Raw genomic sequence first — 72089 nt, 5'->3', positions numbered from 1 at the left:
GGCCTAATCTACATCATTTTGTGGTCCTTGCCATCCTAATTTCACCAGGCCCTTCTCAGAGAAAGGGAGGAAACACCTTTTTTTTTTTTTTTTAAAAATATCTCTTCACTCCCTGAGTTCTCTTCCCCTGCCTATGTAGTCCGCCCTGACCCTTTCACAGCTGGGATCACTCATTGTAATTGAGTCACCGGCTCTGTATCAGGTGAGGGTTAGCTGCTAGATTAAAGACAATGCTGAACCACTCTCCTTAAAGGGCCAGCCAGCCACTCACACACATACACCCACTCAATATGGTAAAATCTCGGGACAGTGGGAGTTACAAGGATGCTGGAATAATTTTTATAGTGGGGGTACTGAAAGCCATTGATCCAAACTGTAAACCCTGTATATAATGGAAACCACTTCCAGCCAGGGGGTGCAGGAGCACCCCTAGTTCCAGCACCTATGGGGAGTTATATTCCTACCCTCTCCTTGATCCCTGCCACCCCCTGTAAGGAAGGCAGCACCGGAACAGGTCTAGTCTGGATTAGTTATGCACTGAGGGGGACCCAAGCAATGCCACCATGTCTGGCCCTGGATCTGGTGCACAGGTGATGTAGAGGGAGATTACACCCTTTACTTGCTTCTCTCCCTATTTTGAGGCCCAATTGAGCCCTAAGAGCTTAAACATGTAGAGTTTATCATAGGCTTCACCACCATTTGAATTACTAAATACAGGGCAGGATCCTCAGTTGGTATAAATTGATGTAGCTCTATTGAAATCAGTGGAGCAACATCAATTTACATAATCTGAGGCTCTGGCCCAGAATGTTTCTTTTTGCAAGAAGACACCAGTATCATTAAGCAGAGCTGGTATAAATGTAACAAAGTGTAAAGATGACATTTTGCGATGGGATACCACATAGGAATTAAATCTGCAACCAACAGACTATTTCCTACAATTATACATGGAGTAGCAGGCTAACTGGTCAAGAAAGTAGTAAACAAACCCTCAAGACTTGTGAACTCTGTCGTTCACCTTCCTCTGCACTGTCTTCAACATGCCTAGCTTTACGGAGAGCAAAGAGCTAAACTACAAAAAAAAAAAATCTGAATGCATAACACCAATCCAGCAATCTGAATGAACAAAACCAATTCTGATTTGACAAAAACCAAAAGCCAGATGAGCTACTGCAATGCAAGTTAATGTTCACAGTGAGATCACTGTGTCTTGACCTCATTCTAGGGATGGAGAGAGGCTGTGGCCAGGTTATGTGAGGCCAACTTACAGTCAGACAGTTTACTGTCTCACAGGGACCTCCACCCTGCAGCTGAGCCTGGACAGTCAGACTCAGGCTAGCTCTGCTCAAACTAGCATGCTAGAAATAGCAGAATGAACTTTGTGACACAGGCAGTGCCTTCGACTAGCCTCTCAAGCCCAAGCCTACTTGAGCCCTTAGCTTTTGCTACCACCCATGCCACAATGTCAACACTGCTACTTTTGGCACACTAGCTGAAGTGGCACAAGTCTGTCTACCTGGGCTCAGAGGCATGCTCCCAGCCGCAGTGTGGACACGCCCATACACTAAAGGGCCTGATCTAGAGCCAATTGAAATCAGTGGAAAGACTCAGAGAGATTTTAATGGACTCTGTCTCAGGTTCTAAGAGAGGAAGAAAGAGTGTACAAAAGTGGATTAAACCCATAAGTACTTTTAAATTTTTTTCTGAAAATATTTCAGAGACTAAAGGGAGCATGGAATTGGGACTTCAAATCAATATTTTAAAGTTCTTTTCAAATAGTACACCAGGCACTTCCATTGCTAGAATTCTTACCTGTTAGCTGTCACATTTATACCCCACTATCTTACACAGTTTGAGTGCATCTGTTTCTCTTTATCTTCATATCTAATGGACATTTACTTTAAAAAAAATACTTCCCCAAACTTTCCCAAGAGACAGAGGAGAGAGTGTTTGCCCCTAGCATTTAAAGTTTATGTTTTGTATTTAAAAAGTATTGGAGGCACTGATATGCCATTTTTTGAGGATTTGATTTGTTATATCTGAGATCAGTTATGAACAGGAGAAAGCCACTTGATTTGGTGCCTGGAGCAAAGCTAAGTGGTTCAAGAAAAGGCTAAACATAAAGCAAATGAAAAATCACAAGACACAAAAGTGATGCTGTGATTTAGCAATGGACAAACCTTGAAAAAGATTCAGAGACTTGGTTTGGTTCCTACAAATACTCAGATGTTTGTTTACTTATCTGAGCCACTTGCATCTCTACTTGGGGCTAAATCCTGCTTTCTGTAGCATGGATGCCCTGGGGAAGGAAGGAGTCTCTCCTTTTCCCCCCACTTGTGCATCTACAGGCATGATTACTACCTAGCACTTAGGAAAGCAGGGGGTGGGGGTAGCTGGTTAATATGCCTATTAGCATCCCATTGCTCCAAGTCACCAGCACATGCTAGCTAGGGGTTTGTCCTGCTCCTTTTTAAAGGAATAGTAATGTGTGCCACACCAATTATTTTCCAACCCCATGTCTGCCTGTCGTAAGCCACCATGCCCTTCGCTGTCAGGATAGTTCTGATTAACCAAATGAGCTGTGCACTGCTCTCCTTCCATTTGGCTCCAGGATGTAAGGGCAGGATTTAATATTTGGTTAGGACCCACTCGAAAAGACTTAAGGCCCAGCTTGAGAAAGCGTTGGTTGGGATGGTTGCAGGGGATTGGACTTCCAACCCTAATATTCTATGATTCAAACAGTATTTTGTCACTTCCATTTCCTGTCCTGGATAGAACCACACCAGGAGGAGCAAAGGCACTCAGAAAGGAAAAATAACTATTCAAAAGTATATTAAAGAAAAATGCTTTGGGTCTGAGCTCACTTCTTATTTCATTCTATGTAACTGGAACTAAATCTAAATGAGATGAGCATGACATGGCTGCTTTACTACAGGGATTGAATTGGGGAAAAAAGATATAGTAATGGTCTTCCAAGCTCTACCTACCTGAGACACACCTATAAGAAACACCACTCACCAGAAATCTTTATGATGTGATAATCCCCCTCTTTCTTGAAATGAAATAGCTAACAATGTTGTCATTTTAAATGATCATTAGCTTAAGGGTTAATGGCCCATTAAGATGGATAGGGCTCTTGTTACAAGCAGTCAGCAGACTAAGGGCTTGGCTACACTTGCAAGTTAGAGCACATTAAAGCAGCCCCAGGCGCCCTAACTCATGACCCATCCACACTGGCAAGGCACTTAAGAGTGCCTGGGCTCTGTGGCTGGAGTGCTCCTGGTAATCCACCTCCACGAAAAGCATAACGCTTGCTGCGCCTTGGCTGAAATGCCCCAGCGTCAGTGTGAACGAGGTGTTTCATTACTGCGCTGTGATCGGCCTCCGGAAACATCCCATAATCCCCTTAAGTCAAGTGGCCACTCTTGTCATTGTTTTGGAATCAGCTGCAGGAATGCAGATACGCCTTTTCAAAGCTCCGTTTCTGGCAGCTGGCATGCTTATCTGCTCTGGGACAAAGCAACCATTAGTGTGGAATGTTGCTTGCTGTGAGTGTGTGCCAGAGAGAGGTGGTGGTGGGGGGGTCTGCTGCTGTCTGAGTTTACAAGACAGCATGCTGACACGGTCTCAGGTCTTCAAAAACCCACTCTCTCCCCCCCCCCCACGTATACACAACACACTCCCTGTCACACTCCACCCCACCCCTCCCCATTTGAAAAGCACATTGCAGCCACTTGCATGCTGGGATAACTACCACAATGCATTGCTCTCTGTGGCATTGCAAGAGCTGCTAATATGGCCACTCCAGTGCATTTGAATCTGACAGTGTGGACACACTGCAGTGCTTTCCCGACTGTGCTCTCTGAGGGCTGGTTTAACTCACAGTGCTCTACATCTGCAAGTGTAGCCATGCCCTTAGATAGACAGCATCAGTTAATGCTAATTTCACCTTTTAAAGATTATCTTTGCATTCATAGGGGCAAGAGTATTAATGTATTTTACATTAATTCTTAGACCTGTGGTGGGCAACCTGCGTCCCACGGGATCTGCTGGCAGGTTGTGGGATGTGCTGGCTGCCGCTTGCCACAACTCCCATTGGCTGGGAGTGGCGAACCATGGCCACGGGGAACTGCGGGCGGCTGTTCAAATATAAAAAAACCGTCTGGTGGCCCACCAGCGGATTACCCTGAAGGGCTGCCTGTGGCCTGTGGGCCACAGGTTGCCTACCACTGTTTTAGACTCTGGAGGTTAGGGTTTGATAAGGATCTGCTTCCAGATAAAAGTACCAGCTCACTAAGTCACCCATAGCTGTTCCAGTTCAGCCCTTGCATGTTGTTATATTCAGTGGTGCTTGGGAACTACTCAGCAGGATGCTTGCTGAAGAAAAGCACAGAATCAGCACAGGAAACAAAACAAAACACCACACCCAACTATTGGCAGGACTCCGAAATAACGGTATGCGTGGCCCCTTTTCTACTTTGATTCAGCAGGCATATCTAAGATTATGTGTGTTGTGTCTGGCACACCTAAAACCCACAAAAGAGAGAGCAATTCTTAGGATTTCACTGTGTAGTGCTGAATTAGTAAAATTATTGCACAAAACTAACATGTATCCTTTTCTTTTCCAATGAAAAAAAAAAGACCAACAGTAACTATTGTAACTATAACAAGAACTTGCAGCACATATTACACATGGTAATGCCAGTGGCAGTCCCCATAATGAATCTCAAGGAGATGTTCAAGACTACGGCCCCATTCTCACTTTCTCCATTCTTATACTCAGGGAGGCTGAAGAGAAAGGTGGCTTTCTGCTACCTTTGCTCCTCTTGGGTGTAGGGACTACCAGCTACCGGATTGCAGTCCTTGGCAAAATCCTGGGGGTTTCTCTAATTTATACTTTTCTGCAATGACCTTCTCTGAATTATGGCTGCAGACCAGCATAACTGGAGTACAGTCTAACCCTAACTTCAGTTGCTCAGCACCCTGGCATGCCCCCTCCACAGTTAATCCCCAGTGGAGAGATGTGCCAGCTTTTTAGCCCCTCTATACCAGCTCCACCAGCATAGAAAGGCCCCCGGGAAGTCCTGAGTTGGAGCCTGTGAGCCCAGGCAGGCAAAATCTGAGAACTGGAAGGAGATGATGGAATGTTGGATGCTAGGTAGAGTAACTTAAATATGGTGTAAATGACACATTGGAAAGTTGAGGTAGCTTACACCTTCCTGCTGATTGCTTTTCCTAATACAACTCTGCCTTGCTCACTTCTCAACATGCAAGTTATCCAGATTTGGCAGTCAGGTAATTTGACCACTCCCCTGAGCTCAAGTTCCTCAGATCAAATAGAGGACCCATTTTAATCAAGTAAGAAAATGTCTGTGCACATCACTCAGGGAAAGCTGCCAGCAAAAGCCATGATTCAACACAGCGAACACAGTTCTGATCTCAGACCTTAGACATCATTTAAATCCCCCCCCCACCGCCCAGTCAAAAAAACAAACAAAACCATAAGACATACCAAGATAAAAAAAGGTAACAAACCTGAAAAGAAGAAGCTGATCTGTAGTTTAGTCAGCAATGGGACAGGACTTAAAAATAAACTGTGTTGCACTATGTACCACAAGCTGTGTTCCTCAGTGTGGATCTGATACAGCAAGGTGCTAAGCCCCTTGAGGTCCACAGGATCTTTCTGGATCAGGCCCTCAGTGAGCCAGGGAATTTCAGGGTCTGGGTGTGCCCAGCAGCCTACATAAAGAGTCTCCTTAATGTTGACTATTGCTGAGTCCTATGTCGTCCCTATTGTGAGAAACGCAATAAACAGATAAAATTTACTGGGAGCATAAAACACAAGCTTGTCCTGAGAGACAAGATGGATGAGGTAATATTTTTTATTGGACCAACTAAGGTTGGTCCAATAAAAGATATTACCTCACCCACCTTGTCTCTCTAATATCCTGGGACCAACACGGCTACAGCAAACACTGCAAGCAAGCTCCTCCTGAGGCAGTAAGCCTGCTGCCATGTTGAAAAAGGAACATGAAATGTGTATAGTCTCTTTGGCTGAAGCTCTGAGCCTGTTGTGAAGGATTACTAGTGCCAATGGACTTCTTTCCTCCCTTTTCCCATACAGCAACTGGATGTGAGCTCCCTGAAAATCAGTCTAGCTGGCAAGCGCAAGCTCAAATATCTGTGTGCCAGCAATGTAGGGCTCTATCTGTGCCACTTCTGATCCATCTGCAGAACACAACACATGCCAGTTGCTGTGCTCAGGGTGGGCTGGGAGAGGGAATCCATTAGAGAACAAGTCCATAGCATAATTAAAAAACCAACATGTTTTTTTCTTGCTGCCCTGATTTTTTTCCTCTTTAGTTTAAAATTCCTCATTTACTTTAATCAAACTCATGTGAGATTTAAAAGCTTGGTGAATTTAGGATTCTGTTATATATAAATAGGATTTTTTTTTAAACCGAGAAAGGGTGAGGATTAGCTTGCCAAGCAGGTTTTCCCAAGTTCTCCTAGCTCTACGTTATGTGGCTCTCTGTCTGGATCAAGTTCCAAGCTTGAATTCCAAACGACCTGGAAGGAATCCTAAACTAATGTGGATGCCGGCATTTCAAGGCTTCAGCTCCACTGATAGTGACAAGAATGAGGCACAAAAACTAAAGGAGACAATTAGGCATTCAAAATTAGGCCAAGGACTGAGATCTACAATTGTCTGAATGACCAAAAAGGCTTCCACATTCATGCTACCTAATGTTGTGAGTCTGTTCAAATCCTCAGAGCATTTCAGGTAGCACAAATGAGTGGCATTTTAGAGGGAAGTAAGTGACGTACTGTACACAGACTTGTTTTTACTTACATACATCTGTATAGAGTACAAATAGGTTTCTGAATATCTTGATTCAGTACTTCTTTCTAATGCCAAGTATTTTATAAAGATATGGCTGAGTCCACTTTCTCTTCCCAGTGATCGAATTACACAGGACAAATCTCCGAAGAGGGGTTTGTCACAGGGCAATCAATGTCTGGAAGTCTTTGCCTCCAGAGGTGCTAGCAGAAACAACCTTACTGCAAGCCAAGAATAAACAGACAATTATCTGGAAAACAATTGTATATTGGTGCATGGGATTAGGTTCTTAGATGTCAGTGTTTCAGTAAGTGGCGTTCTGCATTCTTAGTGAATACTGAAAAAATGTTCCTATATGTTAGCAATAATATGACAAAATATAACTACATTTCAGTTTATCTAGAGGATCTAAAACTGCTTTCCAAAAAGTTTATACAGTCACAGTTCAAATTTATGGTGGAAAGTGGACGGTATTCTTCCCCAGTAACATTATAAAACAATATTTAGAAGGGAAAGTTAAGAATAACTTTTCCTTTCAAAATTACACGAGATGTTTGTGTAGGTGGATGCAGTAAATGAACCTGAATTTGGCCAACACACCAGAGTTAATCCCTCTGCTCTTGTGGAAAATGCAATGGACCCTTTTAATGACAATGGACCAAATTCTGCTCTCAGCAACACTGGTATAATTTTTTACTAATCCATTGGCTCCAATGACTGACTCAGGAGAATTACTCAAGCTTGTCTTTGAGATCAGAATCAGCCACCAAGAGGTCCTTGGTTTTATATCTCTTCTGCAAGACTAATATCAGCAACACTGTACTCACCACACAGATGCATTTGTTCATTACTGCTTCAGAGGGAAGCATGATACTCAGTGAATCATTAGCACCCTTGTTCTAATGCACTTCTGATACTCTTGGAAGTCTCGCACCGATGTACTTAAATTCATCCTGCTTAATTTATGAAATCTGACAAGATCACAAGCTACGATAGTGTGGCTTCAGGCCATGATGTTTTGCTGGAGAGGTCTATCTACTATTCAGCTTAAAACACACATTAAACATAAGCACAATTACCAGACCTTGTGTTATTAGCTCCCTCTGAAATATAGACTACTAAACACAGGACTAGAATCTCTTTTGATTTTCATCTATCATTCCAAATAATTTCTACCTTTGCCATTGAGCCGCATGCTACTCATTGCAACATAGTTTGGTAGGCAGCAAAATATAGCAAACAGGCTTCTAACCTACAGGAAGGTGATGCGAAATGGCTGGCATTAGGGAAGCCCGCCACTGGGGAAGGGGCTTTGTGGCTTTGGAAAAATTGAGCTGGGGAGCTGATGCTTTATAAAGTGGGACTGAGTGGATTTTCATCTAGAAATCTAGTTGTAAGTTCCTGCTGCTTCCACTAGCACTAATTTCCCCTCCATACAGTGAACCCCACTCTCTCTGAGGTGCAGTTTCAGGGCAGGAACTGGCAAAACCTATGTGGTATCGCTTCAGGAACTGTGTTTAACAGAAGAAGGGAAACCAGCTGTGCTCACTGTGGGTGGGCCAAGATCTGTAGTTTGGGGGAGCTAGGGAGGACATATGTCAAATACGAGGAGGTTCTTTATGAAAAGGAGAATGTGCCTCATGGACCAGCCATGACATAGCCCCAGATTCATTCCCTTCCCCATTTTGAGCCCCAGTATAATTTATTAAAGGGATGCTGTCAAGCTGGGATCATGTGATGTTTAAGTGTAAATTGAACCAGGCATAGAAGTGACTTGCTGGATGAGTGGCTTGCAACCAAGACAGTCAAGAAAAGTGGTTTACTCATATGTAGCAGACTGACAATGGCTACAGAAAGTACATACAAAATACCATAAGAAATAATAGGGAGCATCTGCAAAAGCAGCAGTGAGGGAAATTGCAGAGGAGTCTTTGATATCTCATATCATGCCATGGCTATGATGGTGGAATAGAATGCTGTGCAAACTGCAGCTAGTTGTGGGGTGTGCTTTGTGAGTTTTATTCCCACTAGGAATGATGATTTTCTTGACAACTCATAACTTAACATAGTATATATGTCACCTATGAGCTGCAGTTGGTGTCCACTATGCAGCATATTCATACCTCCAGCTGTTTTTTTCCCCTGACAACCTGTTAGGGTGGTGGTTGCATGGTGTGCAGTGCTGCCTGTCACCCTGGGACCTTAACTCATAGAAGCAGTTGGGATGCTTTTGGGGTCCTTTCATGGGCATGACCTTGATCTACATGGTGAATTTCTTCAACAGCCAGCATTTGGAATGAAGTAAATTACGTGGTGTTTGGAATGTGCCAGTACTCCCTGTTTTTTCCTATCCTGCTACCTGGGTATCCTACATGGCCTTCTGATGGGCTGCTGCAATTAAAATTCATCACAGGGCTCAGAAAGCCAATGTCAGGAATTAGGGCCTGCAGCAGAGCCAAGCAGGCACAGCTGCAGGGAAATGCTTTGTACACCCACTGAACTGTGGCTGTTACTGGGCTTAAGAGCTGGTCTGCTGACCCTTTCAAGCAATCAGGCACTGAAGCCAATCAGGTAGTTGGCTTTGCTGCACGTCCTGATTCCTGACAGCTACCTTCCTTTGTACCACTTGTTTTATGCTTTCTTAAGCATCACTTCCTATATTGCCTTTTTTCCTCAACACTTCCTCTGTTTCTATAAAGTATCTCATTATGACTTACATTCTAGCCACCTGATGAAGGCTACTTAGGCTCCTTATACAACACTGCAGGACACTTGACATCTCATCTCATATGCTTCTCCTGGTAACACCATGTAGGTTCTCAGAACACTACATGAGCATGTTGTGGTCACCATGCTGGTTCATAGGGCCAGCAAGTTCCAGAATACTGAGCCAAATTGCACATTTGCATGTAAATGAGCATAAAACAAGTTGCAAACTTGGAGTAAGCCACATTCAATTTGCAAAAAAACATTTCCATCTCAGTGGGATATCATGGGAATTATTAGTAACAGACCAATTTAAAGGCTTTTTTAAAAAGGTTATTTGTAACCTGATGGCATCTTCTATCACCAATGTCTAAACTGAAGAAAGAGTGACTGGTTACTTAATTACATGTGAGAAAATAGAACCTTGTGTGTTCCACAAAGACAGCATTTGTGATATGGCTGTTTCTCCTTTGCCACCATTTCATTGTAGCTTTTGGCATGCGTCAGAATTGTGGTTATTAAATTATTATTATGTGAATTCCAGCTGTTGATCATGTGTTTCCAGCTATGAAGACACACAGAGAAACAAAACAGAACTCCCAACAATCCAACAAACAAATACATTCTAGGGCTGCAACAACTGCTTAAACGAATTTCAAACTTCAGTGTCAAAGTCTCTCCAAACTCAAAGTTTAGCTGCCATTTGCCCATTCATCACACTCTAAAGCAGTCAGCTGGGGTGAGCAAGAGGAGCAGGAGTGGCAGTTGGCCATATATGGAAAGTATATGGGACTTTATGATATGTGATTCAGAGTGGTAGCCAAGGTAGTCTGTATCAGCAAAAACAATGAGGAATCCTTGTGGCACCTTAGAGACTAACAAATTTATTTGGACATAAGCTTTTGTGGGCTAGAACCCACTTCATCAGATGGATCATTATGATGTGAGTTGCTCTGAATGCAAGAGATCAGAATAGAATTCCACAACTGGGGGGAGCTGGAGAGCTACTGTATTTTTGGTTTTCAATAAATATGTTAACTACATGAGGGGTAGACATTTGTGTCAGGCAAGGGGGAGTGCAAAGAAACAGCCATATATTTTAGACCAGTCCTTATAAATTACACCCACTCCAGGTTCAGTGCTATGTCAAAGATGAAGCAAGGATATTTTATTAACAACAGAGAAAAAGTAAGTATCTGGGTTTTCTGGAATGAAGGCGAGGTTGTTAACCGATGGGGTGTTTCTGAGTTCTGCTAACTATGAGCCTGATTCTGCCACCCTTACTCATGCTGAGCAGTCGTCCCTTTGAAATTAGTGAGTAAGGGTGACAGAACCTGCCCCTTCAGGTTTCCCAGGGTAGTGTTCATATCTGAAGTTTAAATAAATTACATAGACATTTAAGTCCCTTTCACATGCCACCACATGGCCCTATAATCCTTTCGGCTGTTTTTTGTTTTTGTTTTGATTTGCTTACGTGTGCCATATGCACATTAACTCCAATGTAAAGCGCTGTAATAAATCACTTAATGCCTGCGTCAAGTTAGTTGTTGTTTTGGTGAATTGGGACCATAGTTTGTTCTGTAATAACCCAATAATGGACAGTACAGCCATAGACCACACTGTAATGTATATTGTAGGGAAATATGGTAATAGTCTGAAATGGCAATTCTCCTAAATAAATAGCACATCAACTTACTTAAACCTAATCATAAATGGGACAAATTGGACCCATGTGCAAACAGAAATCTGAGCAGAATGCAGGAGTTAAAGAACCCATTGTTTTCTAGCCTGACCCTGGGTAGAGAAAGCCTTGTGTCAGGTTACATCTGTTAAAATGATTCTAATGCCAGCTCAGTATTTTAATTATAAATATATAAAACATTTAATAAGAAGACAGTCTGGGCTTACTAAGCCTTTAAAAAGCTCAATGTGGGTGGAGTAGGTAGAATGGTATTCCATGTGCCCCGGATAGAGTGCCAGCATATAATGATTGAATGTTTTCCTGTAATAAATTGAAAAAATCTGGTTTGTAAGAATGGATCCAAATCACTTGGCATTAGAAAGGTAATTTGTTACCTAGCTTCCTCTTGGAAACTAACTGATTCCAAGTTTGCTGGAACTTAGCAGGGGCTATAATGTCCAAAAAGAGAAAGAAAGGAACAACTAGGACATTTGTTGCTATGATCTTTAAAAAAAAAAAGAGAGAGAGAGAGAGAGAAGGTATTTGTTTCTCTCACTCTTTTTTTTTTTTTTTTCAGTTTCTCACTTATGGCTCCAAACGAGGTTCAGCAGCCAAAAAGAAAAAAAGAGGTTACTCAGGACAAAAGCCAGATCTATAGCCACCTTCTTTGTACCTTTCCAAATCTCAAGCCTGCTTAATTATGATTAATTGCCACATGGATAATCAGATACAGTTTCAAAAGGTTGGAGATGACAGTCCAAGGACACAAGGGAAGAAGGAAGGTTCGCCTTTGTTGCAAGAAAAAAAAATATCAGGTCCCTTCCTCAGCCCATAACCTTTACTTATTTTAACAATTCCAAACGGAATTAATACCATCAGTATATTGTTCCTGCTCCTGGGAATTGAACTTCAACTGTACAATTTCTGCAGCTGTCAGTTTTTTCAGGCCTCCTGTCAATAAAGCAATGTTGGGGTGCCCTTCTTCTTGAATGAAAGCAGCTTCAAGTTTCTGCTTTATGTCTGTGCTTTCTGGGTGGTGTGACATGATGAGAAAGTACAAAAAATAATAACAGCAGTTAAAAAGCTTCCACTCTTGCCTTAACTGGATCAAATGTAATAGACTTCAGTCTTTTCTCTTTATTTCCTTTGCTTGTTTTAGAAAACACTGTGAAAAGTGCAGGAGTTTTTGTCTTGCCAGCTCTTTCCTCCATTTAAAATCCCTTTGGCTAAGTCAAGGATCACAGTATGTCATTTCCAGCCTAACAGAAGTGTTGGGCCTCGTTCAGCTCCTATTACTAGGAGGCAAATCCCTAGGTTCCAGGCGCCAGTGTTTCTGCTTTTGGCTCCTTTCCCAGTATTGTTTCCTTCATTACATTCCAGAGTGCCTCTCAGCCAGTTAATGTTTGCACTGGGAGGTCCAAATATCCAGCAATCAGCACTGAACTTTTTGCTTTTTGTTGAGAATTGCAGGTTTCAAATGCAATCACTGGCTTTAAAGAAAAACTTACAGGTGAACACAAAAGCACTAATTTCTATTTCATTCACAAACAGTAATATTTGTTTCAGTTTCACCATGTGCACTTGTAAAACAGTTTTAGAAGTGTTCTGGCTTTTAAAGGTCTTATAGTGGCTAGAATTGTTTTACCAATTTTGGAGTCATAATTTTCCCCTCCTAAATGCTACAGCTATATTTCAGCCTAAGAATTGTTACAGTCATATATTATGTGCAGCTGTTACCATTGACAGTACTACAGCATGTGCTCTTTCATTTAAAAAACCAGCAATACAAAAGAGGATAAACTAATCGGAATCAGGTTAAAGGTCATGACATCTAAGGGCTCAATTCTGTCATCCGCATACATAAACAATCATTCCTTACTCCTTGTGGCAGATTTGGGTCCTAAATTTACATCCATACCATTTATTTAGTAAATTTAAGTTTTCTCAACATTATTTAGAGCAAAGGTTCTCAACCCTTTTCTTTCTGAGGCGCCCACAACATGCTATAAAAACTCCACGGCCCACCTGTTCCACAACAACTGTTTTTCTGCATATAAAAGGCAGGGCCAGTGTTAGGGTGTAGCAAGCAGGGCAGTTACCTGGGGCCCCATGCTACAGTGAGTCCTGTGAAGTTAAGTTGCTCAGGCTTTGGCTTCAGCCCTGGGTGGCGGGGCTTGGAACCCCAAGCTTCAGCCCCATGCGGTGGGACTTTCTGCCCTGGCCCTGCTTGGCGAACCCCTGAAACCTGCTTGAGGCCTCACAGTGCGTCCCGGGCCCCTGGTTGAGGACCACTGATTTAGGATACAGTCCTTGATATTAATCATCATGGAGTAAAGTATTTGAATGCACTGGGAAAATCAATGTTGTGAATTTCAACTAATATGCTGAGATACCAAAGGTATTTAGGTAGCTAACTCCAGTGGAAGATAGGCACCTAAATACCTTTTGGGATCTGGGCCATAATGACTTGGATGCATGATTTCAATTCCATAAGAAGCTCAGCTTGGGTCCAATCCTGAAACTTACTGGGCAGCTCCTGTAGGATGCTGAGCACTCTCATTTCCCAATGACTTCCAAATCAATGGCCCTGGATGTCTCAAGTTGGGCATTCAGGCACGGAAGCATCCACAATGAGTAGTCACTTTTGAAAATATAGGCCTCTTGCTCGTGCCATCAAACTTCCAATAAAAACAATGGGAAAGCTTTGTGTGTATTGACAAAGGATAGGGCCCATATATTATGAAGCTAAGATAGCATGAGATTTTACTGTACAAACCCTTTAAACTAAGGGCTACTTTCACCACAATTCGTTTTCTCTGGAGTTTACTATGAAGTTTCAAGAAGGGTTTTCTATGAAATTTCCCTGTCTCAGCAACCATGGGACATAAGGCTGATTAAGTAACAAAAAAGTCCACCACACTTCCCTGTGGAACAAAATAATACAAGTTGGTAATTCCTCACTACCTTTCATATAGCCTACAGCTATACCGCAATCCATGACCGTATGTCATATGATTGGTGTCATTGTGTCCTATGGGTGCTAGCTCACAGTGATGATATCAGGTTCATGGAAGTGAATATGCTCATAGAAAATACTAATATTAACTTGGTCTAAATAACAACCCTGCTAAAGGAGATAAACCAAAAGATGAAACACAATGGATTCCAAGTTGCAATATGCTTTCATTTTTGTTAAGATCATAGGCATTTTATAGGTTATTGATAATGAGGCTAACATAAAGCAGAAATAATTTGATAGTATATAGGTCAGGAATGTGCCTAGGATATTCCCTTGGCAATGATCTGCCACCCTGCTGCAAATAGTCACAAGTATGATTTTCTGGCATAACAAATTGCTGGCAATGATTTTTTTCTACCTTTCTATCAACAAAACAACAAGACACTCAACTATGCTTTTTCTACTTATGCTAGTTCAGTGCTATTCCTTTTCAATGCATATCTTTTTACAAGATAGGCCAAGCACAATACACTTTGCTTTATTCATACAGTACCCATTGCTTACCCTCTTTGACATCAATTTGCCTTAATGCAGAGTGTCTGAGTTCAGTACATTTAGGTGTAAAAAGCACAGGTAACATGAATAGCTTACAGAGCTTATACAATCTCTTGGTGCACTCCAATTTAGACACTTACACAAATCAGATCCAGAATTTATTTTCTTCCCTTCAGGGTATCATTAATGGGACTAGAGGAGGGATTCTCATGTGCCATTTTGAAAACTTGTTCATTTCTGTGATCTTCCCCTCTGCCTAAAAGAATGATGTAAATGCTACACCTGCTTATAAACACATGTGAAATATTTTTGACACAAGGTTCAGACAGCTCCAGATCTACAGGATGCTTCTATACAAACTCCTGTGCTTCACATTCTGCTTTTTGCTCACTTAGTTCACACAGCACAGTATTCTTTTCAGCAATCTATTTGATAATAAGGACGCCAATTTGGACAGCACATAAACATGTTTAGGTCTTACTGAAGTCAAAAGGACTTAAGCTTAAAGTTAAGCACATTGTTAAGTGTCTTCCAGAATAGGCACCTAATAGAACAGCATGTACCTTCAAAATATAAGCATTAGGAGTGTCTGAGCTTGTTCCCCCCTTACTCTCTACTGCCTGTTAGGGACAAGTCCCCACTTGAGCTGTAGACACTACCAGTGAGAAGGGAAACTGGAGTTTCCCACTTAGCAAGTTCAAATGTACAGTAACTCCGGGGTGCCCTAAATCACATACTAACTTTTCAAATTGACATTGTGCCCCACCCTCCCACAGCAACAGATATGACAAATATCAAAGGAAATGTCTTGGCTTTAGATTCTCATGTATAAACATCAAGAAATTGAGAACAATATATCAAGTAAGCTCTCTAAAGCAGATGTAAAGCTATATTAATTCACATATATAGTGGCATCACTGATGATAACAAAGCATTTATAAATAATTAATTATTCTAACCACACTCCTGTAAAGTGAAAAGTTTCTACTAGTTTAAAGTATTTATTAGTTCTAGCTGTATTCCCAATATTAATTATAGGTCACAGAAGAAATTTTTAAAGAGTTAGAATGGCTGTAGTAACAGGGAGCTGAGCTAGGCCAGATCAGACAAGATCAGCTATGGCTGTACTGGCAGGACGCAAAGCAGAAATGTCCAAAGAGGAAAGAGAACCTTGGACCCTTCTGGAGGTTCAGGCATCGCTGGAGAGGATAGCTTTGGGTTTAAATGGGCTCTGACATAAATAAAAGAACATACCAATGACAAAGAATCAACAACCTCTTCTTTGTTGGCTTGTTGTTGTTTTTTAACAGAGATAGATGGAAGATGGCCCCTGCCATTCTATAAATATAATTCAAAATGCCCCACACCAATTCATAGTCTCTTCAGGTGGCTTGATAGAAAAGCAAGGGTCAGAACTGGGGGAGTGAGGATGTAATAGTATTCTTCCAAGCTCCACCCAGGTAAATCACCAAAATGAGATGCCACACAAAGGAGATGTTAAATCAGAGCTCTGCTTGGCTCCCATTTGGTGGGGCTCCCCTAGTCTCATTGGGCTTGGCTCTGTGACTGAAGGTAAAAAAAAAGTGGTGGTATTTCCCAAATGTTACCCACTTGGGTCCCCAATATGAGATGTCACTCACAGTAAACAGTGCAGATCTGTGATCCTCCCTCTCCTCTTACATAAAAGAGTTAAATAGTTCACACTGAGATTTAAATAATCATCACTAGTCATCTGAGTTAACACCTCACAGAGATAAATAGAGCACTTCAAAACTCTTAGTGCTTTTGTTCCAGGCTCTCTGCAGACTCATGTAGACGTTTCTGCATTGGTTACATTCAGTTCCCATTTCTGAGGGTTTCTTTGCAATGATAACAGGTAGAGACTTACTTTTTAAAAAATACGAAAGCTGATATTCTGGAGATGTAGGTAACAGCTTCAGAGAGATGCCAGTTCAGAATATGGGTGACTACTAGCTGTTTGTGTTCTGCTGGAAAGAGACAAATCTTTATGTCAAGATGACATGAGAATTGGTTACTGCTGCCTCTGTTGTCTGTTATTAGTGGAAGAAGGAGAAATCAGAAGCCTACTACAGCTGCCACTGATGTATGTACCAAGCCTTATAACTCCTGCGTCTACTTCCTTTTTGAAACCAAAGGACTCTTATTGGGTGAGTTTTGTAGCTGTTGATGGTAAAAAGTCAAAGGCTAGTACTTTTTTCCCTTGACTAGTTAATCCTCCCTGTGGTTATAGTAATCACTAAGTTGTTATAGATTTTGTTGTCACTAGTAGCTTCATACTCATATTCCCTAAGCTGCCATCTTCATCCTCATCAGTTTCTCCATTCAGAATTATAATAAAACCGAAAACAATGTGTTCATATTTCCTCCAGTTCCAAAAACAAGAAAGAAAACAAAGAGCTAGCAGATGCTGATTTCCTCACTTAACTGCACATATTTTATAGTATTTGTCTGATTTTTTCCCAAGACACCCACCTGACCTCCCTTTCTCTCCAGTGTCTCCGAACTGCAGCCAGACACTGCTAATCATGTAAGATGCAGCCCATGAAAACAAACTGCAACTAAGTGAAATGTACCCTTTGACTTTAACACCTTCACATGCACTATGAGGCTTAAGTTGTGTCTTTGCTAAATGGAATGCATTTTCATTGGCAAAAACTGTAGCAAATTATAGCTATGAAGATGAGACATTTTTCACTATTTCACGAAAGCAGCAAAAATAAAATAATGATTTCAATACAGAGTATGTACAAAACTGCGAGGTTTTTCCAAACATTTCTGGAGGAAATAAAATAGGAATATAATAATAATACTTTTCATTTCCCTCTCAACTCAAAGTGCTTTACAAACTTTAATGAATTTAGGCCCATAACACTCCTCTGAGGTAGGCTATTATTTATCCCAAATGGTCTCAAACTTTTTCTTAGTGTGGATGATATTTTAGTGTGGAGATTGTCTTAAGACCACATTATCTCCCATTCACGAGGGTGTGACATCCCTGTGGTAACTAAAACAATTGTCTTCATGGAAGAGTATTTAATGCATGTTTAGATGTCTTTTAATATAATTTGGTAGCTGGAAATAAGCAAGAGGATCCAGCATAACAGAACCACGTTGCTCTTCTTGGATCACAAACATGTGCTTTGCAGGCCATCAATGATCCATGGCCAACGTTTAGCCATATTTACAGATGAAGAAACTGAAGGACAGAGCTAAAATGACTTGCCCATGGTCACACAGAAAGTCTGTGGCAGAGCTGGGAAAATAATTTATTTGGTTTCCCCATCTACAATGAGCAAAGTATGTAAACTTTTTTCTCCCCCCTCATTAAGAAAAATAAAAACGAGAGAGAGAGAGAGAGAGAGAGAGAGAACACAAGGGATTCACTAAAAAGCTCCAGGAGCTACAATAAGATGAGTGCATAATTGGTTAGAAAACTGTTCCCAGAGAGTAGTTATCAGTGGTTGCCAGTCAAGCTGGAAGGGCATATCAAGTAGGGACACTCAGGGATGAGTTCTGGGTCCGGTTCTGTTCAATATCTTCATCAATGATTTAGATAATGGCATAGACAGTACACTTATAAAATTTGCAAATGATACCAAGTGGGAGGGGTTGCAAATGCTTTGGAGGAGAGGATTAAAATTCAAAATGATCTGGACAAACTGGAGAAATAGTCTGAAGTAAACAGGATGAAATTCAATTAGGATAAATGCAAAGTACTCTGCTTAGGAAGGAACCATCAGCTACACACATACAAAATGGGACATTACTGCCTAGGAAGGAGTACTGCAGAAAGGGATCTGGGGCTCAGAGTAGATCACAAGCTAACAATGAGTCAATAGTGTAACAGTTTTGCAAAAAAACCCAAACATCATTCTTGGATGTATTAGCAGGAACGTTGTAAGCAAGATACAAGAAGTAATTCTTCTGCTGTACTCCACATTGATTAGCCTCAGCTGGAGTATTGTGACCAGTTATGGGTGCAACATTTCAGAAAGGATGTGGACAAATTGGAGAAAGTCCAGAAAAGAACAATAAAAAGGATTAAAAGTCTAGAAAATATGACCTATGAGGGAAGGTTGAAAAAAAATGGGTTTGTTTAGTCTGAAGAAGAGAAGACTGAGGGTGGACATGATAACAGTTTTTAAGTACATAAAAGATTGTTACAAAGAGGAAGAAGAAAAATTGTTCTTGTTAACCTCTGAGGATAGGACAAGAAGCAATGGGCTTAAATTGCGGCAAGGTCAGGTTAGACTGGACATTAGGAAAAACATCCTAACTGTCAGGGTATTAAGCACTGGAATAAAGTGCCTAGGAGGGTCATGGAATCTCCAACACTGGAGATTTTTAAGAGCAGGTTAGACAAACACCTGTCAGGGATGGTCTAGGTAATACTTAGTCCTGCCATGAGTGCAGGGGACTGGACTAGAAGACCTCTCAAGGTCCCTTCCAGTCCTATGATTCTATGATTATAAGAACTCTCAACAATAAGAGTAAAGCTCACCTGTGCAGAGAACAGAACTTTCCCCAGAGGTGATCCAAAATTGTAGAATAACTCCGCCAGGAACTAAAAACCATCACAACTCTCACTACTTTCCTCTCCAAGTGCCTTCTCTAATATAATCACATAGCAACAAGAACATTTAATAAATAAATAAATAATAACAAAAATCCCTACCAAAATGAGACATTCCACTGCACACGCTTCTCGCTTTGGAGGAGCATGACAGAACAAACACATGACAGACGTGTAGTCGCTTTGCTGAAAGCACTACTGGGAGGCATTCACATACAACAGTGATAAGAATAGAATAAAAACTTACACAGAATAGAATAGAACAGAATAGAATACCTTTGCAGTATTTGGCTTCTGAACTGATCACAGAATAGAAACTGCCTCACAGCTGTCCCTGTAGCAGGTTGGGTGACTCCTTGAACCTTCACCCAAAATTCAAAGCAAACTAAAACTGAATTTTTTTTTAAGGTCCATTTTTTTCTTGTTTATTTTTAATATTTAATCCTCTGTGCTTCCAGGCTCTGTCCAGAATCAGAAGTAGTGCTGGAATTTTGTGAGAAATGATGTTATTGTATGATTTTCAGCCCAGTTTTACAAACCCAAATGTCCTAGATTGTTTGGATGAACTCCAGAATAAGCACCTGCAGTAAGAGATTTGGTTTATCTGAACATTATGAAGTTCCTTCACCAATAGTGATATCACTATAGAACAAAAATTTAGCACTGTAAAGATAATAATTTACATCACTGTAAAACTGCAGCAGGTAGATTTCTTCACTTGACACTTTATTAGTAATGAATAAAATAAATAATGAATAATAATAACAACAGTATATCAAGATTTGTTTCATGCTCCCAGTTCAGTTTATTTAATAAATGGAAAGTAAAAGTGCTCTGAATATTAGTGATCTCCTGCTGAATCTCTCTGTTGCCATGTCTCTACTAACAACAAACTGGTTAGCTATAATATAGCTCTTGAGAAGCATGTGAGAAGCATGTGCACCTTATTTTTGATTGCCAAACTTCTAATTGCTAGTAAAAAATAAAGTAAATAATTAAAAATCACCCAGTGTATTTTGTCATTTAAAAGGGTACACTCTACCTTGTGGCCACACCCAGGTTGCGTGAGAGACCCAATCAAACCAGCTGGTCAAGTGGGGAAGGAGCTTCTCCTAAGCTTGCCATCGTTCAGCCATGACAGTTAACAACCACTTTAAATCTTCAGAATAACATTTTCCATTATCAGCTTCTATTCCAGCACATATTTGTGTGTGTCAAAACTCACAATGTAAAACATTATTTAAGTATTAACAGCATGCTTGGCACTGTGCAAAACTCCAAAGATGGACAATGTAAAGCACACTGGGGAATCCAGAGGAAAGGTCTCTCTAAAGGGCCTTTATCCACTCAAATTAAAAATCTTTCATGTGAGTAGCCCCACAGTAGTTAGTGTCTGTGGGCTTCACTTCCTTTAGTGAGGTCTGAGGCGAGATTTGAAAAAGAAGAGGGTAGCCACCTGGTGCATAGGGAGACAGTATAGAAGAAGGCATGAGGATGAGAGTGGAGAAGGATGATCTGGATCTGGTAATGATCTAACTTACATCAATTTAGCAATATTGATTTCAGTGGGAGTTACTTCTGATATTCACTGATGTAATTGATATCAGAATGGATTCTACCATGTTGTCTTCAGGGTTATTTAGACGTTAGAGATTTTTTCCCCCTGTGCATTATTTCAGATATGGTGGGATATCCTGAAGAAAACTCCATATGGTCCTTCAGATATGAAAAATTTCTAGATATGAACAATCCTCTGTGGACTATGAAACTCTTTTTCAATCACTATGAATGACACGCAGAGTGCAGTTGAAGTTTTCGGAGGAAAACTATTGCCCAGTGGATTAAAAAAAATAAAGGCTAATGGGATTTTCCTTAATACTGAAGCCATTAACAGAGGTTTTATTCTCCACTAGATGTCACTACAGCTGTGTGAAATGTTTACAACAAACAACACAAAACTCCCCTAGTTTTGAGTTTTGTTATAAATTCAGAACTTGGACCAGGTTTTCATAAAAGGTCTGCTTTGTTCTGAGACCTCTGAAGGGAACCTGCACTGATTAATGCCTTTGTGTCAAAATCATACAAAAAACATGGCTTGGCATGTTTTTGAGGTCAAGGTAGATGAAAATCAGTAGTTTCAGATAACTTTTGCTTTGAGATTTTGGCTTCATTTGGGGAACCCAAATGGGACTGGAGAAAATGTTTGCATAAGCATGGTTATTGTTTGGATGAGAAGAACAGGATGCTGTCGAGAGTGGTTTTGGTGACTCAGTGGGCTGCACTCTTTCTGAGTCAGCAGTGACTCAGTATCTCAGGACAGTGTTGTAGATACTGTGCTGTAAAAATGTACCAGTTTTTCAATTTGACATAAAACTGAAATCCTGACAACCTATGGTCATTAAATATTCTATGGCTTTTTTCTTTCAAGAGTAGAGGTGTTAACCCAAGTGTCATACAGTAAATTGAATTCCTAGTTGGATTAATAGCAAATATTGACGGCCTAAATCCTCCTTGTAGTTCCAATAGGCTACAGGAATGTTCTTCAATTCCTGTCCAAGATTCAGAGTACTGAGATTATGTGGCCATGTAGAGAATATGACAGCGTAATATGTCCTTTCACCAGCTTGCCACCTACATCCCTTTTAGTGCCAAATAAATCCTTCAAAATACTGCTATCTTCAGCTCTTGAATTCCATTTGCCTCTTTGCCTTCCTCCTCCATTGTTTTCCTTTGTCCTGTGGTTTCTTCAGGTGAAGTGACAATTTCCTGGGCCTGTTCTTGTGCTGCTGCTTTTCAAAGGACAGCAGTGAAAGGGAGACCCTTCTAGAATTAGGAAAGTAGCCATGAAAAGAACATTTAGCAACCTGCCAGCACTAATTCTTAGAAGTCATTGGGGGTTTCTAAGTTAAGTTTTACTATCCATACTGGAGACAAGGAAGGCATGTGGCAGCTTCTTAACAGCAACCCTCCTGTGGATCTGAGGAAGCCTGTAGGAGGTGAGACAGTACATGGCTGGAAATTTGTGGTAACTGGGGCAGTCAGCAGCATAAGAAGCCACAGTAATTGAGGAGAAAGGGAGATGTTTGCAGGAGACAATGTGGCCAGAGCAAAACTCTGCTCCCATTAATTATTGTACTTCCTTGTATGCCACATAATTCACTGCAGCTCTGCCACATAAACTGGGAGATTTGGGAGAATAAATGACGGGCTTATCCACCGTATAATACAGCAGGTTGTGAGTAGTGTTGCTATAGGTTGTTAAAGATCTGCCATACTCCCCTGAGAGGTTAAGTTTAGTGATGACTTAGGCAATTCACATATATCTGTTATAGAAGGACAAATTCCATCCATCTTACCCATGCAAGTTCAAGTGCAACTGAATATGTGAAACTTACATTATCCATATTTCGCATCTGGTCTTGTATCCAAAGTTTGTAACAAAATTGAGAGCTGTTTTTCTAGAAGTCCAATCTTACGAATGTTTCAGATCTTCCTTGGGATCTGTATAAAATCAGATATTGTCCCACTGAAGTCAATGGGACTACTCAGCTAGTGAAACATACAGGATTTGGCCCAAAGTTTATAAAGTCAATGATGAAAGGCTCGACACATATTATCACTGAGACATATACAGAAAAGAGACAGAGAGAGAAATTACATCAGTAAATAAACATGACATATGATATGAGGTCAGACTATATTGCTCTGCATACATAATATTTAAATTTTACCCTATATACTGAATATGTGCAATGTGAATTACATTTTCAAATGATGAGATTCTAGGGACATATGGCAGAATATTACTGATTTGAGCTTGATTATTATTCATATTCATTATCAGCCTATTCTCTGAACATGGGCTATGTCTACTAAAGCTTTGTCTGTTCTTGTGTAGCATGCACATTAAAGACATATGTTCATTTATATACTGTAGCATCTGGATTGAGGATTATGCCATCCCTTAAACCAGCAAACATTCAGAAGCTCCTTGTTCAGTAAATTTAAGAAAATGAATTGAAGCTTCTCACCTATTCTAATATGTGCTCTGTAGACATTTTACAGTTTTTTATGGTTTAATTAAAACCTCATAGCAATAGTATGTTTCTTTCTTACCACTATGCCAGTGGTCAGAAAAATTATGGGGCTTCACATACCCTGTATATCATTAATTGTTCTATTCCAGATAAAATAATAGTGATATTTTATTATAAACATTGCACAGTGAAAAATACCCCCCCTTCCCCCCTGCATCTCAGGGGAGTGGAATGTTTCATCAGACTAGCAGAGAAATGACAACCCCGGGCTCCTCAGAGGAAGATGAGAGGGATGGACAGGGCTGGCTGCACTGAGGTCTTCCCCTCTCTTTCTCTGTCCAAAATGGACGTAGAGATTGTGTGTGCCTGAGTGAGGAGGAGAACCAAAGAGGAGGACAAAATTCTCTGTTTCTCTTTTTTAGCCATTGGTCAGTCTGTGGCAAGGGGAAAGGGAAAGCTCACAGTCTCTCATGACCCTCCCCTTCTTGTCTGTGGAGCCCTGAGGGCAAGCAGCAGGCGTTCTGCTGTGGTTGCTGCCCCACCTGCATGCCCTATGATGGAGGTATAGCTTGAACTGCATTTCCAAGATCTTGTGGGTTTGACCAGTGGTTAGTTTTTGGGATCAGAAAGGATTTTTTCCTTCACGGCAAGATGGACACTGCACTGGATCCCAAATACAGTAAATGCCTGATATGGGGAGTTTGTTCCTCCCATTAAAACAAAAGTTAATAAATTTGTGGCCTTCCTATTACATTCCATTCCCTTGCAATCCATCCCCCTGCATGCCCATCTCCCTGTTTCATTCTCCTGCATGTCCTGACCAATAAAAGGTTTTTCCTCCCATTCTTCTTACTGCCTCCCTGCCTCAAAAGTGCAGAAGGCTCAAAATTAAGAGAAGTACTGTCAGAGTATATTCAGTGCAGGACAATATTGAAGAAGGTTATAAGTATGTTAGGATAAGGGCACCATAATTATATGAAGAAGTCTGGAGAGAAAAGATTACATTGTTCTGACAACAACAATTTTCAAACATTTAGACCTTTAATATCATTAATTTAAAGTGTGAGATTAAATATTTTATGCAAATATTAGACAACAGCAAAGAGCTCAGCATACTAGGATTTAAAACAAATTGAAAGCATGCAAGACATATTCATTTCTTAAGCAGTTTAGTTAAAAAATCTGTATTGTCTCTATTAGGATTAACTGACAGTAACTCTTTGTGTTCAAATGGATTTAACTTCACTGTGGTTTGTTTTCCAGATATCATTGTCCTCCAATAATCATGGATAAAGGGAAATGTAAAGGGACAGATGAAGTAAAATATATATCTTCACATGATAAACACAGAATTATGTTTAAATTTCATTACCAAATGGGATTTCAGCTTCATATACCATGCCTAATCCTGGACTATAAAAGATGTATAAAACCTCTTGACAAATATAACAGACTTTGTGGAAGTTGCATATATTGATTAAAACATCAAGTGGTTACATACAAACCAATAATGAATTACTTCTTGTTGAAGATAAAACTTTGTGATATTTAAAATTACAGACTTGAAAGTAAGTAAAATTATCCCTAATTATGCAGAAGGGAGCAACACCTTAGTAATAAACAAGATAAGCACCTCAAACAGCACTAATAATTTTAATTAATGTTTTCTAGTTTCCTTTCACCTCCTTTCAAGGTCATTTACTACCTTCTTCTAATACAATATTACAACACAATGGTAAAAACTTACATTCCATTACTAATCACTTTCATAATCCAAAAAATTATTTTCCAGGCCAGATTTTTTGTAAAAAATTACTATGTGCAAAAGCAAATATTGTATTTTGTAAAACTGTTGGCAAGGATTCCATATTCAATTGCAATGAAAGGCCTAGTTTTAACTGTGTGGGTTCAGCTGGTCATTTGGGGTCTGATTCTGTAGTCCTTAAGCAAAATTTCCCTGGCATTTTTGCCTGAGTAAAAACTGCAGGAGTAGGCCCTTTATTAAAGAGGAAGGAGTCAGTTTAAAAATCAGAAAATATGTCTGAACTGCTAACTATTCAGGTTCTAATCCAAGTTCAAAAGAGTTCTAAACTATAAACAGTGAAAATGAAAATTGGGCATAATATAATAATCTACACAATAATTTTTTCTCTGTTGAGTACCAATTAATAAATGTACATGTTCAAGATTTATTATTTTGTTAAATTGTTTTTTTTCTTTTTTTTATTAGAAACTTGGTAAGAAAAGGGCTTTGTTATATCAGTGGGTTTGTTCCATGCCACAAATTTAATGCACGAGGTCACTTGGAATATAATGTGTAGTGAAAGAATCTCATTAGGCTAAAATGAATGTAAAATGTGTCAATTTGATCCAAATGAGAACTGTAGTAAAACCATGTTTGATGTTCATGTGCAATAAATCTTTAACATTTGTCTGTAAAGTATTAGAGAACCCATAGGGAAATCTGTATTTGTGATAGCTGCACATTTTCAATGATTTTTTTTCTATAATCCTTTGTTGACATTTAGCATATGGTAACAGAAAGTAAGATCCTAAAATGAGAGTTATTATTTTTCTAAGATAAACAAAATGGACAAGTTGCATATAGCTACTGAATTTTTTAAAAAGACAAAAACCATCAAAATGAACTGTTAGCGTACTTTTAAAAAGATAATACTGGTGACTCTTCTGTCCACTTGTAAGTAGTAAAGTATCAAATTAAAGATACCTTACTTGTATGTCAATCAATTCAGCTTCAAAACATTTCATGACCATACCCTGCCAGTTCATTTTTATTTTGATATATTCATATTGTTAATTACTGTTGTATTTCAATTTTCTCTCTAGTATTTTTGTTCGTTCATAATAGCTTTATGGTTCAGTGGACCGAAATGACTAAAATGAAAGATTTCCAAGATTTCTTCTGGGAGTAATTTACAAAAGACCACAATTTTTTAATTGCTCCTGATGTTTAGTTCTGGATATCTGAAAGAAGAGAAAGCAACTGAATTCTTTTAGTTGCCACACCAACTGTATCAGATTCTTTATTTTTCTTGATTGTATCATTTTGGAGCCTTAAATCCATATTTTAGAGCTCTGATTGCTCTAACAGCACATAGTGTGGTGTTTACATTTCTGCACCTCACGCTCTCTTTTGCAAGAGAATTACTGGGTATATATGTCCTTTGAGGAGGCTCAAGGAATAATGGGTGAAATGTCAGAAACAATTAAGAAAAAGATATTAACTTTTGTTGGACAACTGAAGTTGAAGTTCCATAAGCTTGCAATAATATGGCTCCTAATTATCACAAAGTTTAAAAAAACAAAACAAAAAAAAAACACAACCTTACAACACTTGCATGCCAGAGGTTGCAACACTGTTCTTGGCAGGAAAACTGAAAATATTCTAGCATGGGAAAAATCTTCAAGAGAACATGCCTCCTTGCTAATTTACATTTTATATAAATATGCAATATGTGGCAAAGCAACATCATGTTAATGTATCGTTTTTCTAAAGACCATAAAAGACTTTACAAACCCAGTATGAATACTCTTTGGGAAGTTTGTACCATATCACTATGAGTGTACAGTAACAAGCCATTCCTTTTTTTTCTTTACAGACCAGCCATTTTTATAGAATTTGTCCATCTAATTATTGCTGTATGGGTCTTTATCAATAAATGTGGTGTTCTAAGTAGAGTTTTCCTTGGCTTGCAGCCTCCCTACAAAACCACTGCATACTTGACAGTTTGCCCTAGTTAAAAATTCTTTGCTCAGAAAAAGCACAGAGAATGAAACAGTATCTGGTGTTGTAAAATCTTGACCAGATTTTGAAATATTGCCTAACCCCCCGTCAGCCAGAAGGTGATTTCTCCAGGTCAAGGTTTCAGGGTTGCGGGGTGGGGGGGGGGGGAGTGATAGAAAATGTAGGGCAAAAGCTTAGTCTGCACTATATCTGCTTCATGAATATATAGTCACTATTAGTATACACTGCATTCCATTCCTCTATATTTTGACAGTACATTACTTTCATGCATGTTAAGTATAGGAATGGCAGCACAGAAAAATTATATCTGCCTCTTAATGTATCCATGTAATATTTATATTTGAGGATTATCAATTAACTAATACTCCTAGGGAAAAGTATATTCAGGGGTAACCTAGTAAATTATTTCTTCAATACTACTACTAATTATAATAATAATATGTAGCTCTTATAACACTCTTCATCAATAGATCTCAAAATGCTTTACAAAGGAGGCCAGTGTGATTATCCCCATTTTACAGATAGGGACACTGAGGCACAGAAAATAGAAGTGACTTGCCCAAGGTCACACACAGCAGACTAGTGGCAGAGCTGGGATTAAAACTCAATTCTCCTAGTTCCCAGGGCTCCATCCACTAGGCCACATCGTTCTACTTTAGTTCAGTGGCATTCGTCATAATTGGTACACAATATAAACTCTTTTAGATACATTTTGATACTGGAAACAGGATTTCCAAAGTTCCATGAGAGGGGTTATTTATATAGCATTTCTGCCAGGAACAAAAGGAGAAAGTATCAGTCATTATGCCAAAATGCCTTTACTCCTAAAATTTCCAGTCCAATTTTGCAGACTAAAGAGATACAGGTAAACATATAAACATTTGAAGTTTTCTGAACTGAACCTGAACAATCTGAAGTTCCTCTATTGCCAAGGTTCTGATTTAGCAAAGCACCTAAGTGTGTGCTAACTATGCACATGCTTAAAATCCCACTGAAGTTAAACACATGGATCCTTTTCTGGATCAGAGTCCAAGATCTTAGCAGGATTCAAACAGCTTTTTATATTGATAACAAGAAGATTAAATTATAATAGAATTTTTTTAACAAAAAATAGAAGTTGTGGAAGGGATATATACCCCATGTTAGGGGGATAATTCAAGCTCTATCTATTGGGGTTAGTAGGAAACTTTCCTTAAAGGCAAGTTATTCCAGAGCTACCTATTGCAGGGTTTCTCACATCTTCCTTTGAAGCAGCTGGTATTGGCTACTGTGTACAAACAGGATACTGGAACGAACTTGATTCACTCTCACTATGTAATTCATATGTTCCTAATTAGGATGGATATTATTTAAAAAAAGAAACTTTAAAGCTGAAGCTACTATATGTTAAGCAGAAAATAATAAAATGTAAATTAATATCTACAAAGCATTGTTGGTTAAAAACAAACAGACAAATGAAAAACAGATATAGTGCCCTGGGTGTTACCATAATGACAAAGTCATAGATTTGTATTATAGGTCTCAACATTTTCAGCTGAGGTAAGCAAAGGCTCTGAAAATGTTTTCTGACAAATCTTTTAAGAAACTCTTTCTATTTTCCTTGATTTAATTCGTGTGTGTTAATTTTTTGGAAACCAGGTATCATTCTTCACCTCTTCAAATGGCCAGAAAAACAAATGGGATCAGAAATTTTGAAACATTGTATTTTCTTTTTAGATAGTTAGTTTTGCTCAAAGCTGGCAAGGTTTGTGGAAAAACCAAGCAAAACTTGTAGGTTGCAGTTTCAGGTGCACTTCGTTGGTTTATAATCAGATTTTCCTTTGATTGTATGGGTTAGATTGAGGAGGTTGGGGGATGTCGACTGTGAAAGAGGAGTTGTCGTCCTTCTGAAAGACTGTGAGGAGAGACACTAAACAGGAAGATAGCAAAATATAGAGTAAAAGATTAAAAAGTACCATTACAGAAAGAAAAGCACACCTATATCTTTCTGTTAGATTTATTGCTGTGTAAGGAGGTTTTTTTTTCAGGTATTGGGTTAGATTCAGTGCAGGGAGGACTCTGGCATGTGAATCAAAATACAAACTGGTGTTGGGCCCAGAGAGAACAAATTCTGCTGTGAGAAGGCTAAGGCACAGAGCATTAGCAGTTTTCTAAAAGTAAATGGCATTGGAGAAGAGGCATGGTAATGGCTGAATGCTCTGATTCCACAAATCCCCTTCACCAGCCTTTGCTGAGAAAGGCTTATATGTGGCACCAGCAATAATTAAAACTGCCTCCACTAAGTACAGTCAAAACTTTCTAACACTGCTGCCATCCTCCCTTTGGGATGAATTCCACCTGAGCACAAGAAGCCCCTAATGTACACTTCCCAACCCCAACACAAGTGAATCTGGACCATTGTTTCCAATATTCCTGTGGGTGGTTCTTTCATGATGGCCTCACTTTCTTCCTCTCAGTTTCTTTCACTGCCTTTCACCTGGTGATCCTGATGAACTCAAAAAATGTATACAACAGAGCACCAGTAATTTAGTACTATAATTTTATGGGTATTTTGAAGTTCCTGAGCATTATTATTTTACAAAATGCTTTTCACTCTCTTTTCTACTTGGTTTACTTCCTCTCTATGTTCTTCTCTTGAATTATACGTAAAATGTATATCTTGGCTGCCTTTTCATCTTTTGTACATTCAGTTAAATATTGCACTATATATTTTGAGGCCCCACATTAAAATTTTATTATGTTTTTCTATTTATGTTTTGGCCCAGACTGTGAGGCCTCTCAGGTCTGGGCCTGATGTAGTTTTTTGGGCTTGTGGGTGCAAGGAGGGACAAAAATGAGGTTGTGGACAGAATGTTGTCTTTGGAGACATTTGTAGTTTTTGGGAAATGACTCTGCTCTGATTTATATTGGTGTAAATCAGGAACGGTTCCATTGATACAGCTGGAATTATTGTGCTGTAAAACCAGTGTAAAGTAGGATCAGAATAAGGACCATTATTTGTGTTTCTATCCAAATTTTAGACCATTAGTCAAAAACTGGATATAAATATCAGCTTGCATGCAGGGACCCTAGGTAACACATTCTGGTGCATACTAGCTATGGTTGGTGCACTGCAGACACTTTCCTGTTTATGATTTAACTCTGAGCTGTTGACTATCCTCTCTAAAGATAAGAGTTACTATAACTCAGCTCCGGGTTTCTTTTTTGACTAATGATGGCTAGCCATACCAAAGCTTCAAACTGTTGCTTATGAGTCCTACTGTCTACTAGTAACAGAGCTGAGAGCACCAGACTCATTTTCTGGGATGTAAGAAGACTTGCAGAAAGCTCATTGTCTGAGTGAAAGATATTTTAACCAGTTACATTTCCACTTCGAAATACTACTTAATATAAATTATACAAAAGATGGGTTTTAGCACTGGTCACTCCCGTTTTAAAGAGATCTGTTCGCTGGTCTGTTTAGTGAATTGGTGGACGCATGCTAATTCTACATGTGTGTCCACATCACAGTAAATCTACTTTTACAATTTGTTGTGCCCTTGTTGGCAGTCTCAGCAGATTCTTTTGCAAGCAGACTGAACTATATTCCTGCCACGTCATGCTAGCACTGCCGAAACTCACATCTATGCCCTGCTTATATCTCGCCAGGACTGTGCAGTCTTCCCCATTCTGATCTTCCCACCTCTCCAAAATATACAGCCTACTGCTGCTAAAATTATCTTCATTGCCTGCTGCTCTGATTATATCTCTTCACCTCTGTTCACATTCCCCACCTGCCTGAGACCTTTACTGGCTTCTGACCTCAATCCTCACCAAGGTCCAACTTCCTCATCCTCACATTCTATGCCCCATGAAACTCTGCACCTTCATATGGTGCTGTTCTTTTCCCTCATTCATGCTTTCGAAATGGTTCCCACTCCACTAACCCCTTTCTCTCTTTTGGCCATTCATGTCTCTGCCCCTTTCTCTATGCCAACCAATAGACTTCAAAATCACCAAAACTTTCCCACTCTTCCCTTTTAAGTTCCTACTAAAATTGGCCTGCCTTTCACTGCTAAACCTCAGGTCCTCTGTTGCCATTCTAAATATAAAACACTGTCTTATGTTAAACTATATAAAAAATAAAAGAGAAAATCCCTGGACCCAGCATGAAGCGAGCCTAACTTGAACACAAAATTACATGACTGTGTCACGCCCCATTTTCCCCTCCCTTTTGATTTTGTCTGTATATTATTTAACTTGTTCACTCTTCAGGGTAAGAAGTACACAGTATCTTATTACATATATGTAAAGCTCCATGCATATCTACAGCACTATATAAATAAAAATAATTATCATCACTAGAGGACTGCCCTCCAGGTTTCAATTCAGAAACCATGGCTGTGGGGAAGCCTGTCCCACCGTTGACCACATTTTTCATGTTATATAGATAAAGAATGAAGTCCATTCCCTAGGGCTATCAATATCGCACCTTTTGAATATATTAAACTTCACTTTTCTATAAAATACAGGGCAAAATATTAAATGGGGTTATTTATATTTTTTGCATATGCATTTCATTTGTTATTTCAAATGTAATTTTAATCAGTTCAACATAAAAGTGTCTTAATATTTTCAATAATAGCACAGGTTACTTTAAATATTAAAATTCACATTAGGAATTCCCCTGTCTACGTATGCATTGCATTATTTGCATTATAGATTGTGGGCATGACTCAGTGTATGGTCTCTCTCTCTCTCTCTCTTTTTTTTTTTAACTCAGTTTAAATGCTCCTACTGCTGATTTGCAAACACATAGCAAATGCCAAAGTGATTAGTGATAAACAAGGTCCTTACACTCCAAAATTAAAAGCTCCTAATTATCAACTTTAAATAAATCCTTATTGTATGGCAGAAATAATTTCTCATAAAGTGTTTCCAACATTCAGAGAATGCTTTTAGGACATACAGCATTAACATAATTTTTTCGACTGGGGTTCTCACAGGACATCTGATGAAGTCTCTACCCTTAATTTTAATTGCATAGGCTGCATTTTTAATTAAAAACTGTACAAATGGATTTTATGCCATGCCAAAAGAAATCCGAGTTCATTAGTTATAAAACCTTTTAAAAATTGATGTAAATATGTGAATTCTTTAAAAGTTTGAACTCAGAGTCCTCATTTTATGTTGAGTAGCCTTTTATCTAGAGAATAATGAAGCCAATATAAATTAAGATATTCTAAAGGGGTTTTATCCCCCCTCCTTTTCTTTTTGCTGGGGTGGGAGGTAGAAAGGGTAGGGGTAATCTCTTCATGTCATTATGCTCTTCCTTGTAGAATTAAATTCATTATAAATCTAAATGCTGAAGAAAGTTAGAGGGCAAAAACATTGACCCTTTCTTATAGGGTTATATAAATAAAAGTTCATATACCTTTTATTAATTCTTCATATTAAAACACAATCACATAATCTCAAGACAATATAATTAATGGAAATCTGTCAACCTGTAATTTAGGAGGAAAACTCTGGACATTACTCATAGAAAAATATGTGCTGTATTGATTTTTATTTTAAAATCTGTGAACTATGAATTAAAATGCTTTTCCATAACTTGACCAGTCTTCAAATAACAAATGGGAAACTGTGAGAGGTTTATTTAACCTGACATATTACTAACCCTTTTAGTTTTGAAGGCCATCTACCTGAATGAGTGGGACCTTTCCTCCCTTGTGATTGCCAGTTTTGAGATTTCACATAATTTTTTTTTTCTGGTGAGTGATCCCCAAACTGATGTTTTCCAAGGTTGAAGATAGTTGTGATGCATGAAAAATGCCAGAGAATGTTGGAAGATGTCAACTTTCTGGGTTACGAATAAATTTATGAAATTTCAGTACTTTTCCTCCTCCTTTTTTGGTATTAAGATGATTACAAAAGTTTTCCAACAAATTTTTCTCTTGTGATTGGTCACCTAAGTCACATGGTATCAGTGCCCTGTTCTGACTAGCTGAGTTTGCTCTATGTAATAAGGAGGATTAGAAGAAGCTGTTTTGGCTCTTCTGGGAGTGTTCATTATCTCAAAAACAGTCCGAAAGCAATTGCTGACAGCAACAGGAAGCAGCCCTCTGCTTCAGTTTAGGTGTGAAGACAAATCATGATTGCTGTTCAACCAATCTAAGATCATCTGTTCTTGAAGGGGTAGGGTAATTGCCTGCCTGCCTGCCAGCCACCTGAAGGAAAATATCAAAAGAGAGTAATTCACCAAAGGTGCTAGAGTGGGAGTCAAAGGGAACTGATCCTTTCTTGAAAACAAGACACGACAATGGTTCTCTGCCATTAGTTGATTGCCCTAAGACTTTTCAGGCATCTGGATCAAGGAATGGACATAGATTGTCCTGCCTTATTTTTTTCTTGCATATGTGAGCCATAAACTGAGCCCAAATAATTAGTCTCACATTGGTGTGGTGAAGTGATCTAAGCTGATTTCCATCACAATTACTCCTCTTCATAGTCAGCAGGACTGGCCTGCAGTTCCCCAGTCAAAGGCCAAATCCACTACTCTAATCCTTGACATATTTTTGCTGAGTTCAGTGTCCTGCAAATATTCCCAAGGAGAGTGCACCTTTCTCCAAAAAACCAAAACAAAAAGGAGTAAAGGTGACATTTCAACTAAGAGACTTTCTAGTAGGGATAGGCAATCCAACTTGGATGAAATAAAATTGACTTCATTGAAAATACAAATTAAACCTATGTTTGGAGGTCAAAAATTAAAACAAGTCAATATATTTTCCATTATTTTGGGTTTTTCTACCTCTCTGTACTTCTGAATTCTGGCTGTGAACAGCAATAGAGGTATTGAAATACCATATGAAAGACTGTTCTCATGGCATTTCTAATCTGACCAGAAGCAGAGAGTGCAAGAAATCTCACAAGAAAGCTTGTTCTCATGTGTTTTCCACTGCAATTTGGCAAACCCCAGAAGTTCAGATAGTCGTATGGTCTTTGGATAAGCATATGATTTTTTTAGGTGCATTCTCTAGTCCAGCCAAACCTCTGTACCTTTTGAGGTTCACCCATTACTACATCCTCCAAAACATGGACACAATATCCACAACATAGGGCTTCCCAAAAGAAGGCCCTGTTGTCAAATTATATTACCTGTTAATATATTGGTTTATTAAAAGTCTATTTTGAATACCTCTCATTATGCTATGTATGTAAGGACATTCTGAAAATGTAAATGACATAATTGTAACCAAGATATCTAATCTATATATTAGATCTAGCTACCTATCTAATCTATCTAGTATGTATACAAAGAGCAAGTAATCCAGTTTCCTTCCATGCAGAATAGCATCTATAAACAAAGGCAACAGGATTTATCTGGGGAAAACAAAAAGGGCAGGTGGTTTTGAAAACTCTTGATCCATAGACACTGTGCAGTGTCTGAATTCGTTTTCCTTGTGATAATACTGCTCTTTGAATAAAACCACAATGTGTTTGCTAACCAGATTCCTAGCCTATTGTTTATATTAGCATACATATTTATGCCAGCTCCACTGTCTACCCAGAACTAAGTAAAAACATTTATTTTACACAAAGTTTACACAAATGAAGAAAAATACCATGTAATTGATAGTTTTATGAGATGGAACAGTGTAATTTTTTTAATATTATCCCCACTAGATCCAGTTTATTTGTACACTTGAACAATGACTTCAGTTCCTTCCCAAAGAGAAATACTGGGAATCAGTTCATGATTTGGTCAACAGAAATCCCCAAGTGTCTAGACTTTCTAGATTTGTTTTGTTTTTATATATGTCTCATGGTTGTTCTTTGATTGATGTGCACATCTTAAGAAAATCAGAACCCCTGGTCAAGGGAGCTACACCAGTTTACACCCACTGAAAATCTGGTCCATTAAGTTTTGCTGAAGACTTCATTCACTCCTAAAAGTTTAAGGAAAAATATCTGCTGTTTTACACTGCTGTCTCATGATCAGGATTCAGATTCAGAAAGTTCTATGTTCTGTTAAATAAATGCCACATTTCAAACCATAATTCTGCCCAGAGATGTGGCCACATTTCCGGCTTGGGTGAAGTGATTTGCATTTGCCTTACAGGAGTGTTGGAAGACTTAGTTGGTTAAAGTGCTTTGAGATCATTGAATGAAAGGTGTCATGGAGATACAAAGCGTTATTAATTGCCAGATCCTGAGGTATATGCTCAGTTGGTACTTAGCCTTTGCTCAGACAAATTCCCATTGGATTTTTGCCTGGATGTGGACTAATGAAAACTGAGAAGGAAAATCAAGATTTGACCTGTAATTAATATACATTTTTATTTTATTATGTCTGGGATTAATATAGGGTGCTGTACTTTAAAATAGAAATGGATTAATCTATTTTGGAAAAGTTTGAGTACCAGTACGAGGGTCCTCCTTCACCCAGTAGGGTTGCCAACTCTTCAGGATTTTCCTGAAGTCCCCAGGAATTAAAGATTGATCTTTAATTAAAAACTATGTCATGTGAGGAAATCTCCAGGAATATGTCAAACCAAAACTGGTAACCCTATCACCCACAGAGTTTAAGAGAGTTGGAGGTATTTAATATAGACTCTGTGGTTTCTTCTATACTAATAGCAATAATACTTTTCACCTCCATAGTGCCTTTCAGGCAAGAACCTCCTATAGTTAATCATACAGACCTTAGCAGAAGGGCTTGCTGCCATCTTTGCTGCTGTTCATTTTAGAATCACTTGAGTTGACTATTTTCAAGTAAAAGTACATTTCCTGAAAAACATCATCACTACTGGCTACCAACTGGCTAGAACTACATCATTAGCATATCATGCCTTCCTATTGTTCCTTCTCGACTGACAAACCATTAAACCACCAAGAGCAGTTGTGGATATAACTAAAGTAGGGCTGTCAAGCGATTAAAAAAATTAATCACAATTAATCGCACTGTTAAACAATAGAATACCATTTATTTAAATATTTTTGTATATTTTCTTCATTTTCAAATATATTGATTTGAATTACAACACAGAATACAAAGTGTACAGTGCTCAATTTATATTATTATTTTTGAGTACAAATATTTGCACTGTAAAAAATAAAAGAACTAGTATTTTTCAATTCACCTAATCCAAGTACTGTAGTGCAATCTCTTTATCATGAAAGCTGAAGTTATGAATGTAGAATTATGTAAAAAAATAACTGTATTCAAAAATAAAACAATGTAAAATTTTAGAGCCTATAAATCCACTCAGTCCTACTTCTTGTTCAGCCAGTCGCTCAGACAAACAAGTTTGTTTCCATTTGCAGGAGATAGTGCTGCCTGCTTCTTGTTTACAATATTACCTGAAAGTGAGAACAGGCGTTCACATGCCACTGTTGTAGCCAGCGTCACAAGATATTTATGTTCCAGATGCACTAAAGATTCATGTGTCCCTTCATGCTTCAACCACCATTCCAGAGGACATGCGTCCATAATGATGACGGGTTCTGCTCAATAACCATCCAAAGCAGAGCAGACCGAAGCAAGTTCATTTTCATCATCTGAGTCAGATGCCATCAGCAGAAGGTTGATTTTCTTTTTTGGTTGTTCGGGTTCTGTAGTTTCCACATTGGAGTGTTGCTCTTTTAAGACTTCTGAAAGCATGCTCTACACCTAGTCCCTCAGCTTTTGGAAGGGACTTCAGATTCTTAAACCTTGGGTCGATGCTGTAGCTACTTTCGAAATCTCACACTGGTACCTTCTTTGTGTTTTGTCAAATCTGCAGTGAAAGTGTTCTTAAAACGAACAACATATGTTGGGTCATCACCCGAGACTGCTATAACATGAAATATATGGCAGAATCCGGGTAAAACAGTGTAGGAGACATACAATCCTCCCCCAAGGAGTTTAGTCACAAATTTAATTAAATGAATTATTCAACAAGGATCATAAGCATGGAAACAAATCCTCTGGAATGGTGGCCAAAACACGAAGGGGCACACAAATGTTTAGCATAACTGGCACATAAATACCTTGAAATGCCGGCTACAAAAGTGCCACGCGAATGCCTCTTTTCACTTTCAGGTGACATTTAAATAAGAAGCAGGCAGCATTATCTCCAGTAAATGTAAACAAACTTGTTTGTCTGAGCAATTGGCTGAACAAGAAGTAGGATTGAGTGGACTTGTAGGTTCTAAAGTTTTACATTGTTTTGTTTTTGAGTGCAGTTATGTAACAACAAAAATCTACATTTGTAAGTTGCACTTACACGATAAAGAGATTGCATTATCGTATTTGTATGAGATGATTTGAAAAATACTATTTCTTTTGTTTATCATTTTTACAGTGCAAATGTAAAATAATATAAAATATAAAGTGAGCACTGTCAACTTTGTATACGTATCAATATATGTATGCTGAACTCAATATATTTTAAAATGTAGAAAAACATCCAAAAATATTTAATAAATTTCAATTGGTATTCTACTAACAGTGTGATTAAAACTGTAATTAATCACGATTAATTTTTTAAATCACAATTAATTTTTTGAGTTAATCGCGTGAGTTCACTGCGATTAATCGACAGCCCTAAACTAAAGGTAAACAATCTGTTTAATGTGTTTTATAGAATATTAACAATCCAAATGACTGTCAAGTACTGCCCTTTAGATCGTAGGAATAGATCTCAAACCACAAATCTGAGGAAGCAAAAATCTTCAGAAACACGTTTCTCAGCCTCCCCAAAGATACAAGATACAGCGGCAACAAGTTGTTTATCTATCTATGGTACCTATATGGACCTCATTACAACAGAATGTATTTTATCCACTGTACTTCTCATGTATGCATTTTTCCTCCATGACATGGCAGTGATACTGAAAATAAGAATGTGATACTTATTCTACCTTTGGGCCATTATTCTGTAGTAGACTTGTATTATCAAACACCTGACATTTTATGAATACCAAGAAATATGAGGTAAATGTAATTTTAATTACTTTTTTTTAGTACATTGATGAAAGGCACTGGACTGATAACAATAGAACCCAAGAGTCCCTATTTACTCATGGAACAGCTACAGAAACAGCACAAGCAGAACTGGTTAAATAATCTGTAACAAATAAAATTCCTCAAATAAAATTGTTTCTTTTTATGTTCTTTAATTGTCTATAAATAGACTGCATTGCAAGCTCCTGCCATCCTTATTCAGATTGAGTAGCGCCTTCCTCCACAGGCAGTCCTATTGAAATCAATAGGACTGTTCATGGAGTAGCATACTACTCAGTGTGAGTAAAGTTTGTAGTATCTGCATACTAAAATTAGAAGAATTACTTCAGGAGTAAAATATTCATAAGCATGAATAAGAGTATCAGAATCTAGGCGTTATCCATTTTTCAAAATTATTTGCTAAATACTTTCTATAAACCAAATAATATAGGTAGTTTGCCAGCAGTTTATTGTATTTGATGTGTGAAATTCAAGCTGATTTGATTGTCCAAATACTGTAGATCACATGTTATTTTTCCCTGATGGGATAAGCGTACCTCTTATAATCAGGTTTGTGGTACAGATATTTGTGATTATGAATGCAAGATTCACTTTTCATGAACAATCTATGATAATTGTTTGAAATTCACTGGCAAATATTCCTTCCATAAACTTAAACTCAGTCATCTTTTTTTCAAAAGCTGAACAGTCCCAGTCTTTTAATCTCTTCTTGTATGGAAGCTGTTCCATACCCATAATCATTTTTGTTGCTCTTCTCTGCATCTTTTACAGTTCTAATATATCTTTTTAGAGATGGGGTGACCAGAACTGCACAAAGTATTCAAGGTGTGGGTGTACCATGGATTTATATAGTGGTATTATGATAAGTGTGCAAACCCTATCTTGTTTTTTGTGGAAAATGGACCGCAAGAAACACCTATTCATTTTACACAGGCTACCTAACAGCTGTCAGGTGGTAATGACTTCTGGTTAATATAACTGATCTAGACAAGATATGCACCAATAACCTAGAGGTGAGCATCTTCATAGCTTAATTATTTCCCAGACCACACAGTGCCTGAATTTGGGGTTTCAGTTCCAGACTCTCTCTGCCTATAAATAGATCTCTGTTTTTAAAATTTTGCTTGTGTATCATATCTTGTCTGGAATACAGATTATACTTTATCACAAGGAACAGCTGTCCTATTAAACTATCGTGTATTTTTCCTTTAGATAATTAATGTACTAGTCAGTTTTGACAAAAGAGATTCTGTTGCTATTACAGTGCATCTCCTAATGTGATTAACTGTATTGGATTCCAGAAATCATAAATATAGGATTTCAGTATTTATTCCATCTGCAAACTTCATACTTATCAAAAATGACATTATTTATTTTCATTTGTCTATTAAGTAAAAATGGACAACTGAAATCTAAAATCATAATTCTATTCAAGTTAGTATTGAAATCCCATGATCAAATGAACCCATTAACAAATATTAATTGATCAATAAAGTCAGAAGTTGCTTATAATTATACAAAAAATCCTGCAACTATTTAAGAAAAGCTGACACTAATTACTGCTACAAAAAAAAAGAAAGAAAGAAAGAAAAAAGAATCTTTCAGATTAAGAAAAAAGTTTCCATTGTCTTATTTAGCATCTTTATTTCATGGCTAAAATTGGCACAAAAATCAGGCAGCTTAAGTGAGCTAGGAAAGTGTGTCACAAGAGAATTTTAATTTATTGATGGCTCTTGCCCTACTGTACATTCACTGCTGCTATTTGAGTGTAATGGATGAAGCAGATGTTTGACACTGCAGCACCTCTTCATAACTTCACTCTTCAAAAACAGTTTTACAAGTACTTACTCGTATTGGTTCCCATTCAGCACAGGAAACTGAGGTCATTGAGAAACATGAGGCCTGGGCAGGATCCTGAACTCATGTGCACTGCAGCTGGGCCTACATCTTCTAAGCATGTTCGCAATTTACGAAACAGTCATAATTTTCAACTTATGGACAAAGAAATAAAAGTGTTGACACCATTATTGTAACATCTGTGAAGAAAAATATATGAACCTCTTGCTAAGTGTACAATTGGTGCTAGGGTTATAAAGATTCTTTTATGCTTAATTGTATTCATTATCAGCAGTAATTATTTCTAACATGAGCAATTTCTTCAACTTTAGTGTCAACCCTGAAAGGTTAGGACCTAATAATAGAGAGTTTTCTGGATCATAATTTGTTAGCACTGCACAGTAATACTAATTGGAAGCTGAGTTACTCTTTTGATGGTTTGCTTTATTTTGGTTCTTTATTATTATCTTAACATATGCTCCTCTCTGAATGCTTCACAAATTCTTATTAGGCTCCCAATATAAGTAATTTTGTTGCTTGTTTAAACAAAGCTAATGGCTTGCTTTTCCATTAAATACATTTGCACTCTTTTGCCACCTTACTCTGTGAAATCAATAAATGTACTAACCCATTGATGGTTGGTAGCTGATTTTGAAAGATACATTCATGAATTAGTTCAGTTGAAGTTATCTTGAAATATCATGTAAATACTTTCTCTGACTGTACCTCTAGTTGCCGCTACAGTAGCATGCCAAGTTCAATGATTTCCCCACCACTTTTAAAAGCAAATATCTACGCATAACCAGTAACCTGTTAACCAGCTCCCCAAATCAACACATCCTATTATGAACTTTCCATATCTTTTCTCTACTACTGCCTCCCACCTACCTTCATAGCTAATTGTATTGCTGCCTCTGAGGTAACTGATGTCAATTGTTGGATGGGTTTTTGAAAGGCATATTGTATTTTTATGGTAATACGAAGATGTACAGTACAATATTACCTACAAATTAGGGTGATAAAATACCATTGTTTTATTAGAAATAAAAAATAGGGGTTTTCACGTTTGCTATATTCTGCCTTACTGCATCTCTTTTGGTCAGAGTCAGTGCTGTGATGCAGGAGATTTGGACTGAGTAACAATGAGACACTTCTGAAGTCATAGTGGAATAAACAATTTGCCAAGGTGTCTTTGTAAAGGCAAATGCTGGTTACACTGTTCTTTAAAATAATTTTCAGGCTGATTCACAGAGTATCACTAAGTGTCTTCAGAGAATGTTTCATTTTCCAACCTCTTGACCAGGTACATACTGTACCAAAACGGTACGTACTGTACGAAAACGCCTTCAGAGGACTAAAAAAAGAGTATATCAAAGTAAATAGAAAGTGACCTGTAGTTTGAAGCTTATGCTTTTTTGCTCTTAACCACCTCATATAAAAATGTGTTATTTACCTATCCATTTATATACACACAAAGTAATCATACTTGCACGAGTCACTTTTAGTAAAGTAATTTGAGTATGTGCTGAATGATGCCTGCCATTTTATAGCAATTGTCTTTGTTCTGCCCACCACAGCAAATTTGGGTCCGGTAATTAGCACTCATTTTATTCCTTATGCTTTCAGAATTTCTACAGTACTCTGTGAGTAGGAGGTAGAACTTTTGAAACCTTCTATGAAGTTTATTGTTGCTATGGAAACCACTCCCTTAGAATTCTCACATTTACACCCAGTCAGTAACAGCAAATATGTTCCAAACTAAATATGTGAAAGAGGTACAAATACTAAATCAGAAGACGAGACTAAGGGCAGGAGTTTGAGCCATAAACAATGTGGACAGTACTTACTATAACATGGATGTAATAATATGAAAAGTTAGAAAAGGGAACCGTGTAGAAGATCAAGCTTAGGATTATCTACATGAGCCTTCACAAGAATTTGGGAAAATTCAACCAAAGGCAACCTCTATCAGTTTAACATAATTTATAGGCTGGCACATCATCTGCCTTACAGTAGCTCTCTTTCAATACACTACCCACATAATGATACCCACATCATTCTAGTTTTCCAGGAAGCTATGAAATGCACACCAGTACTTCCTGTATTTTTCAGTACTGGTGTAAACTCTGTTTCAACTAAAATTTGTTGTTACATTAGCTCTACGAATAAAGCTCATTTTACTACAAAACTGAAGAATGTGGCAGCAATATTTCTTGCACTGACCCTGCATGTGCAAGAAAAATATCAAACTAGTGTGCTTTATAATATTGCTTTTGAACCCATTAGAGAACCTTCTGTTATTCTATATCTAATTACTTTCCAATATCTCTCTCTTTTTCTTCCTTTTTGCATTTTGTATGTTAACTCTATGTCTCCTCTGTATGTGGTACAGATCCAAAACCAAGTAAAGTCAATGGAAAGACTCTGATTCACTACAATGGGTTTTTGGATTAGGTCTATGATGAATTACAGCGATGGTGGCAATTAGATGCCGTCCTCTCATGCCAGGTTAAAACATCTATTCAGATCTTCTCTTAAACTATTCAAAAGGACAAAACTTTCAAATGCTCATTTGTCATCTGGTAGCTAACTGCCCTCAGGTTGCAAAAACAGTGGTAGGAAAACTTTCGCAATTAAAGTCAAACTTGCACATTTTGGTTGGTTGATAAAATTGCAAAAGCAAACAAAGTCATTCCTCTCCAAACTTGCTAGAAGCACAAAACATTTTCCTATGGGAAAATGAAACTGTTCCATGACATTGTGGAGAGCTAAGCTCCTAGCCAAAGAGTATATTCAATGTTCTGATTCTGAGGTTCCAACAAGTTTAAATGTTTTGGTTTGGCTCAGATGTAGCGGTTTGTGGGCTGAGTTTACCCTCTGAAGAAATTAGTTTGACTGATTTGTTTGCACAGGACTGAGTCTCAACATTGACCTCTGGATTCCTCATTCCCAGACTTAGGCAGAGTGAATGTGAAGTGGAAGCGGTCAACTTGGTGTTCTTAAAATATTGTGTCACACACAGTTTTGTTCAATCAACACCTGTCACCAAGAAAATATTTTACCATTTATTGGCAGAACTGGAAAGGGGGTGACCTTATTTAAAATTATGACAACCTAAATCTTGATCCAAGTAAATAATCATCAGCTTTTTGGGGAAGGGAATATTCTTTCCCCTGCTTACTTAAGAAACAATCTGCAATATATACCAATTAACAAAAAAATTTTAAGGGGAAAAAACAACACTTTTTATATGCTGACTTGTCTGCTTTATAATATTTTTTCCACTATAGGATGATAATTTTAAGGGGGACGAAATGCAATCAGAATACTTCAGTTACAAAGTTATCATAAAGAGTAATGTAAATATTGGGACTAAATCCTGAAGGACTTACTCGATGCTTTCCAAGTCAAAACTTCCATAGGCTACAATGGCAGAGTGAATGAGTGACTTTCCCATTTTCACTCTTGAAGCCAGTATTAGACTTTGGGAGTTCTTGGCTTCCAGTCATACCGTTACACCACACATCACTCGCTGCTTTTACTAAAATGAGACCTCAACACAAGATTTTAGTTTAAATATTTGTTCAGGCACAGAGTAAGGCTGCCATGTTCTTTGGGAGAATTATTAGGTTTGCAATTAGAGATGTGAAAGATAGCAAGGCTCTGATGCAATATTGGTAAATGTTGCAAGCGTGAAATCTAGTTCTATGAGTAAATTGCTACCTTTACTTTAACATTGCAAACCATACTCCCAATTTTATTTGATCATATAAAATATGCTAAATGTTTAGCAGTACTACCATGTAAAGAAGTGTTGGATGAAGTGTATATTTTTAAATACAGCAAGTAATAAAAAGCTGGGTAAATTCCCAGGAATATCATTTTTAGGCAAGTACAATAGAATGCTTAATGGAATATATTCCCAGGTCTGCTATTTTTATTCTCTTTTTTTCTGCTTTAATCTCCTTGCCCAGTCAGTGGTTGATGTTATGGCAGCTGCAAGGGAGTAGTTCTATCCATAGACAATTTCAATATTTGTTCTGCTTATCAACTAAAAAGGGATGCTGTATATTTGCAGATCAGCAGCACAGATTCCATCACAACAAGAGGCAATCCTTTGTCTGTTGGACAGTGCACTAAAATGTCCAGAGCCTGTCTATAAGAGACAACTTATAATTTCTTGGCATATTGTTAATAAACATTCACAGTAGGACAGTAGAAGACCAAAGGAAATATGAAGGGTGTTTGGAAAAAACTCCCTTTATCATGAAGTCATTTACATCCCAGTTTACTTTCTTGTTAAACTTTGCTAAGATATGTCCATGTGGACTTTGGCAAAAAGTCAGACTCCTCTTTTAAGAGAGTTTTTAAAAGATAACCCTTTTTAACAAATCATATAAGAAAGCCACAGTAACAATTCTGATCAGAATATATCAAATGTCATTCTGAATCAGTGCTGCAAATTAAAGAAAATTAGATGTAATACAATATTGCCTCTTCCTGACCTATTATCGTTCATTTAAGGACTCATCAGGTGACATGGCCCAGTCCTGCAGCCCTTCCTCCTAAACATCCTCTCACTACAGTGGCAACTTTGCCTGAACAAATATGCAGATTCAGCTCCATAACCTTCAATAGGCAGCTTCATACATCAAGTTAATTCTTTTGTCATAGACATACTGCACTTTGCATTTTTGAAAGACTCATTGGGTGCTCCATTTTATTGGATTAAGTCTCAATTAGACTGGAAAGCAGTGGGCAGTAGAGGTCTTATGCCATATTTACCATATTGCAGTATTGCCGAAGTTTTGTGGGTTTTGTAGTTTCTCTCTATCCATAAATATTTCTGGTTTGTCTTTTTGATAAGAACTCTGCTAGAAGCTAACACAACTAATTGACCATCCTACAAATACTGGGCACAGTCCTCCCAGTGGTGCTGCTTTTTTCTCAAAGTTCTAAATGCTTGTTGTTGCCCTGCTTTAGTTATTATTTCTGTTTGTAGAATTTTTCCACCAATAATACTCAAATAATATGTCTAAGATACTGTATTACTGAGCGTAATCACATTGTGGTATGATATGATTAAAATACAACAAAGGGTCCAGTTTAACACCAAGCATGAAAATATTCTGGGTAAGTAAGCATTGTGCTCAATAATAAGTGGTGGTTTGCAGGATTGGACCATATAATAGCATATTTCGGGAAAAATTTTGCTCTCATATGCAGGTGTGCACTTCCCAATGACTTCACTGGGAAGTGTGCACATGTACCTGAGAACAGGATCTGGACTTTTTAAAGAAAAAATACCATCTCAAATTAAAATCCAAATCCCAAATCCTACGGAAAGCCCAAATAAACAGATTTGCACAGATTCTTAGAGAGACAATCATGCAGGTGAAATTCTGTCTCCAGGTGGTACAGCACCAGCAAAGCCTAACTTTTTTTTAAGATCCATAGACCTGCACTTTCCCTCTACAGGTGAAAGGAACTTTGTTCCATGTTCCACTGGCCACACCCTATTCTTTCACTGGTTTATCCACACCCTGATCCAGACCTCCCTCTCCATAGTGCTGCATACCCCAGAGCAGGAGTAGTCAATTATTTTTTGTCAAGGTCCCAATTTCTTCATCAAGGTATAGTCAAAGTACATATTCCAGAGAAAATAACTAAAACCCAACAATAATGAAAAGGAAACAAAAAGATTTCGGGGTCCATTCAAAAGCATTGAGCAGTCTGGATTTGGCCCGTGGTCCACCTATTAACTACCTCTGCCCCAGAGAATCAATAGCTCACTGCTTTACAGTGTGTAGAGAGAGTGGAGTCCCCATGTGCAGCCTCTCCCTGGCAAGATACCCCTATACCAGTTCTGCTACCTTTCAGTCATTCCTTAGCACTTCCCCTTAATAGGGAAATAACAGAAAATGAATTGAGGTTTGAAGGATGAAAACAAAAAGGGAGAAAACTTTGACTGACAGACCAAATATGCAGGTAATTTGGTGATAAGAATATATCATTTCAAAATTATTATAATTGCCACATCTGATCTGTTTAATACTTGAGAAGAGAATTTCCCAAAGCACCATGATGTGTTCTACAAGAGTTACAGTGTTGATCATTTAAAAGTGATCCCTAGACTTGGAGTTGGATGCTTTTAAATTGATTACATCCCTCTAATGATGACTTTAATAATAATGATGGCTGCCGCTTAAATTAAAAAGAGCAGTTTTTAAACTAAGGGCTGGGGGAAAGCTGAGAGGTGCAGAGGAGCACGTGGTTCCAACATCCCTTTGGGGAGGATCTATAAATGGAGATTCCCTATGTCCTAATAAGCAGGAAAGGATGGAAGATGATAAAATATGGGTAGGATCTGATGAGAAACAGTCAAATGAAAAAAAAGTCCATTCCATTACATCATGTAATCATAGAATCATAGAATATCAGTGTTGGAAGGGACCTCAGGAGGTCATCTAGTCCAACCCCCTGCTCAAAGCAGGACCAATCCCCAACTAAATCATCCCAGCCAGGGCTTTGTCAAGCCTGACCTTAAAACCTTCTAAGTCTATCTTTGAGGATATGCTTTATAGCAAACTCTGAATTCCCAATAGGTTTTGCCTCTAAAAAAATCAGGACAGATTCTCAGCTGGTATAGATCGACACAGCTCCATTAGCTTTAATGCAACTATGTTGATTTACACCAGCTGAGAATTTGGCTCAGTGCTTTCTAATTTTTTATTTAGCAGAACATATCTAAGCAAACAATGTACAGAAAATTAATAAAATATCCATTTATTCAGCTAAAATAAATTTAAAAAATAGAAATTTGGTCTTTTAGCATAGCAAAGCTACTTCAACTCTGCTATCTATCTGTCCATCTATCTGAGGGTTTTATACTACCAGCCAAGGGCCTTCCATGTAAAATCAATAATCTATACGGGACTTCACAGCATCTCTGGTACTTCTCCTTTTTTGGAGTACAATATCAACTTGGAGTAGGCATTTTTTTATTTTTTAGATTTTATTAATATCTTTTTTATAGGTTTCGCTTAAATTTCTACTCAATCTTTTTTGTTTTATTCCTATTACATTCTCTACATGGAAAAGGGAGAATGAAAACGAAACATGCTTAAATTTGATATAGGGAGTTAAAACTCCTGTTATTTTCAGTAAGATTATTTTTCCTTGCACCTTAGTTTTGCATTTTAAGGAGAAATCATACACCAATTTTTATTTTATTTTGAGCCTATTCGTGTTAAATTGAAACAAAAGAAAATAGCATTCATCCACCTTAGCCAAAGGGCTGGCAGGTCAGATGCAATCCTTCATAGCAAATTCAGATAGAAAACAATCAAATGGACTGTCCACCTCAAGAAAAAAAATAGAACTCATATGCTCATCATTCATGTGAAGAGCCAGAAGGTTCTGCTTTCCCTTTTGGCTTTTTTAGGCTACCAGCATTTATCAGCAGTACATATTGCCAAGACAAATGGCCTTAGCATAGCACTGGAAGGAGAAGCAGCTTGGATTCTCCTTTTCCTGGAAGTTCCACACTCAGGGTCTCTAAGACAATGATGAGCAATTGTTCCCAATAAGAAATTAAACTTGACAATACTCAGGGCCAGACCCTCAGTTAATGTAAATCAACCTAGTTCCATTGATTTCAGTGGAATTATGTTGATTTTAACCAGCTGAAAATCTGGCCCACTTTATGCAGTCAAACACACATTCTCTCCTGCTCTCTCACACACGCACACGCACAACATGTCGCTTGGGTTTCCCAAATGCATGATTTCCCCTCTTGTTGGAATGTGGATTTTAATTCCTAGTAGGTTATAAAATAATTTAAATAGACATAACAAAATTAAAGCATGAAATTGAGGCCTCATTTAGCATAGCTACCAGGGAAAAAATGGATTTTACCTCCAAAAAGAAAAGCTAAAAACATATCTAGATCAATTCACTAATAATAGGTCACATTCACATGTTTATGAAAATAATATTTTTCATATACATGCACCTACAGATGATAAATGTTAGCTGTTAAAAGTCACCAATAAACTTAATAAAAGTCACCGATGTCACAAGAATCTCACCTGGGGTTCATATATCTTCCTACAACATGGAATAATGCTGATGCATGATGGCAAAAACTGTACAACTTCAAGACCCTGGGTAAAGTAGGCAGGCAAGGTAAGAGTTGGATATCAAACTATACTCAGCATTTTGCAGCCCTCCTTGATACTTTCAGAACAGTGACTAATAAAATAGTTGCTACTATTTATGTTTGCCCTGTCACAGTAACACTATAAAACCACCTGACTGGACAGCAGAAAACTGGATTGAAATCCCATGTAAATTTGAACTAAGTCTCACACTGAGTTTTATTTTAATAATTTATCTTAAATTTGGATTGCAAATTTTCAGATTTTGCTTTTACTGATGTTGTTCAGCAGTAGGTTAAACTGCTATGTGGTATGTTTTATGTGTACATGAAAAGTTTCAGGCTTTCTGCCTGCATATGTATTATGTTTGGATTTGAACCATTCTCCAACTTTACGATAAAATAAGAACATAATTCACATATTAGCATTTCCAACCTGTACAGCTGCAGAATGAGTAAATAGCACAGTGAGTAATCATTATTAATCTACAGTGGAGAGAAAGATGCACACCACAAAATTATGTGTTAAACTAAAAAAATATGTATTGTATTTCTTATAATATGTCAAATTCTATTTTCTATCTGCATTTCAGAGGTAATAGAGAAAAATCTATCCTTTAGCTGAACTAATCTCAAATAAATTAATATCATTTTTCACATAAATTTGTTTGGGGAAACTTGAAACTGTAGCATAACCTATTGATTACATTATTTGAATTAAGTTTTTGAAATCCTACAGCTGTTTGCTGTCAAAATGTAAACCTACTGTCTATTTTCAGCTGTGCACTTGATACACATTTCACCTGGTGACTCAATAATGTTGTAATATAAAAGTACATGATCATGGAACATATGCTCAATTTTCAGATGAAGCTTAATAGCAACAGAAGGGGTAACAATTAACAGTTCTGTTTTCCCGGGTATATGAGGTCCAAGTTTAAAGTTTTCCTGGGCTGCTTCCAAAAAAATCTTTGTTTCTAGCTCCTCGACCTTTGTGGAGTTTGGAGTCAATGAACCGCACTGCCTTCCATAAGGGTGTCAAGTATAGAATAAAAAATTGCATCATATCATTGTGGCTGTAAGAGGTTTGAGTGCAGCAACAAGAAACAGGAAAACAAGAACATCTGAAAAATTGACTACACAAGCTAGAATAGGAGTACTTGTGGCACCTTAGAGACTAACCAATTTATTTGAGCATAAGCTTCTCTAAGGTGCCACAAGTATTCCTTTTCTTTTTGCGAATACAGACTAACACGGCTGTTACTCTGAAACAAGCTAGAATGTGATTCTGCAATTAGGGGCAATTCTCTTGCCAGAACAGGGCAGGTTGTAGAAAGATCTGGGTCTAGCTCTATAGCACTGATGTGAAAATGGCAGTGGCACCATGCCTCAGTGGGTAACAGCTGAGAATATCAGACTCAGGACAAATTGCTGAGAAATAGGGCAGATTCACCACAAACTGGTGATTATTCTAACATTATATATACCACGCCAATAACAAAAGCTTCTGTCTCACCATACTGGTTAACAAGAAGTCACAAATGCAGTCTCCTTAGGCATTCCAGCACTTATTTCATCACCCAGACACTAGACTTTATGATGAATGGTTATTGAAAAACAATTTAATCAAACAAAGGGTTATTCTGTTGTCATGAAATCAGCCACATAACCAGGTCAATATATCATTCAGATCTTACCCAATGATCATGCTGTTACCAATCCTTTAGAAACTAAAATCTAAAGGCTTATTGACAAAGGAAAGAAGAAGAGAGTTAAAATGGTTATTAGATCATATACATACATGTTTCAGAGTAACAGCCGTGTTAGTCTGTATTCGCAAAAAGAAAAGGAGTACTCGTGGCACCTTAGAGACTAACCAATTTATTTGAGCATAAGCTTTCGTGAGCTACAGCTCACGAAACTTTTATATCAGGTTTGTAGCAGTGATGTTATAGACTGATGATTTGTAAAGTCTCTGGTAACTTCCAGAAGATTGGAAAGTATTTCAGTCCATAGATCTGAATGCTCCTTTTAGTTGTAAGTCCATAGTCCAGAGAATCAGGGCAGGAAAGAGGCAAAATGGAGAGGTTCCAAGGGTCTTTTATATACTCTGCCCTGTGGATGGAATTTTACTCTTCCAAACAAAGTCCATGGAATAATCTGTGGAAAAATACTGGCACTGGAGTCAAAGGTCACATGAGTATGTCACATGCCCTTACATGTCTTGCTGACTCACATGGACAGCCATTGGCCAGTTGGAGACTAAAGCATCTGCAGGAAGAGCCATCTGGGCAGAATTAGTTCCTTCTACGGCCCATTGAGAAAGTTAATTGCCTTTGATAGGCCATCAACACAAAGCTGTCCATCTTCAGTGTAGATCTTACTTGGTGGGTTACCTCAGGAACAAACATGTTTGGGATACAGATCTATAGCTAATATTCTTGTCTTCAGATTCCCTGATGATACCAGTATTTAAACAGGATAATCATCTTTATCGAATCATAACTTTTCCATTGACACCTTACATGATATACTTAGTACAGTTTTGTTGCAATTGTCTAACAGTGGCAATATTAATTATAGAAATGGTCATATTTCAATCATACAGCACCACAGGCTGTATGGAAATTAAATGTAGGCACTATGAGCGTGTGTGTGCATAACTGTAGTAGTAGCTCTTTTGGAAAAGGGTCCTGCTTCCAGCTCAGTTAAGAGGTTAATAGAGCTAATCTTGTATATCGGGATTATTTATACCATGTTGTTGGACTTAATATTTATGAAGCTCAAGCTGTACAGTGCATATCCAATTATGTTTTCTTATCGCCATAGAGTGTTTTATGTAAAGAATATGGAGTGAATGCTTTATTGGTTAAAAAGGAAGTTAATCCAATGAAAAAAGCAGAAACAAAGGCCATGGTACGCATAAGCTGTTTTATGTTCATGGTCTGGCATTCCCATCCTAATTATTAGCCACCATTATGAATAAAAACAACAGCAACCACATCTACAGTTCTCCCCCACCCCTCATTTTCCTGATAAATAAAAAAATCTTTGAGAGACAAAAGGTAGGTGCAGTAATACTTTGTCTTGAACCAACTTCTCTTGAGGGAAAGGACGATCTTTTGAGATTCTCAGAGTTCTTCTTCAGCTCTGTGAAGCTCAGAAGTTTGTCCCTTCAACCAACAGAAGTTGTTCCAACAGAAGATATTACTTCTTCTGTCTTGTCTCCTTCAGCTCCTGGGACCAACATGGCTATAACAATATGGCAAACAACAAAATTTTTGCACATTTATGGGAAAATGGTGCACACTGTATTTTTTTCCAGGCCGGTAGGATTATTAGGATTCTTTAACCATTTGTCTCCTACAACTGCACAGATAGTCAAATTTCCATCCAAGGTAGTCAATGAAAATCTATTAAAGGACTAAAGTCCCATAAAAAAGGGGGAGGGAGTGTCTCCTATCTGTGAATGAGATGGAGGAACCTCAGTTGGTTTAGAACAGCATTTCTCAAAATAAGGGTCCTGAACCAATGGGGGTCACAAGACTATTATAGGGGGACTTATTATTATTATTATAAGGGGTGGGTAGCAACTTATTATTATTATAGGGGGTGGGTAGCAAAAACAGCAGTTGCTGGCAGATGCCCAGCTCTGAAGTCAGCACCACCGTCAACAGCACATAAGTAAAGATGGCATGGTATGGGGGAGTCATCATTTTTCAGGAAGGTTTGTCAAAGACTGAAATATTTTCAAAGGGGATCCCAGCAAAAAAAAGTTTAGAGGTTCAATTCAGTTTGGATGAGAACCCAAAGTTCAGATGCTTATTTTATCTCAGCCTCAGGGGGCTGGAAAGCTGGGATGGAAAACTTAGAAGAATGACTTTCTTGTAAGATTTCCAGTATTTCCTGCTTCTAACTGCGCCTTAAATAATGTAAGAACAGCCTTTCTCATAGTATTGCTCCATACCTGGCAACATGCTCTTCTGGCAGGTGAGTTGGGAAGGGACAAAACTCTTTGAAACATGCACCTATGCCCACAATAGACACTTAGTTTTGAGGGACAGGAGGGAGAGTGAAGTGGGGTTTTGAGGTTCTGTACTTTCTGCTCTGATATAGGGAGAGTCAGAGAAAGGGTGATTGAAGAGAAGGAGAGAGAATTAGTTAGCTAATAGGAGTGATTTATGTCGTCGAGGGGAGATGTGGTAGATTACACTACTTAATAGGGAAAGGCTTCTCTCTGCTTTGGTGAGGGGAGGGTTCCTATGCATGTGTGTGCATTTGTAGAATGTATTTATTTTATTTTCTAACAATTCCTGTCCCATACACCTGGCCTCAGTGATGGAGCTAGAGGGATTGTTTCAGTTCTGGAATTGTTGGGTGGCGAGAGAGCAGAGAGGGATGGTAACTACCCAATCTCTTCTGAGAGTTAGAGACCCTCCTTCCCATCAAATGGCTTTGCTGTGGGGAGGATTTCATGTTGCAATTATGCTGGGAGCTTTATCTTTAGAGGGTGTTTTCAGCCTGCCCCAGAGGTCATTCTTTATTAACATAGCTGTGGCAGCTGCATCCTTCATAAGCATAGCACGACTATGAGGACTAAGCAGAACTAGCATGAACTGAAGATATAGAGGTCTGAGAAGAGATTGGTTGTGGAAACCTGTGATCTCTGATTATGGTCAAGAGTGTCAAAGGGAGACTAGACAAGAAGATGCAACCACTTGAGGGGTGAACCAGGTGGCTGGTATTTAATATCTGTCCTTTTGGTCTTGTCTAGAGTCTCTTTTTAGGTGTGCAGGGTGCTGATGACAGGGTCTTACTCTCCAGTTTAATGCACAGTTAGGCCCAGATCCACAAAAGGGACTTAGGCATTGCAACACTGAGCATTGTACCACCTAATTTTTAGGCATCTAGTAAAATTACAGGAAAATCCACAAAGCCTGAACTGGATGTCTGGGCCCCTATACAGTGAATAGGCAGAGACAGGCTCCTTATAGCACATTGTGATCCACAAAGCCAGAATGCTAGGCAGAGAGCTGCCTAAACTGGCCAATGGGAGATGCCCGGGAGGTATGTCCTAAGCCCCACCCCTCTCTCAGAGTTCAGTGCCTAAGTCCGGGCTGCCAGGAGGTGCCTATCTCTGTTAACTATCTGGTGGAAGATAAGGCACTCCTCCACCTAAGTCATATGTAGGCTCCAATTGGGTAGGCATGCACAGAGGCTAACTAACTCCACAAAACAGCTGAAGAGGAGGAAGTCCTCTCTTATAATCTTTAGTCCAATGTTTAGGATACTCACCTGAGATGTGGAAGACTCCTGTTTCAAGTCCCTGCACTAACTGATGAGGAGAAGGGGTTTAAACAGGGATTTGCCATCTCTCAGGTGAGATCCCTAATCACTAGGCAATAGAGTCATTCCTACACACTGACCCAATCAATACTTAATTATTCAATTATTTAATTAAAGCAGAACAACTTCAATAGGAGAGACTGAGGGAGACTCGCATCAGAATATTCCGTAGTCCAATGGTTAGCAATCTCACCTGAGATGAGGCAGATCCCTGTCCAACTCCCTTGTCCTCATCAGGCAACAGAGAGACTTACATCCTGGGTAAATGCCCTAACTACTGGGTTAAAGGTCATAAGGGAGATTCTCCTCCTCACCTCCCCCAGCTGTTTGCTGAGCATGCCTACTGGATTGGGCCCCAGACATGACTTAGGCAGCTGAATGCCTATCTTCCCCCCGGTTCATGGATCACTCAAGGGCTTAGGCAGGAAATAGGTGCCTAGATGCCTGAAATGGGGCAGCAGTGCTTATGCTCAGAGGCAGAAAGGTAGGCACCTAGGGAACTTTTACTGCAAAAAATTAGGTACCAAGTGACTTTAGGCGCCTAAGAAGCTAGGTGGCAGCTGAGCAGGAGTTTTGTGAATCACAGTGGTGCCTAAAAATGGGACTTATGCACCTAAGTACCTTTGTGGATTCCATCTTTAGTGATTAGCAAGTGTACTTACCACCATCTATGATCTGATCATGGATCAGGTTCTTGGATTTGTATGTATTGTATTGGATAATATTACAGGACTATTATTATCTGAGTCCCTGGTTCAACATGAATTACAGGACATGGGGGCTAGAGAGGTGGTGTGACCGTGATGGTTGCATCTGTGTTAAATATAGCAGGTCTCCCACTCCAAAATGGGATTTGTTTGAGCATGTCCTAGGATAGGAGATAAAATGAGAATGCTCTCACTCTATGAACCACTCATTGTAACTAACAGTTCCGAGTGGGTTCTGCCTCAGCAGTAGTAAGTATCTGCAGGATCAGTCCTTTAAATTAGAATTAGTATGGAATGCAGTGCAACTGTTCCTCTATGGGTGAAAAATTAATAATTCACTGGTTGCCCATATTTCATTTATCATTTATGTACTTGAATCTGTACTCACCTAAATTCTGTACATATGTCCTTAAATGCTGACAGAAATCTTAGATTTTTCCTCTTCCACTACAAGTACAATATGAAGCCTGTTTTCGAATATAAAATTTAAAAAAAAAAGATTTGCAGAAAAATATGTACTTTCTCAATTCTTAAAACATTCTGGTACTGCAGAAAATCAACAGAGAAGTGCACTGTGCTCAGCCAAACCCGTTTTCGATGTACCATAGGCAAGTATGACATGGAGAATACAGAGTGTGCAGGAGGCAAATAGAGGAGCAGATGTGCCTTAAGAATGGGTGGAGGGATGGCAGGCCTATAAAAGTAGGGTAGGTAGAGAGAGCTGCTGCCTGGGCTAGCCTGTAAGGATGGACAATGGGACCCTGACAAGAGAAAACAAAAACCAGAGAAGAACCAAAGGATCCAAGGCTAGGTGATCTGTCCAGCTTTAAGTGTATGAGTTCAGGTATTTATGCCACACAATTTAAAGGAATTTATTATTCAGATTAAAAAATCCCCACACAGACATATTTTGTTGCATTCTGAGCAACTGTCTGCACAAGAATAGGTTAGCCCATTTGTGTAACATAGTGAAGTTTCAGTGTTGTTAAATCTTGTGGTTTTATTGCTAAGACTCATACTATTTTGGATGAAATCCTGGCTCCATTGAAGTCAATGGATTTCACCCATGGAGTCAAATGCTTATATGAGAATCTCATTTAAACAAGTACGTTTCCACCCCTCATGATTGCACAGAAAAGCTTGAAAATGGGAATCCTAAAGCTCAAATATCAGAATGTGAATAACCAAAGGTCAGTAGAAAAATGTAGGACGCCTCCCCTGAGCTTAATGGTCAACCTCCATGATGGCCAATCACATGCAAATCAAAATGTTAGGTATCCAATTTAGAGCCCTAAAATTAGAAGCCACTGGTGAAAATGTGTATTTACATGGCTCTACTGTACAAGGATAAAACTATTTAGAAATGTGTCTCTTCATTGAGGTGTTTGCTGGCCTTTAAGGGCTTGAGCCAAGGTTAATTGAAGTCAATGATTTTTTTTTCCATTTAATTCAATAGGTTTGGGATCAGGGCTCAAGATATATAACGAATTACATCGTGCTTTACATAGTATGAATGGAGTTCATGAGATTTTTCTTCTTGGGTTCATGAAAAAGAATATTCTCATTCATCTCCATTGATAACATCACTGGAGGAAAGTTCTTACCATCTTTCCCCACTGCTGTCTTTACACAGGTTAACTTGGTCCTTAACTTTCCTATTACAAAGCTCAAATTCTTCCTCAGACTTCACAGGGTCAACCAATGGAAATCAAAATGAAATAATTGTAGTTATGTTGTCTGGGAATTCTTTGGGAATGATCACAAGAGCAGAAAAGGTCAGGAAAAGCTACCCCTCTGCTAGTTGATAGCATTTAGAATAATTGTAATTGTACATCAGCAGAATTAAATCCAACACCAACATGACATTGGAAAAAATTCCATTTTAAGACAATGAGTGACTACAACAGCCCATACACTCCCCCATTGCATAAAAGAGCATGCAAAGGTCACATAGTCCTGGAAATCTAATTAGAAAAATGAGATGCCCAGGTTAATAGTATAATATGATATCCATCCAGGAGACAAAAAAAATAATCTTTGCAGTAACTGCCAATATATGTGATTTAAAAAAAAACATGGAAGAAAGACAATTTTTCTATATCTGTTAGGGCAGTTGCATAGCACTGCACCATTACACATACAGCAGATGCTGGAGTATGTGTATACAGATTGCAGTTGGCCTTTCTGAGCCCCCCGCAGTCAAGGACTATATTTATTTCATATACACATACTTTTTGAAGATGGTCCCTTTTAGCTCAATAATTAGCTGCAAGGTGTATGCTGTTTTATGCTGTACCAAGGTTTGTGCATAACAAGCTACTGCTCTTGCGAGACACAATACATTTCTTTCTGTTTCCTGTAGTAAGTTACCTTGCTGTTTCATGTTTGTGTTTTCCCCTGACTCCTCCTACATTTCCTCAGGCTCACTTTTGTAATTTGTGGTTCTTTTGCAGCTCTTCAGCATGGAACCATTTTACAGAGTAATTTGGTATGGCACCAAACCATGAAGGAGGTTTCAAATTGAGTTTGGGACATTCTAGTTAGACATATTAAACTCCAATACTTTTCTTCATTCCATGGCAGCCAAGTCATGGGAGCATAAGGCTCACTGATATCAGTCCTGTTGTGTTTTAAAGAATGAGATTTTGTAATCAACACTTGGAAGTAAACATCAAAACATTATGGATGCACCAAAATGAAGTTTTGAATCTAAATCCCATTGAACTTCGGGCAGTAATATGAGTTGTGGATTCAAGTGCACACATCTGAACATGCCCATAGGTGCTGGAAGGAGGAGTGCTAGGGGTGCTGCCATACTCCCTAACTTGAAGTGGTTTCCATCATATACAGGGTTTACAGTCTGGTTCAATGACTCTCAGCACCCCTACTGTACATATTGTTCCAGGACCCCTGAACATGCCCCATAAGTTTCATTTCCAGGTTGAATCCAAAACTTGAAGAAGACTCTTTTCAAGATCTACTCCATATGTAACCATAATCTGTTTAATCCAAAAATAGTGCGGATTTTTCCAGAACAGTTGATTTAGGGTACAAAATTTCACAAGAACAGACTGAGATTTCAGTACAGCTGAATCCCAAATCTAAGTCTGAATTTGGCCTTGAACCTGTACTCTGAATCCTACCCTACCTGTCATTCTTGAAGGAGAAAAATAAATGACAAGCTGAGATCCTCAAACAAATATCCCTAAGAAAGTAAATGAGGGCCTTTAAAATGTGCTTTAAAATATTTATAAAATGTAACAGTTTTATTAGTACGAACTAAAGACTGTATTTTCATGAACAGCATTTAACACAACTGTTATTTTATACCATGAAAAAGATGAAGGAACATAAGTATATATTGTAGAATAAAATCTAGTATTCTATTACACAGCTTTTTTATATAGCTGTAAAGCTATGTGGTACGCAGCCATCTATTCATCCACCAAAAATACTAATAAATGTGTGAAATCTTTAAATAAAAAGATACTGATTTTTGACTTCGAAGTTTTCATAACCATAGTAATGATACATTTAAACTGATCTCTGAACAAATATATATTTTTCCTTACAAATTGATGGACTGCTAAATACAAATCTGTTGCAAGGGGATGGAAAAATTCTTTTGTAGTCATAGCATATATAAATACTCCTACTCTACATACAGTGGGTTAAAAATCAGTGTGCTTTATTTTTATAAAAACTCCAGAGAACGGTCCCTGTATTGCTGTACTGTTACGATGTCTGACAAAGTTCAATAGATCTGCCCTATCACTACATTCCAATGTATTACAGGAGGTGGCAAGGCAGGGGGTCCAAGAAAAGGTTAGACTGGGCCACTTTTCCTGCTGCAAACAGGAATCTTCCGCAATACTAAACAAATCAGACTGCCAAGATTTTTTTCCCCTAACTTTCCCATAAAAAGATTCAGGTAAATGTAGCATGACGAGCCAATTTAAGCCAATTTCAAAGTTATTTGAGTAATTGGTTATTAAGATAACACTCTCAAATTTCAATTCAGCAATTATCCTTTTAAAGATATAGCATATAAATATAGGAAGAAAAGCATATGCATTAAAGCTACAGGACCTCTTTTTAAAAATAAAAAAGTGTGGGCATTTGAAAAAAAAAACAATGTAGCTTTTAACTTTATTTGACTGTGACTTATCTTCTAACCTATGCAACCTTTCTATGTTGAAAGCATGTGTTTCTAAATTTTGGAAACATAGCTGACTATTATTATTAGTGCTATTATTAGTGCTCATAAAGATTAAAAGACTAGGCCGAAGACCTTCCTTTTAATATATATAAGCTCCTTACCGAGAACTTAAGAACCACAAGGGGACAGAATATTGTCTTCCCACAAGGCTACGGTGCAGACTGATGCAGAGGCTGATGATGGAAATAATGGCTTTGGCAGAAGTACTTGGTTTAATGCCAATTTTTTCCATGCTAATGAATGGTGGAATTACCACAGAAAAGCTTTCAGTGTAAAAAAAAAAAAGTGCTCAGCTTATTCCCAGTTAATCAACCCCCTAGGATGGATGGCCATGACCAATTATTATTCCAGCGACTACTGGTTAATCACAAAGTACATAGTTTAGAAGGACTTTGTTAGCTATTTGGTGGCTAAAAGCAATAGTGTAGGATCTGCAAATGTTCACCAGACGATTAAGGTTAAGCAAATACTTTAAAGTTTCAAATTACCCCAAAAATTGCCTTTCAGAAAGGTTAAGTGGTTTTTACCACCAGCACAGCACTAGATCTGGTTCAGGAAAGCAGTATTGATGTCAAGGCAGCAACACTAATTTACACCAGTTGAGGATCAGATCCTAAATATATTTTCTTTTCAGGACCATCTTCCATGCCTTAATCCAAGTATTCTTTTCCTGACTGTGGAAACTCCAAATTCACCTTTAAGAAAGTGAGCAAACAAAACAGTCTCAATCACAGATGACCGATAGCCAATTCAATACTGTTATACAAAGACTTCAGGATTTGTGGTGGTGACCAGCTACATCTTCAAATGTACTTCGTCAATAGCCAATAATGTGCATTATCTCCAGGAAGGTCTCTCTCCATGCTGCTTTTGTAGATTTTTCCATCTGTTAACTAATTTATGAAGAAGCAATAATAGCAGAGTCAGGGGATGCCACTCATTTGGCTCTCCCACCTGGGTCCTGCAAGGACATCCAACAAAAAGTGAGGCTATCAGAGAAAAAGTGAAGGCAGGCACTACAGCCAGCCAAGGGGTCGGCACCTGGCAATGCTCATGTGCTTGGCCATTGGACAGCAAAATGAAAGGGGCAACACAAGCAAACCAAGAAAGAATCTATTTAATTTTCTTGTATAGAAAATTAACAATTTGGGCCAGATTCTCAGCTGGAGAAAGATAGCTTTATTAAAATCAGTGGAGAGTACACTATGACAATTCATACCAACTGTAAATCTGAACAGTTTGAGTTCAAAGCAGCTAAAATAATAAATTCATACATTGACGCAGCGGAAAATATCATGGCAATATAATCAGAACTATTGTGATGTAACTAACCTTTTTTTTTTTTTAGTAACTGAATTTATTCAAGAAACACATCCCAGCTGGACATAGTAAAAATATAGATTCTATTGTGAATATAGATAAACACTGGATGAAATATCACAAAATGTGCTGGTGTAGTATATACAGTACATGCTATATGTTAACATCAAGAATTACGTAAATTCAGTATCAAGCCAACTTACTTTTATCGTGCTAACATATCTTTTTATGTCCAAGAATTACTATTTATACATAGATATATGTAGTGCTCCAGTGCCACATTGACTGGTGTTACAGTTTTGCTATACTTTTCTGACATAGGTGACAATGGGGAGAAGCGCCAAAAGGAACATGTTGAAAAATAGGATCATAAGGTTTCACTCAGGCTGCTTAAATGATCATGTAGGAGGTTTATTATCAACTTTTTATTAAAAGCATTTACAGTTTCCATGGAAACATTTTTGCGATAACATACAAAAACAAATGAAAAAATATGATGTAAAAATTAATCTTGTCTCCTGTTCATTAATAAGAAGCTCTCTTCATTGAACACTGCCTTATCTTCCCTCGCTTATGCAAACAGGCCTGTTCAATATTGATCCATTAGCTGAGTATCTGACTATAGGATACCCTGTGTAGTGTTTGGTCCTAAAATAGCACTGTCTTTTTAGTGCAGTTTTCATCTAGTTTTAAACTGGTGCAGAGCTTCAGTATATTTGGCCTGAAGTTAGATATGCATTAGATTTGAACAATATTTGAAAGTACCAACTCATAAAATTTGCAGCTCACAAGAGAATGCTCTCCTAGTTCTCTATTCATTTAAAGTAAGACAGTCTCATCCTAATTGGATTCAATTACTGATAGTTTACAGTCTTTATGGGTAGAGAAAATCCTATAGTAGCCTTAAAAAAGTGTGCATAAGACTGAGCATGTTTGGAGTTAGTTAGGAATCTTACAGCACATCATTTGAGATAAAGATCAGTCTCTCTTGATTTGAATTCCAGACCCCTCAACTGTGGTCTGCTGACATCTCTTCAGCATTTGTGACATTTACCAGTGATATACCATTATATCATTTTCAACTCCAGAGGTCAGACGACAAGATGCAAAGACATTAGAATACTGATTATAAAAAAGAAAGGAGTTTAGAACATTAAAAGAAAGCTATAATGGAAAAAACGAAGACAGAGTTTTCTAAGATGCATGAATACCTTGGCAATAAAACCATAATATTATATGTGCTTTTATTTACAGATAGTTAACCTCAAGTGGTTCACTTTGGTTCTGATCTCTTTATTTCTGATTAAATCCATGCAAAAGCCTGCCATTTATTTACAGGAGTGTTCTTTACATGAGTAAAGATAAAGTGGCTTTGGAGAAGATCTAATTAATGTGATTTTCAAAGTTTAACTAGAACAAGCAGTTCTAAAAACCCACTCAGACAAATAATAGTTAAAGATAAATGCATCTGCCTGATATACTATGATAAAGAAAAATAAAATAAATGTTCCAACCTAAGTCAAATAAATTATATTCATTGTTTTGTATATTGAAATAAAGTGAAAGGAAAGTCTTTATTTTTTTGTGTCTGGAAACTCAAATCTTTTGAACACAATGAATACCTATAAATATGTATCTGTGGTTTAGGACCTTATACAAAGCCCAATGGGAATCTTTCCATTGCCTCCAAAGGACACTGCATTAGGCCGATGATGAACAATTAAATATATTTTAGCCAATTTTGAAGTAACTTGTGAACTGAACACGGTATCAAGCCAAACACGGATAAGTGTTAGGAACTATATATATTTTAAGTTGTTCAACAATTGTTCAAACAAATCTTTGGGGCTTTTGTGTTAGAGATCACACATGGACTACGCGCCTAGTCCAATGCCCAGTGAAGTCTTTAGTGGTCTTTCAATTCACTTTAACGAGAACTGGAACAGATTCTTAAATAAGATGTCCATGATTTTCAAAAGTAGTTCTGGGTGCCTTGATATAAGGGTGCTCAACTTGACACTTTAAATGTACTTGATTTTCAGAATCAAGCTTCTGAATATGTCCTTTTACTGTGTCTCAATTTAGGCGTACAAAACCCACTCATCACTTTCGAAAATCTTGGTCAAAGTGACTCCAAAAGTATTACAGTGCTTAGTATCCATGTTCTGCACTATCCTGGGTCAGATTCCTAGTTTTGGTCCTCGAGCTCCCCAGTCTCACAGAAGGAAATAGGTAATGGGAGAACACCATGCTGCAGTGACTCCTCTCATTGATTGCACAGTCATGATGGAAAGTTATGGAGAGGCTTATCAAGAAATTCTCAGAGAAAGAAGGCTGATATGCAAGCCAAGAGGCAACAGTAGAGGAAATCCAAAAAAATATGAGCACATTGCAGAATGTAGCACTTATCTCTGGCCAGAATGCTGCATGCTAATGTCCTACACTGTATTCTAATTGAATGTTTACATAACTGAGTAATATTTGAATGTGCTGGCCAGTTAAAAGTTATATCTTAGGCAGAACATTAAACTGAGATCCTTTGTTTTATCTGTAGTTGGCAGTAATTTGAAAGATCCCTCAGTTCTTTTTGAAAAGACTAGGGCATAACTTGATGAATATGTTGAAGGAGTAACTCATGAAAACCTATCATTTCTACAGGGTTTACCAAAGAAATAAACGTTACCGGAACTTGTAAAGACATTTTCTCCATGTGTAAGTGGAGAGTTCTGTTAATCACTTGATGGACTGAACAATCATATAGTGAGACACACATCTAGAAAAAGATATTAAATTCAAAAAATGTAGTTAAAAGGAAAGAAAATACATTCTGGCTGCTCATGATCAGCTGCACTTTTCATTTCTCCAGTTAACTAAGTTTTACCTAATTATTGGGTTGGTCAATAAAATATCTGGAGGTGGGCTGAACATTTCATCTGGTAAGCAATTAAAGATTAATCTTGCTGTTTCCACTTGCAAGGGAAGACAGCTTTGTTCTTTTCAGCATAGAATTTGATGTCTTTAGTGACCACCCAGCATGGCAATTTCTACTCCATTTTATAGTAGTTATAAAAAAGAAAACTGCAAGAGTAAAAAAAAAAAATACAGTCAGAAGTCCAGCAGCAGAGTAGGGGCTATACAGTTTATTGTTCTGAATGCAGCATGTACGATTACCTGTCTCATGGGTGTGCAAGCAGCTCATAGCCCTCAGGCACACGGTACTGGTGCTTGAGGCCAGAGTGCCTGAACTGAGACAGAGAGGTACATAGATGAGACTTTCAGGAACACCAAAGAGTGGTTCCACCCTCAGTCTAACCACCTCAGTGCTTTTAAGGAGGATGAAAATCTCAGAGAAGGAGAACATCAAGATGGAGTGGAGGGAAACAATCCCATAGCTGGGGTCCTCCTTCCCGACAATGTCATAGTATCCTCTCGCACTGAGGATACCCATTCTGAGGAGGGAACCCCAGTTACTAAGAAGAGTCAGGTAATAATAATGAGGGATTTGATTATTATAAATATAGATAGTTGAGTTGTGATGACCAGGAGAACTACACAGTAAACTGGCTGCCAGGTGAAAAGACTACTGATTGCACGAGACATCTAGATAGACTTATGTACAGGGCTGGTGGTACAAGTAGGTACCAATGACATTGGGAAAGGTAGAAGAGGAGTCCTGGAGGCCACATTTAGGCTTCCAGATAAGAAATTAAAGTCCAGGACCTCCATGGTTGCTTTCTCTGAAGCTTTCTCTCTTTCCATTTCCACATGCAGGGCCAGAAAGACAGGCAGAACTTCAGGGTCTCAATGTGTGAATGAGACAATGGTATATGGAGGAAGGGTTTAGGTTCATTAGGAATTTGGGGAACCTTTTTAGGAAAGAAGCCTATAGAGGAAGAATGAGCAACACCTAACCCAAAATGGAACCACACTGCTGGCACATAAAATTAAAAAGGTTGTAGAAGATTTTTTAAACTAAGGGTGCAGGGAAAGCCAACAGGTGCAGAGGAGCACATAATTTGGTGGAGACATCCCTTAGGGACAAATTTATCAAAGGAGCAACCCTATTTCCTAGAAAAGAGGATAGGAAAGAAGTCGATAAAGTCGGAGCTAATGAGGAACAGTCAAACATAAGAGTGCCATTTGAATATAACCCATGAAGGCAAGCAACTGAATATTGACAAAATATAAAAGTGCTTTTATACAAATCCTAGAAGTCTAAATACTAAAATGGGTGAACTAGAATGCCTGGCATTAAATGAGGATATTTATATACATACATATAATAGGCATCACGGAACGTTGGTGGGATGAGGATAATCAATGATACGTGGTAATAGCAGGGTACACCTTCATCTTACAGCGAAGTATTATCACTGAAAAAACATTTCCTTCTCTTGTCATCTTTTATATGAGACAGTTAGAGAGGTGAGAAGGTCCTGATTTTGCTATGGGCAGGAAGGGAAATGCTCCTTAGTGTAGGACACACACCTACATCTTCATTGTACTAAGGGTTTAAACCTCCAACAAAGTTAGCTCTTCATGTTGGTATCGTTGAGAAGGTTATAATCTATGAAGCTATAATGCTTTGAACAAAGGCTGGCTCCTGAAACAAAGGCAGAGAGAGCCCTTGACTCATTTTACTTACAGTATTGTTGGAATGAATGATATTTTTCAAAAAATATCAGATCTGATCATTATACACTGCACATATAATAGAGGAAAATGGGGCAACATGGTATTTTTGTGGTCAGTGGGGGCCACTGAGGATCAATGCGACAAAAAATACATTTGCCCAAGTGGCTGCAACTTTAAAACAATTTAAGACAACAAAACAAGGTAACTGTAAAATCAACTCATCCTGGCAGCAATGAAGAGGGAACACAACAGATGCCCTGAACTTCCACCAGCTTGTCACCCCTTTCTATACTCAATCCAGAAAAGCCTAATTGCCCGAATTGTAACAAGCCCATTTACTCTCAAGGCCCTAACAAGCACATGCAATTTCATGAAGTATGACCTTAAGGGGGTGTGCAAGTATGTGTTATATTAGATCATACTATATCACCTTACATAGCCTGGCTATGAGGCTGAAAAGCACTTTTCACCCAGTTCTAACAGTTTGGCAACAGTTATTAAATTCAGTTGTAAGGACTATGTAGACTGGTCCTAAAGTTGCAGAACCTGCATATTGTGTGTATGTATGTGTGTGCAATTTCCCAACATTACTGGCTACTAAAATAAGAGTCATTTAGCCGCTCAGCATTGTATGTAATAAAACACCGAAGGCATCTGGGGTTTTTTGGATACATTTCTTGGCATGATGTGTTGGATTCTCCGAGCACAGTTTGGAGATCAGCATGTTTTCCAGGAAAGTTGGAAACCTATATCCACTCACATATCCTCTATTGTGTATTTTGTTACACTTCAGCACTACTGGTTTGTTTTGGGTTTGGGGGAAAAAAGCACATTATAAAAAAGATCAGACGATAATACCATGACAATGGAGCTGACTGCTATTATCACAGGGCAGCGGGCTACACAATACCAACCTTTGGGCCAAATCTGGCTTATGCAGGGAAAGTGGATAAGACTTATGCAGGGAAAGACTTCACCTCCCAAGAAGTACAAAATATACAATGCAAAAATCAACATTTGTGAGTTCCTAACTTCTGACTATGAACAACCCCCTTCCATCCCTTCCCACTGGTGTAATATGTAAGAATAATTATGGATAGCAGTTCTTGCCATGTCAGTGACCATACACATGTGAAGACATAAACTCGTAGACTTTTATGCCCATAAGGTCTTCATGTTGTGGATGGTACATGGAGCAGGGATTCTCTGATATTTCAAAGGGGTCAGAATCACCTTAGTTCACTACTGCTCACGCTTTTGTGCTGGCCAAGGCTGGCTGGGATGACTCTACAGCCCTTTACCAGATTTTTGCACTTTATTACTCTCTATTAAGGAGACAGTGGGAAAGTCTACTCACCACTGATGCACCCCTTCATAGCTGGGCATGATGAAGCCTTTTGGCATGTCCTGCCAACAGCTGCTGTGGCCCAGTGATGGATTGCCTCTTCCTCTGGCTCGGCCCTCTGGCCAGGTCACTTTTAGTCCTACTCTTTCTGGAGAAACCTGAGTCCAACATCTCAATGATCTGGCAGTATCAAGTCACAGATCTGGCAAAATTTCAGGCTTTTGGTGCCTACCAGCCCTTGGTTCCAGGGTCTTCACATCCCCACCTCAGGTAGGATGCTAGGGGAATCCTGGCCTGCCCTCTACTCTGGGCTCCAGCCCAGGGATCCTGTGTGAAGCAGATAAGGTCTGTTACTTCAGACCCTCTACTGTATCCCTGAGCTGCTTCCTCATATGCCCTGCAGCTAGGCCTGTCTCAGTCTCTACCCCAGCTGAATCTTCTGCAGGTTCCAAAACAAAGGGGAGCCAAAGTAATTAAGACTTGTGAGCCAAGTAGGCTCTGATATTTCAGATGCTCTAGCTAGGCTTTAGCCCCAATTGGTTATTCCTTCTAGGCAGCTTCAAGGCAGTTTCTGGCTATGTTCTGTCTCCAGTCCCAGGCAGGCCTTTCTTCAGAGGGCTAGCTCAAGAGATCTGCTCCTGCTGAGCTGAGCTTTTCCCCTTTTCTCACCTCCCTGCACAAGTGTAGCACAAGTGTAACAGCATGGGACTGATTGGACTCACAAGCCGTCATTAACCTATGTTATCCAACTTTCTAATTGCACAAAACTGAACACCCCTGCCCTGCCCCTTCCCTGAGGCCCCACCCCCACTGCACTCCTTCTCTGAGGGCTATCCCCACTCACTCCATTCCCCAACTTCACTCACTTTCACTGGCCTAGGGCATGGGGTTGGGGTGTAGGAGGGGGGTGAGGGCTCCGGCTGGGGATGCGGGCTCCAGGTGGGGCCAGAAATTAGTGGTTCAGAGTGTGGGAGAGGGCTCCGAGCTGGAGCAGGGGGTTGGGGTGTGGGGGAGGGGGTGAGAACTCTGACTGGTGGTGCAAGCTCTGGGGTCAGGCTGGGGATGAGGGGTTTGGGGTGCAGGAAACGGCTCCAGGCTGGGGCCATAAATGAGTGGTTCAGAGTGTGGGAGAGGGCTCTAGGCTGGAGCAGGGGGTTGTGGTGCATGGGGGGGGGTGAGAACTCTGACTGGGGGTGCAGGCTCTGGGGTCGGGGTGGAGTGCAGGAGGGGGCTCCAGGCTGGGGGAGTGTGGGAGAAGGTGCAGGCTCTGGCTGGGGGTGCAGGCTCTTGAGTGCAGCTGGGGATGAGGGGTTTGGGATGCAGGAAGGGGCTCTGGGCTGGGGCAGGAGTGTGGGGCAAAGGGGGTGTCTGTGAGGGCTCCAGTGGGGATGTGAGCTCTGGGGTGGGGCTGGGGATGAGGGGTTTAGGGTACAGGAGGGGATTGAGGTGATGGGACATGTGCAGGCTCCAAGAAGGAGTTTGGGTGTGGGAGAGGACTCGGGGCTGGGCAGAGGGTTGGGGTGCAGGAGGGGATTCAGGGTCCCGACGGCACTTACTGCAGCTCCCAGGAAGTGGTTGCCAGGTCCCTGCAACCCCTAGATGCATGGGCAGCCAGGGAGGCTCCACACGCTGTCCTCGCACCCGCAGGCGCCTCCCCTGCAGCCCCCATTGGTCATGGTTCCCGGCCAATGAGAGTTGCGGAGCCAGCCCTCGGGGCAGCGGCAGCGCGTGGAGCCTCTCTGGCCACTCATGTGCCTAGGGGCTAGTGGCCACTTCTGGGAGCTGTGCGGAGCTAGAGTAGGCAGGGAGCCTGCCTTAGCTGTGGGCCCCCACTGCGCCGCTGACCAGACTTTTAATGGCCCAGTCAGCAGTGCCTACCAGAGCTGCCCAGGTCCCTTTTCAACCAGGTGTTCCGGTCCAAAACCAGACCCCTCACAACTCTATACTAACCCCTCCTTGGTCAGTGTGGGATTTGTATACTGTATACAGGGATACTTACAATTTATGAGTTTTTTGAGGTTCTTCTGATATTATTTATCTATGACCCTACATGGCACTAGAAAAATCAAGGACTATATGTTCTAATATTGGTATAATATAAGGACTGATCTAACATATCATGCTCTGGCTCAGATTCTATGGTCTGGCTGAGCTGCATTTAATGCAGTTCCAGAGGGGGGACAAAATGGCTTTGTGCCATTTTTGTAGGTCTCCAATGACGGGACTGGCTAAAGACTGGTTTGCCCCCTGGTAAAATTTAAAGCAGCTTTAGGATGACTCTGAGTTGCTCAAGGCACCATTCCAGCAACCAGGGATTGTTGGACATAGCAGCACTCTGGCCATGCCCTCTATAGCAGGCACCAAGAGGGAATGGGGCAGAGATGCTATGTTGGCTGTATGCCACCAGGTGATTCCCTATATGCTTAGGAAGTTGGTTAAGTTTGCCTGACAATATTTCTGCACTGCCATTTCTCTCTGTGCCTGGAAAGCTGGTTAAGTTCGCTTGATGGCACTTCTGTCCTGCACTTAGCCACTACTAAGTGACTACAGAGAAGCCAAAAAGCTGGCCCTAAAAGTCTAACATATTAGTGTATATTTGCTTAATAACTCAGAAGATCCATTTTCTCCTTTTTTTCCAAGAAAGGGAAAAAATCACCTTACCATCTTTCTGGAAAGATCAAAGGTGCACAGATTCTTCAAACACAAATGTCAATTTCTTATACCGATTGCTTACTCATATACTTTGAAAGAATTTGCATCGTTTTGATCTCATTTACTCTCTGCATTTAATTTGTTTTGGTTTTGCATGTTTTAATTTAGCAAACAAGTTGTACGCCGTGACCTAAGCCCATTTCAGATTTGTTAAGGAATCTTGCCTGTTCACAGGTTTTTCAGTCTCTTTGTATTCCTCTCACATGCTGCGTTATATTTAAGCAGAGGATCAACGGATAACTATAACACCACTGCTGGCACCGCTCTACTGATGAGTCTGCCAGCATTTTCAGGTTGAAATCTGGCAGTCAACATTGCAGCCTGGGAGCCAATTTTTATTAAAATTAGTGGGGGGAAAAATCTGTTTGGCCTTTCTCGTGCAATAAGAATGTAAAAAGGTAGAATTTAAAAAGAAATAATTAGTGTTGAAAATACAGTACGTAACCAGCAGGTATTTTTTGTGGAGTGTGGGGTCCTGCAGGGGTTTTACTGACATGTATTGACTATTACATAATATTATTACTGTCCTCTAGCTGATAGAATGCTAGGGCTGCTTACATGTTACTTATTAATTATATCATGATTTAATGGTTGGTTTTCAAAGGACCTCATCCTACATAGTATAAAGTGTCTTTTGTGAGCTGTGGAGCATCCAGTGGGTCAAGCTCACAGATTTAGGCTAATCCAGAGCTGTGAGCCATCCTACATTATTTTGTGGAATTATGTGTGCCCATTTTTGCCATTTTGTTCTGTGCAAGTTCACACCCTGAAAAATGTCCGTTTAGGCGATGTTTTTGGCAAAATGGCTGTTTACATCAAAAATATGCAAAACCTGAAAACGTTATTTATTTATTTATGTGTAGGCACCTTCAAGGTGCACTTTTCAACACAAGGGCATCTTTGCTCAAAACTGGGCCCGCATTCACTCCAAACACTCTACTTACCTCAGCAAAAGGAGTCTATGGTTTTATTTGTTTTAGGTTCTAAATTCTATCCCCACTTACAGCCTTAAAACTACATAGTCATGGTATGTGAAACTGCTGATAATTATATGCAACCATAGAATATTAAATTTAAACATATAATACATATAACATAATGCCCAGGATAATAATTAGCCCCCAGTACTGAAACTGGATCAACTGGTGTAGACCCATACACAGCTTCTTTGAAGTCAATAGCCATAAATATGTAATTGTATAACATATATGATCAAGGACCTAAAAGCACTTTATCAGCATTAACTACCGCTCACACTAAGATAAGCACAACCTTCTTGGTATTATTACACCCCCTTTACAGATGGATAAACTGAGGCACAGAGAAATTAAGCGACTAACCCCATAGGTTGAGAGAGACACCTAGTACTCTGTTCTAAACATTAGCCCACACTCTCTTCTGTTGTAGCAAGTCTTGTCTCATCAGCATCAATGCTACAATAACCAGAAGGAAAGAACACAGCAAACCTGATCAGATGGGACAATCACAGATCATTGACACAAAAATGCTGTTATGAAGTTTTAAAATCCCTTTCTTTCTTTTGTAAATTCCCTCCCAATCTTAGTACAGGTAGTTGGCAACTGTGCAAATGGATCAGCAGTGGCACATATACACAGAGTTTATCTGAGGATAATTAAAATTTGTTATCTTAACCCAACAGAAATTAGACTTTTTTTGGTGGGGGGGGGGGGAAGAGGCGATATCACCCACCATTGTTTCAAATAGCAAAAGATGAGGTTTTGTGCGGATTTTCCATTTCCACTGATATTCATTTCAATAATGTAATTCTCGCTTAACAGCCATTGGGGAAGATTCTTTCCTGCACCACAGTTCTGTTTGGCTCAAGATAGGGCAGGGTATACCAGGGAACCAGTTCTCGTTTCCTGATTTTCAGGGCCAGCCTAGGGCTGACAATATATAAAGCTGCTTCTGGGCAGCTTTAAGATCCATCACTAGGATAGGGTCCTCCAATGGACCCTATCCCAGTAGAGGACTGCACTGGTGGAGTTTCTCTCTGCCATGCCTCTTCCCGACTTCCTACACCAGGAAGAGGGAAAAGCAGAGGTCTAAGGCCTGAATCCAGCTCAGGTATCCCAGCACAGAATTCCCCTACACCAAAGGAATTCTCTGCTGGCAATCTGTGGTCAGAATCCGGACCCTCTACACCCCCCAAAGCCACCAGACACAGTGAATGGAAACCCTGCAGACCTTTATCAAAAGGACCCTTCCCATACCTGCACTGGCTCTTGACCCAAGAACTTTTTTTGATTAGAGATGCCAAACAAGTAGAACCCTCCAAGATCCACATGTGTGACACTTTCTCTTCTGAATAATAAATAATAATAATAATAATACTTTGCACTTAATATTGCCTTTCATTTGGCAATGTCAATCACTTTACAACAAAACATCCTAGGGGACTTGGCAAGTATTAGTATTGTACTCACTTGACATATGAGAAAATTGAGTCAAAGAGAGATTAAGTGATTTGTACAAGATCAGACAATGAATTGGAGATAGAGCTTGTAATCAAACCCTAAATGTCCCAACTCCCATCCCTTTCTCCAACTGCTAAACTACACTTTCTCCCTAATGTGCAACAAAGACTCAATATGTGGTACACATACCAAACAGAAGAAGAGCTGGAAACAGTATGAGCTAAATTTTCATTATCAGGTATACAGATTACTGTAATCTTAATTTCAAGAGTTTGATTTTTTGATCTCAGTAAATGAATTAACAGTGAAACAACACGATGTTTGCATGAGACAGAGGTAAACAGAGGTTTGAAATAAGTACCATGCCATGTTCTGAGTTCCATCTGAGAGTATTATATAAAACAAAACCCTTTGGAAGCAAGAGTTATGATAAAACTCATTTTTTACTTGTGACCTAATCCAGCACTTGAACCCAGGTATCCATTGATCATTCTAGGCTACTTCCTCTAGCCATGCTATAAAGTGCATGGGTAGAGAAGAATGGTCTTGAGGTTAAAGCAGGAATTTAGGTTCAACCCTTGCCTGTGCCACAAACTTCTTATAGATGTTTATATGCTACAATGAGGAAAGCCAATAGGAGAACCTGGACAGGTTTCACTGTCTTCTCTTCCCCGGCTCTGAGGCACTATCAGAATCTCTACTATCTTCAAGATAGTACAACCTGTTGTAGACTCTGTAGCCATTTTTCTTTAATTGCTTTTGCCTCAAGAAAAGGAGCACTGTTTTCCTGGGGTAGGCAGATAGCAGTAGCTCTCTTCTCGTTCTAAACTTGCATTCTTTTGGTGGCAGCTCCTTCAGTACTACTAGTCAGTAGATACAGTATGGCAGTATCCCACTTACCTGGGTTTAGTTTGTGAACCAGAAGAAGGTGCAGAACTCTGAGAGAGGGACCCTTAGGAATGACTGTAGCCAACTTTCTCTTCTGTGATTTTCTCTTTTTCATTATGTTTGACATTTCTGAGACTGAGCTTTGTTACAGACTATTAGCCTATGGCAGTAGGCTTGGGAGATGAAACTTCATCAAGATATAAATCACATAAAAGTGTGAAAACGTGAAACTACAAGGCTGCATTTCTAGCTCTTGGTTGGAATAGATTTGTTGCATTGATTGCAACATTTCAGGTTACTGTATCTGCCAATGCTACAGCATGTAGTGAAATGAAATCAGCGCCCTTTGTGCCTAGATA

Source organism: Eretmochelys imbricata, chromosome 7 (genome assembly GCF_965152235.1).
Source record: "Eretmochelys imbricata isolate rEreImb1 chromosome 7, rEreImb1.hap1, whole genome shotgun sequence".
Taxonomy (NCBI): domain Eukaryota; kingdom Metazoa; phylum Chordata; order Testudines; family Cheloniidae; genus Eretmochelys; species Eretmochelys imbricata.
Note: the sequence above shows the minus strand (reverse complement) of the source record.